The 72089-nt window shown below is 42.8% G+C and overlaps 1 long non-coding RNA gene across 1 annotated transcript; it reads right to left on the minus strand.

Moving 5' to 3' along the window:
• Positions 1-25195: 25195 nt before the first annotated feature.
• On the minus strand, positions 25196-44924 carry LOC307213695. The gene is made up of 2 exons (XR_013837647.1): positions 44844-44924; positions 25196-25312 (listed from the first exon to the last, which is right to left on the minus strand). It is a non-coding gene; the product is annotated as an uncharacterized lncRNA (long non-coding RNA).
• Between the last annotated feature and the right edge of the window lie 27165 nt (positions 44925-72089).

Genomic DNA, 72089 nt, shown 5'->3' on the forward strand with positions numbered 1-72089 from the left:
GCATTTCAGAGGAAAACCTTGACTGACACTCCAAAACAAAACAAAAGAGAACAAAAGAGAAAAGATATGAGAAAAAGAAGGAGACTAAAATTCCACCTGTGATTAGTGCATAAGTGATTGCAGCACATCTTTATAAAGATCACTTTGATTTTCATGGCATTATACATATGAACCATGTATTCTTGCCACATTGCTGTGAATTTATTCTCTATAGAATCATAGAATTGTGGAGTTGGAATAGGGTCATCTAGATTGTTTTCATGTGCCACCAAAGTCAAGGTGATCAAATGCAATTGTTTACTTATAGGTTTGGTTGCTTTCCAGTTCTGTAATATGATAGGTTTAGCAACTAATGTGGGTCTATTAAACCACACCTTGGATTCTGGCTCCAGGTTCTGTAGCTTCCAAAAAAGCCCCTCCAAAGCATACAGATGTCCCACTCTTTACATGAAGTTTTAAAAGAAATGTTCATTGTTTCCAAATAGGTGCAGCTATTGAGCATCTCCAGTGAATGAAGACTGCCTGTGGATGCTCACAGATCCAGGACTTGCCATCCGAGGGGGACAGTGTGAGACTGCTGGGTGGGGTGGAGGGGATGGCTTCTGTGTTAGGAGGGCAGTATGAGAAGCAAACTAGTGGATGGAGCTAGTCATCAAGAGAATGGAGTTGAAAGAGCAAAGCATCAATTTTATGCAACATTTTTATATGCTATCATCCAACCATAAATCTCCTCCAATATCAATGTGAACCAGTACACTGGCCCTCTCAAAATATGTAACTCCCAAATTCCATCTGGTCAGCTGTGTTAGTCTGTTGCAGCAAAAACAGCAAAGAATCTTGTGGGTCCTTAAAAACTAACAAATTCATACCGCATGAGGTTTCATGGACTGCCTCCAAAGGATAAGAATCTCATTCCAACATTGAGCTTTGTATTTCTTAGGGGTTTTGGTTATTTAGTTATTCTTGCCTGCATGAGCACTGAAACTTTGTGTCTCACGCAGCAGGCCCGTTTTGCCACTTAGGAAGCAGTTAAAAGGAAAATTAAGGGAGTTTGCAATGATATGGGGATTAGATGTTCAAAAAGACACACACACACACACACACACACACACACACGGCACATACAATCTTTGGCATAATCTGGAGTCATTCTTTTGATCCTGATCCATAGGCTGCATGCATGCATGAACATAACTCCCAGTATATCTGGAATGAAATATGTACCGCTATTAGATGGGGTTTGTATGGACACCCAACTCTCAAAAGAAAAGAGATAATATTAGCATTTATATAGTGCTTTGAAGCATTCAGAGTGCATCACATACCTAATTTGCAACACCCCTGTAGGAATACAGTGTTAGAGTGAAGCTGCATCTGAGAGCAGCAGGCGTGTGTATGTACAAATCGGCCTGCCCCATTATGTGTAAAGGAGGCATGGGGACTGATTAGCTTACAATGCAAAAGCGTGCAATAGCATGAAACCTCAACCACCCACTTCCTACTCCCCTAAGCACCACTTAGCAGCTTTTGCTCCCTGCTGGCTTCAACATGAACGCATAACGGAATGGGTATCTTCTGGCCAGTGGAAGTGAGGAAGCCTTGAGTATGGACTATGGAGTTAGAAAACTCAGTTGCCTGGATCAAGGTGCTCACTGCACCATGCTGGTGTCCATCGAGGCTCTAATGCCCAGAACAGCTCTCATGCAGTATGAAGACCGCAGTGCTGGCTTTAGTTTTTAGAATGTGGAGACTGCAGTGCTAGTCCCAAGTGTGGTTGTCGGCATCCAGTCCACATAATCACCCAAAAGCAGAGTGCCAGGGATGTGGTGGGTACTCCTGTATCTCACATTTGTCGTTGCATGGAGTCTTGGAGAATACCGGTGAACAGGTAGCCACACCAAAAGTGTATGAGGAGTAGGAGGCTCAAGAAGGTGTAGGCCTTCGGAGGTGCTCAACAATAATAATAATAATAATAATAATAATAATAATAATAATTAATAATAATTTATTTATACCCCGCCCATCTGGCTGGGCTTCCCAAAAAATATTAAAATACTATAATACATCAAACATTAAAAGCTTCCCTAAACAGGGCTGCCTTCAGATGTCTTCTAAACGTCTGGTAGTTGTTGTTCTCTTTGACATCTGGTGGGAGGGCGTTCCACAGGGAAGGCATCACTATTAGGCCTACCTGGGGTGCTGACCTTGAGAAATGGGAGAGAATTTCAACATCCTATTGCCAGTAATGCACATACCTGCTCTTAAAACTGGATAATGTGGTTTTGTCTCCAGCACAAAGGCTGCTCACGCTCTGCCCAACCAGGCCTGACCATCATCAGATGATTTCTCCTCATTGCTTGCAAATTAAAGCACAGACCTGAAAGCCATTTTCTAACTAAACATATGGCTGTTCTGAATTAAAGCTCCATTGGCTTTCCTTTGTCGTCGTGGCATAATTGAATTAAGTGGGCCTCCTGTATAAGAATTTGTTCTCTTCTAACATGTCATAAGCAGTAGTGGTTACCAGCTCCAGCTGCTGTTGCCACATGAAGCATGCATTTGCAATAAGCAAGCAAATGCGTAGACTTTCTTGGAAACCACAAGCAAATGCTGGGTGGCTAATTTGTTTCTCCATGTCTAGTATCCCCCCCCCCCCCATGAAATCTAACAGCACTTGCATAAACCAGCAGGGATGGAGAGTACTGGGCAGCAATTTGATTCAGCACAGTTCTAATTTAGAAGTAAACCTACAAAATCTCTCTTCCTGAGTTCACCTGGATGTGGTGGTCCAATGAATTTCCCAACAAGAGAACCCTGCAGACTTTTTGTTTGAACTGATTTCACACACACAGTGCTAGCACTATAGCCAATGCTATAAATGCCACAGCTGAATGCAACAATACTCTGAAAGTCATTGTCTGACTTTTCATTTAGTGGAAGCAGGTTTCAGTCTGGATGGAGTCTGTTCCAGCCTGATCCTCCCACCACCACCCCACCCTAAAATGCCCCCCTTTTACAGGGTTTGCAATTAGGGTGTCCTTCACTCTGCAACCTTGCTTACAATAATAGACCACATAATGACATTTGTCCACAGGAAACCTGCACATGAACTCTTTAAAGGGCTGGCAACTGGAAGGAAACAAGGTATCAAATCCTGGATCTGGTTACATTTCAGTCCTTGCTGAGTGTTCGTAAGGCTCATGAAAGAAAGCCTTCGAGGAATACAGTGAATCATTATCTCAGAGAGCTGTTGGCACTGATCTCACTTGCAGCTTCTCTCAGGGAGAGAGAGGAAACCTAAGGTTTCACTGTCATGAAAAGACAGGGGTAGTTGTTTCATTGCTGTTCAGTGACTAAAGGTTCTGCAATTGCCTGAGCCAGTAACAAATGACTACCAGGGTCGAATGTCCTTTGAGTCTGACAGCAATTTTGTTCCTCGTGGAATAAATTGACTTAACAATATTCACAGAAAGAGATACACTGTGCTGATTAGTCATGTTGCTAGGACTCATACTTCCTAGCTTGGAAGCAGAGGAGTCTCAGGTGATGGTAATGCTCACCTCAAATAAGAGCGAGCATTATGGCCTCTGGATTTTTATCCAGGTTAGAATTTGAACCTAAGCTGGAAAAGAATTCCCTTCCATTCTGTCTCCTACTCAGATTGTCCCTGAGCCCCCACCATTTCACCCCACTGACCAGGGTAGAGAGGCAGGACCCCTGGAGGCAATGGGAAACTGCAGTAAGAAGGGAAAGGACCTTGTATCATTTCTCGTCTTAATGCGTCTCATCTCCTCCAATGCCTTGCCTATAGTGTAGCTGAGTACCAGGCCAAGTCAAAGTAGCCCCTGAGAAATGTAATTGGGCTACTAACTTTACACACCTCAGAGACGCTTTCCACCATTGCTGGTGCTGAAAGCAAAGCCTTGTAAGTGGAGTGGAGAAGGATTTGGGTAGCTCAAGAGAATGGTAAATTTGGATTGGCTGAGAAAGAAGCCAGCTCACATCCAGGTTTCTGAGAAGTAACTTATTGTCATTTTTAAGCCAACCTGCTACTGTTGGTGGTGAGCTTAATAGAGAAGCAAGGGAACAGTTGCCCAGGGATGCCCAAGCAAAATGCTAGCATCTCCAGAACAAGTCACCCATCAAAGAGGATAAACATGTATTTACTGCAAAATCAACAAGGGAAAGAGAGTGTGGCAGCTGCCAAACATCTGCTGTATTTTACTTGTCAGCATTTAAAATCCAAACAGTGTAGATGCTTATTCCATTTTTGGAATAAACTTGTAAATTTTGGAGTACTTTGGAATGCTTCTCATTTTTGACACACTCTAAAATGAGGCAGTGCTTGCAATTTGCCTTCATTCAAATCACACTCTTAAATGAATATATGTCACCCCACCACCTCAAAATGGCAACATCCATTAAGGACATATCCTTCAAAGACATGACTCCAAAATACAGAGCCACATGCAAGCCCCCTCCCACTGGCATAATACAGTCAGTTAGATTTCACCTGAGTGCTGTGTGGAGGTGTAACAAAGAGAAAGGAAAGAAGGGAGATGGTGGCCATCTTTGGGTGATCCCTCACCCTGACTCCAATCACGTGAGGCAGAGAGTGAGGGATGTACTCCCAGGCCTCACCACCTCCCTGTTGTCATCATCACACAGCTCTGCAGGTATTAGGGGCTGAACTTCAGCCCCTGACCCAGGGAGGGTTGCTGGAGCAGTGATGGTGACAAGAGGACTGGGGAGAGGCCAGGGAACGCACACAAAGACACACACTTCCCCCTCATACAATTGCAGCCACATAGGGGGAACACCTGAATAAGGCTAGTATTGTTTTGTTGTGAATTTGGGCAACAGTATGTATGTATCTGTCTGTGTGTGCTCATCGGCTCCATTGCTCCTTAAGAAGTGGATAAAGGTAAAGGTAAAGGTACCCCTGCCCGTACGGGCCAGTCTTGACAGACTCTGGGGTTGTGCGCTCATCTCACTTAAGAGGCCAGGGGCCAGCGCTGTCCGGAGACACTTCCGGGTCATGTGGCCAGCGTGACATCGCTGCTCTGGCCAGAGCCAGAGCCGCACACGGAAACGCCGTTTACCTTCCCGCTGGTAAGCGGTCCCTATTTATCTACTTGCACCCGGAGGTGCTTTCAAACTGCTAGGTTGGCAGGCGCTGGGACCGAGCAGCGGGAGCGCACCCCGCCGCAGGGATTCGAACCGCCGACCTTTCGATCGGCAAGCCCTAGGCGCTGAGGCTTTAACCCACAGCGCCACCTGCGTCCCAAGAAGTGGATACTGGGATATAAATTAGCGAAGTCTTTACATGCTTGCTTTGGTGTCACATCAGTAAGTGGGGAGTGGTGAATGTCAGGCCCATAAGCTGAAAATGGACCTCCAGAATTATCTATCTGGCCCCAGGGTTGTCCCTCACCACCCATGCTCCACACCTTGCATAATTTTGCTTGGTTGGAATGTGTCCTTGAACAGCTATAATACCCATCACTTTCCTGGCAGGAGCATGGATGTGTATGCACAGAAACCTCTGGCTTGTGCTTGGCTGGAACATAGCTCACTGTACAAAGGGAGGAACGCCACCTATTGTCCTGCCCACTTTGTCCTGTAGTCCCTGCCCACCTCTGGCATGTGACCTCCAGAAGGTTTCTCATCAGGGAATGCAGACCTCGGGCTGAAAAGTGCTTCCCCACTTCTGATATGTACGGCCTGCCTGCTAATGCAGTTGTTTACACGATTTGAAATGTCAAAAGAAAGAAAAAATAGCAGACAGAAAAGACTGAAGAATAAATCAGCAGATGTTGTTGCAGCCCTTGTTGCTCTGTGTAGGAGCTTCTGAGCCTTGACTTTCCCTCAGGGTACACAAGTTTTCAGGGAGCCCCCTGGGAAGGTGTCACAACCGAATTCTTTCCAGCTCTTGGTGGTCTATTTCAGGAGCCGGTTGGTGTGAGCTTCCTGACCTGAACTTCTCTTCTCCTGCCTTTCCCTCAGGGCACTAAACATATTATGTTTATCATGTATTGGATACTCCTTACATGTAGCTTTCCATGCTGTGCAACTCACACACCTCTTGTCTAAAATTACTTGATTTATTTCCTTTTGCTAAGCATATTGTTCATGCTTGACAAATAAAGAATCACAGTAAATTTCCCCCAAGAATTCACCATTGAAAAGCTGCCTTTGTTATAACTGCTGGGGCTGAACACGGCAGCCTTCCAGGTCTCTGTAAATCAGAACTCACTGCTGATTTTATACATATACTTGTGGCTGTAATTTATGTGTCAGTTCATATTTAGTCCCTCATTTCACATTATCCTGTAAAACTAAAGGCAGATTTATATTCTTTTCCAGTGAGATTTTTAATTTAGCAGAGATTGTTCGTATCCCAAAATGAGTTATTGTTACAAGTGACAATGCTTTGGCTAGGAATAGTGCACTGGGGATAATATGGTGGGCTGTAGTCTTTGGTATGATGCTGGCTTCACTGTTCTGGCTCCTAGCAAACTCACCCCAGTTGATTCAAGGACCTGTTTCATGGCACAGATGTAGGGAATACCCAGGAAAGGCCACATTTTGTGCATTTTAGGGCATGTCGGACAGAGCTTTCTTTCTTTCTTTCTTTCTTTCTTTCTTTCTTTCTTTCTTTCTCTCTTTCTCTCTTTCTCTCTTTCTCTCTTTCTCTCTCTCTCTCTCTCTCTCTCTATCATCTATCATCTATCTATCTATCTATCTATCTATCATCTATCTATCATCTATCTATCTATCATCTATCATCTATCATCTATCATCTATCATCTATCATCTATCATCTATCATCTATCTATCTATCTATCTATCTATCTATCTATCTATCATCTATCTATCTAATCTATCTATCTCACAACCCCAATATTTATACAGCAAAAGGGTTATTTTCACTTGTGGTGACTTTATGATTCTGGTTCCAAACATTTTTACTTAGAAGTGCCTCCCATTTGTTCCTAACATGGTTAGGATGGGGGTGAAAAGCTGGTTTAACTGTGAGACAAGAGTAAAAATCAAACAGCCTAAACTTCAAATATCAAACCTCTGAGCTGTAACTCCCTGAATTTCTAAAAAAGAAAGAAAATATTTTGGTTCTAATCCAGCAAACTGGGTGTACCCATTGAACTGGGGCAAATTTGTTGAGATCAAGTAAAGTCTTATCAATTTTAATGTGCATAATTTTATCTGGATCAGGGCCTTCATGTCTACTTCAGGGATGGCATTTCTTCTGTATGACAAGGGACTGTACACAAACAACACAGAAGAACCCTATTGGATCAGACCAAAGGCCCATCAAGTACAGCAAACTTATCTAATTTGTTCTTCCAAATCCGATAAATGAATTGAAATGCAGCTATTCTTTAAAATCCATACTTCTCCAAATTTTGTGATGCAGATGCAAAATAGAAATACACGCATTAATGAAAATAACATTCAAAACTTCATTATTATATTGAACACTGCTTGCAAAGATGCATAAATTAGGCAAAATACTCGTGCATTTTACTGCATTTTTTTTTAAAAAAAATCATACACTGAGGTATGTAGAAACTGTACTTAATCAGAAACTGAGAGAAACCAAAATTGACAGCTTCCTCTATCCTTCCTTACCACTGAGTGTAACTGTGGTTGCCTTGCACTGCCAGGGTTAAAATATACTATTTAAATTTAGCCGGGATACTTTGGGAAATTCACTCACCAATTTAATATCACCTGCCTGTAAGATTAACTATTGCATTGTGTTTTTATTTAAACATCATCACTGAGCAGTCACTCTCTAAATTTTTTAAGGAAACACCAAAAAATTGATTGAAGGTCACCAGAAGGATGTTGGTAGGTCAATATTACTAAACATTATAAAGCCTGGAAGATTTCATTTTAAGGAACTGTAATAACTCTGTTCTTTGGCATATGTAATTCAATATTTTATATTTATGAAGATAGACATTTCTGAAGAGGTTTAATGAGTAGCAATGTAGTTTTCCCATTAAAAGCCAGGGTCCTCTATGGTTTTTAATAAACAGTAAGTAATCCATTGCCATATGTGTCTGTGGCTTCCCAGCCAAGGGTGCAGCAACTGACTTTGAAAGCGGCCTTAAAATTCTGCACATGAGCCAAAACCACCAATAGGAAGCTGCTGTACCAAATACTTTTTAAAGGGTCTGTTAGATTAAAAATGGTTTTTCTAGACTTTTCTATCAAAGGAGCACAGAGTTTTAGATGCCTAATAAGTCTGAAAAATTCCTAGGTATCCTAGTGGTTTGCAAACACTGGAATATAAACTTTCTTGGATCTCTGCTACTGTCAGTTACATTTTCTTCCATGTGGCAAAATTGGCAGCTATTCTTTTTTACTGCATTTAAGAGCCCGTTCTCACATCTTTCCACTTTCCTGACCAGTAAACAGAATGTTTTCATGCAAAGCAGGTCTTCGCCACACAGCTACGACCATTTTAGTGTTTAATTTGTGTTGTAGAAACTAACAACATGCTACAAGAGATGTGTGGCTATTGCTAACTAACATCTCTCCCATAGCATTTGGCAAGATGAAATGTGCAACGTGACATTAGTTCATTCAGCATTTCCATCCGTTGGCTGCAGCTGAGGGGGCGGCATGGGGAGATATTGAGTGGGTCTCTATGTATTTCTTTGACCACATTTGACCAGAAAGAATAGTGTGGAGACCATGGGTCAGCGGTCAGGGTGGAGAAGAAATGCCATTCAGTTCACACTGAAAGGCAAACACACCTAATTCACACTTTCTGAAATACAGTGCTACCTCGGGTTACATACGCTTCAGGTTACAGACTCCACTAACCCAGAAATAGTGCTTCAGGTTAAGAACTTTGCTTCAGGATGAGAACAGAAATCATGCTCTGGCAGCACGGTGGCAGGAGGCCCCATTAGCTAAAGTGGTGCTTCAGGTTAAGAACAGTTTCCGGTAAAGTACGGACCTCCAGAACGAATTAAGTACTTAACCTGAGGTACCACTGCAAACTGAAACACAGCCATCTTTCGATAGTTGCTCTTCTCTGAATTTTGCAACGCTCTTTTCCATCCAGTTATTACATTGAAGAATGTAAATACCCCGGTGCCTTATAGTAGGTTAAATTGCCTTGCAGAAACGTGGATATTGCCCCAAAATCGCATACAAAAATGTGTGTTAGGGGTAATTTGCACTGAAATGCTGATGAATTTTCTTGAGGACTTTGTGGGGTTCATAAATTGATATAAAAACATGCAGGATTGAATGGAAGGTTCAAAACATGATAAACTGAGGGGTGAATGAAATAAACAGATCCACCCATCCCTAGACAACAGTTTCCATATGTCTCCCATAATGCATATAGTTCTGCCCTGGCTTTCAATGAATTTTTAGCACGTGCTAGAGAAAAATAGTGTCACCCATATGTGGCTAGTCTTTTGCACTTCCCTGCATTCCTCTCTAGCCTTGCACCTTGACTGGGAGCTACATACTACAGTCTAGAGGGTGGGCCAGATGCAAAAGAGGACAGGGGGACCTGCTTATTCGCACATAATTTCAGCAGGTGCCAACCTCCCTGACAAGCCACACCTGCTGAAACTGCCTCTGCAACTCATCAAGGGCCAGGTGTCCTCTTTTTCTCCTGATCACCCTACAGTCTTACCTTAGAGGAATATAAAAACACTGGTGCAAGGAGCTGTCCATTACATGCACATTGTATCTCGGTCACCACTTTGAGAGCTGTCTGTACTACCAATACATGAAACTCTGAATGTGGCTGCCCACAGGTAAACTCAGGAGTTAAGATTATTTTCTAGTCTTGATTCTCGCTATATTCTTCCAACCAGCTTGCTGAAGTGTTAAACACATTTTGTGGCTAAATTAATGCACGGATTTAAATTACCCTACTTTGTGCTGTAATAAATGCTGAGGTTTCTGTGCTTAACTTCTTTAAGATCAATCCTTTAAAATGAGCAAAGATTATCAGGAATATATAATTGGTAGGATGTGCAATACTGTGACAGTAGTCGCCCCCCGTGCATTTTAGCCTAAATCCAATAATGTTGAGGAGGGGGGTGGAGGAGTAGAAATGAAAGAGAAGTAAATTTAATACAGATGTTTCAGAGAACTCCCCACACAGCAGAGGTGCTGTGCTGAAAAGCTAGAAGTTGAACAGTGTGGAGACAGACAATAAAGGTACATCTATCAAAAACCAGCCATAAGCCAGATGAAGGAGGTAGGAAGAAGAAAGTGGAACACTAACAGTGGAAATCTCCCAGTGCGTACATGAAAGATTTAGCTGAATCTTGACATGCAAAGACTTGGGTGATCCTGTTTCAAATTAAGCAAAGCCATTTCTGAATGTGAAAAAGAACATTGGGGTAGACATTAGGGATGGGGCCAGGCTGAGAAGACTAGGTAGGATATTTCAAATGTACAGTGGTACCTCGGGTTACATACGCTTCAGGTTACAGACTCCGCTAACCCAGAAATAGTACCTCGGGTTAAGAATTTTGCTTCAGGATGAGAACAGAAATCGTGCAGCGGCGGTGGAGCTGCAGCGGGAGGCCCCATTAGCTAAAGCGGTGCTTCAGGTTAAGAACAGTTTCAGGTTAGGAACGGACCTCCAGAATGAATTAAGTTATTAACCCGAGGTACCACTGTATATACAGATCCTGTTCCAGTCCACTTGTGCCATTAGCTAACCTGCCACTAATTCTGCTTGTTATGAATAAGGTGTTCCTCTAGGCCAGGGTTTCCTAAACTTGGCCCTCCAGCTGTTTTTGGACTACAGTTCCCATCATCCCCAACCACTGGTCCTGCTAACTAGTGATAATGGAAGTTATAGTCCAAAAAGAGATGGAGTTTTTGGAAACCCCTGCTTTACACTTCTGTGTGGGAATCAACATTTGTCCACAGGATGGTATGCAACTGAGTCTTAATGCACCTGCCCCACAAATAGAGGAGCTCAATGTGGAGATACTGATTTTGGTTGGAGTGCCAGGTCCTCGGGGATATATCAAGGCTGTTTACTCCTCCTCCACATCTGGCTTTCTCACCACCAGCAATGCCCCATCTGCTCAAACTGAGAGCTCCATTGACGCTACAGAAGCTTTCACAAACACTGCCAGCTTCTTAGCCTATCTTTGTGATAGGAGCCATAATGAAAGCACATCATTTGAGTGCTACATGAATGAATAAATAAAGCTGTGCTAAGTAACAAAACTAGACTTTGGTTATCTTTGGCTCAGTCATACCCATTGTGATCATATGGTTGGGCCAATAAACACACAATAATGTTTTCTGTGAATCTGACTTTGTTTAATGTTGGACAAGAGTTCTGGACAGAATTCAGGACTTGGAGGGTGTTGTCTAAATAATAGTATGGATATAAACCTAAACTTCCTTCCTCTCGCCCCATATTGTGTGAAATCCATTGAACAGAGATCAGTTAAACCCCCATTTTTACTTGCTGAGATGCCTCCATTAAGCCAAATTGTGGCATTGTTCCCAACCACCAGCAGTCCTCAAGAAGTACAGAGATTTCTGCCAGATCCCTCTGCTCATCCTTTCTTGGTGACTGTCAATTTGCAACCAAGATCTCTCACAGCTGTTGTGCAAGTGGACAATTCAATTCAAATCTTGCTTACAGGGGAGTCTGTTGAAATTATGAAATGTTAACTCCTCAGGACCCACTAGTTATCAGATAACACACGTGCAGCTGAAGTAGAAGAGATGATGTGTCGAGGAAGACTTAATACTCTTCAAAGGAGGATCTCTGTTACCATAATCACTTAGAGTGTTGGCATGGGAAGAAGCGGGAGGGGCAACTGTCCAACTGGTTCCTCTCCTCCCCATTGCACATTCTGCAACTATCAGATTAACGCAGCAGAAAGTGTCGGCTGCTTTATAGGCTCTCACAGCCTTTGAGTTAAATCATGTATCTGGCACGAGAAACATTGTTCAGCTCTGCTCAAACCTAACTCAGAGCAAGATCACTATTCACTGAACATGACCAGATTAACCTTACACACATGCTTACCAATTGGCAAGTAATCCATGCTGCTTGTTTACTTAGCATTTATCTGAAAGTGCATTAGTCGGGAGCACTGCATGACTACACAGTTACATGATGTAAAATTAGCTCCCTGCAGATTCATCACCATTTAGCTAACCCCAGTTTTGCAAACATTTGCTCTCCCACTTGTAAGGGAGCTGCATAGTATTCCAAAATTACTTAAGGCATGATTTTCACCTTTCCGCTTTCCTTCAAGATTAGCTTGATGTGAGCTACTAACTCTTTTTACCAATAATTCTATTACCGTATTTTATTATCTTTGTAAACCACTTTTGAGGTTGCTTAAACCAGGCAGCGTATAAACTTTATGAAATAAAGAAGTACTAGGTATGGCATGAGCTTTCTGTAGGGAGCCAGGAAGTGGCAACGCCTTAGATCTCATCACTTGAAGATAATATGCATTTGTTTGAAATGCTCACCTCCAGAAATGATTCACATCATGGCCATTTTGCCTGGTTCTCCCTTCCCCTGCCAAAGAGTGCTGGGCTTAAGGCAGATTGACACAACTGACTCAAGCAGAAAACAAGCACTTTTATTATCACCTGCCAGTTGACTGCCGACTTAACAATTGCCACTTTCCACAATCAAGCCACTAGCTGAGATTTACCTTTTCCCATCTATAAAAGTGGTTGCGTGGATCAGCCTTAAGACCCCCACCGCCTGCTTTATACAACTGCGTAACTAACACATTCCATCAGCAAACCAAACACCAGAATGAAGAGTGCCCTTAAGTAAGGAACTGCTGCTGTCCCAAAAGTTTAATGCGCTTTGTACACCTGCTGCAATTACTAATGCCATCAGCAAGCCAAACACTGGAATGAAGAGGTTCCTTAATGAAGCAGAGACTTCTTTGCCCCTAACGTTTAATTCTAGTGCAGCTTTGACCATATGCTCATCCTCTCCAGCTTTGGCTCCACATTACTACGTTGCACATTCTAGTCATGCTAAGACTCTAAGGAATCAGGGAAGCTGGAGTCAGCCTGGCATACACAATCATTCTTCAAGTGCTCCAGTGTGTGACATGAAGGATCATTCCAGCATCTTGGCTTGGCCTTCAAGACTTTGTGTAACAGGTGCAAAGGATGAACTTCTCACACGGCCTGCTTTGCATGTATGAGACGGAGCTGTCGCCAGTCCTGGATGCCAAACTCCTTAGCTTCACCCTGCATAGCTGGGCCATTGGACATTCACATGAATAAGCAGTTGCAGAATAAGGGGCATGATTCAACAGGGTCCCCACCTGCGATTTACCCAGCCCCAACAACCGGTGTGCATCCAAGAAGTCCAAAAGCACAGGCAATGTGGAAATAAATGTCAGGTTTGTTTCTTTCATATCAGTTTCCACAGTATTGAAATGATTAGAGGACCAGCTGATTGCTCAATGAAGCATTACAAGATATGCCTCTTCTTTGTGCTATCAGAATATGGATCCTTATGTAGCTAAAACAGCACCATCCACACAAGAGGCATCATGGGAGGTATCAGCAGGCACAGAGATACCTCAAGCTTCACAGAAGTACCAAAACGTTTAAGGGGGGAAACCCGCAGGGGAGATGGTGACTACATAACAAGAAAATGGGGAACTGGGCATGCTCAGTAGATACAGAATGCTGGCTGATGAAGGGAATGGAGTGGAGTGTGCTGGAGGTAGGCATTGCTGGCTGTTTGGAATCTTGCACAGGAGAAACGGCACATGCAACATTCAGCTGCAAGCCTCATTTGCACCAGCAAAAATCCTGCACAACTATTAAAGCAAAACTCTTCGTTTCAAGGGCAAGCAAAACTCTTCGTTTCAAGGGCAAGCAAAACTCTTCGTTTCAAAGGCAAACATATTAAAAATGGAGATCCTTAATATGACGTGTACACTTGAAATCGCCCTTGTGAATGCTGGCTCTTACCAGTCAATATGGATCCCTCTTGGTAGTTTCTCTGCCCTCAGACACTCAGGGAGTGGTTGCCTGGGACAGGGCCTTCTCTGGGGCAGCACCTAAGTGGTGGAACTCCCTCCACACAGAGGTGTGCCTGGCATCTCCAATGTACAGCTTTCGCTGAGTGCAGAAGACTCTTTACCCTGGCTTTTGACACTTGAGGTGTATATTTTTAGGACCCACCTTCTTTCTGTCATTGTAAATTGTCTTGAACTTTTAAAAATATTGTTTTTTAATTGTTGTAACTCACTCTGGGACCTTAGGTTGAAAGGTGGATAATGAATGATGATAATCAAAGAGTGAAATCAAACCTTTTACTGAATGCACACCATGGTTCTTGAGATGTTCTGATGAACATCAGAAAGTATTGTTTGCACCATTTGCACCTGTTTAAATATACTTTGGTGATAAATGGTACAAAAATGAAAAGAGGAGAATGGGGTAATCTACTGCATATACTTGACTGGCCTTCAGTTTTACCTGTAAATGTCCTGAGATTCCTGACATTACCTAATGGCCTCCTGGCATCTTAAGAATAGACAGTAAATATGACACAGAATTTCTCAGATTTCCTAGAACATACATATATGGGTGCAGTGAAGAAAACATGAGTTTTAAGCAGGGATTTACAAAGACAATGCAAGAATGCAAAACATGATCTAATCAGAGTTCAGTATATTCCTGTCCTAAAAGCACAGATCTCAGGGATTTCAATGGTCTGTTCATGCTTCTTGGTCTCATAAGGTGCTATGGGTTTTCAAAGAGGAGTATAGCCAAAATTTCGCTAAAAGCCAATAGCATTGTTTATGGAGCATTTGGTCTTTGTGTCTATGTATATCCTGTCCGGCATTTATATGATTTATTTCAACAGGTTTTCTTGTGTCTTTTCCTAAATTTGCCTTTAAATAAAACAATGCCTTGCTATTTAGGCCGGGGAAACATTCCTGAAAAGCTCCTTCATAGCTCTAGCTGATACATTAGTGATGAAAATGAACAGCTGGCAAAATTTAATCACCCAAGAGACACATGGGAAATTCCACTCATTGGCATAATTTGTTTACATTGTGGCAGTTAGATGATGACTGATATTTTCCCTTTCCTTTATCTCCCAAATTCATTAGAGCTCGCCTCTCCTGCCATGACATATGGAGATTCATCTGAAATAAAGCAAGACTTAATAGTCAAAGAGCAAAATGGAAGCTGACTCTAAACATTATTTGGAAAGTTCCCATTTCTATATGTGCTGTAGAAGGGGAATATACCATGGAAGTCTTAGAGAACACTTCATTGGAGGTCAGCCACAACTCTTTAGATTAAAAAAGGATGTGTACAAAAAATGGGAAAGGGGGGAAACCACCAAAGAGGAATTCAAACAAATAGCCAGCACGTGTAGACACAAAGTCAGAAAAGCTAAAGCACAGAATGAACTCAGGCTTGCTAGAGAGGTTAAAAGCAACAAAAAAGGCTTTTATGGGTATGTTCGTAGCAAAAGGAAGAACAAAGAAACAGTGGGATCACTCAGAGGAGAAGATGGTGAAATGCAAACAGGGGACACAGAAAGGGCTGAACTCCTCAATGCCTTCTTTGCCTCAGTCTTCTCCGATAAAGAAAACAATGCCGACCTGAAGAATTTGGAGCAAATGATTCAGCAGAGGAAACACAGCCCAGAATAACTAATGAGATAGTACCGTGGTGCCTCGCAAGACGGAATTAATCCGTTCCGCGATTCTCTTCGTCTAGCGGTTTTTTCGTCTTGCGAAGCAAGCCCATTGACGGCTTAGCGGATTAGCGCTATTAGCGGTCTAGCGGCTTTTAGCGATCAGCTGAGAGGCGGCTTATCAGCGGAACAGCTGATAAGCGGCTTAGCGGCTTAGGAAAGGGGGGGGAGCGAAAAAAAACGCGGGAACTCGCAAGATTTTTTCGTCTTGCGAAGCAACCCCATAGAGAAATTCGTTTAGCGAAGTGCCTCCAAAACGGAAAACCCTTTCGTCTAGCGGGTTTTCCGTCTTGCGAGGTGTTCGTCTTGCGGGGCACCACTGTACAAGAATACTTGGCTAGTTTAGATGTATTCAAGTCTCCAGGGCCAGATGAACTGCATCCAAGAGTATTAAAAGAACTGGCAGATGTGATCTCAGAACCACTGGCAGTCATCTTTGAGAATTCCTGGAGAACAGGCGAAGTCCCGGCAGACTGGAGGAGGGCAAATGTTGTCCCTATTTTCAAAAAGGGGAAAAGAGAGGACCCAAATAATTACCGCCCAGTCAGTCTGACATCAATACCAGGGAAGATTCTGGAGCAGATCATCAAGCAAACAGTCTGTGAGCACCTAGAAAGGAATGCTGTGATCACCAATAGTCAGCATGGATTCCTGAAAAATAAGTCATGTCAGACTAACCTGATCTCGTTTTTTGGCAGAATTACAAGCCTGGTAGATGAAGGGAACGCAGTGGATGTAGCCTACCTTGATTTCAGAAAGGCATTTGACAAGGTGCCCCATGATATTATTGTAAAGAAGCTGGTAAAATGCGGTCTTGACTATGCTACCACTCAGTGGATTTGTAACTGGCTGACTGAGGCACAAATACAAGATGGGTGACACCTGGCTTGAGAGCAGTACATGTGAAAAGGATCTAGGAGTCTTGGTTGACCACAAACTTGACATGAGCCAACAGTGTGACGCGGCAGCTAAAAAAGCCAATGCAATTCTGGGCTGCATCAATAGGAGTATAGCATCTAGATCAAGGGAAGTAATAGTGCCACTGTATTCTGCTCTGGTCAGACCTCACCTGGAGTACTGTGTCCAGTTCTGGGCACCACAGTTCAAGAAGGACACTGACAAACTGGAACGTGTCCAGAGGAGGGCAACCAAAATGGTCAAAGGCTTGGAAACGATGCCTTATGAGGAACGGCTAAGGGAGCTGGGCATGTTTAGCCTGGAGAAGAGGAGGTTAAGGGGTGATATGATAGCCATGTTCAAATATATATTAAAGGATGTCACATAGAGGAGGGAGAAAGGTTGTTTTCTGCTGCTCCAGAGAAGCGGACACGGAGCAATGGATCCAAACTACAAGAAAGAAGATTCCACCTAAACATTAGGAAGAACTTCCTGACAGTAAGAGCTGTTCGACAGTGGAATTCGCTGCCAAGGAGTGTGGTGGAATCTCCTTCTTTGGAGGTCTTTAAGCAGAGGCTTGACAACCATATGTCAGGAGTGCTCTGATGGTGTTTCCTGCTTGGCAGGAGGTTGGACTCGATGGCCCTTGTGGTCTCTTCCAACTCTATGATTCTATGATTCTATGATTCTTTAGGGTGCAATCCTAACACTGAGTGCTGCTTGGTAGTCCTGAATGGCCACTTAGCACAACCCTAGTTGGCAGTGTTCAGACCCTCATAGAGCCTGATGCCATCACCAAGGCCAACTCAGGATCCATCATATCTTGGGAAGGCTCAGCCCCTTCCCTGTCTCAGAACAACCAATTTTGGGGCAATCCCACCCATATGGTGTAAGGTCCACGCTTACAAAGTGACAGTGGTGTCTCTCCACAGCAGCAGGTGGCAGGAGGCCCGTGGAAGCTAGCCGGCTGAGCAGAAGGATCCCTTCACTCAATCCAGTCCTCCTAGATCTTCAGGAAAAGATCTGTCAGTGTCTTAGAGGCACAGAATTCAAAAAAGAAAAAGGAAGTTCCCAGCTTTAGCCCAAAGCTTCAACAGCCAATGACACTGCCAGCTAGGGACCTAAATTTAATTTAAAGCAGGCAATAGTTAAATACTGCAACATGGTAAATATCTGGAAACTCAGCTGATTCTCCACACAATTCTAATTCACAATGGTTTATGGATTACTTGATAGAATGGAGATGGCTCTGATTACTACCGTCACTGTTAGTTTTGCCAGGTAGCTCTGGCATAATCTCAGTAGATAGATTTGAGTGTTCATGTTCTACATCTGGTGATTGCCTCTTCTCAAAAATCAGGAGATATCTGTTTATGTTAAGCTCTCCACCCTGAATCTCAGTGGAGCATCAGCTGGAGGCCCACTCTTGTCTACATGGTATACTAATTACATTTGATTAGACCTTGATATTCTTAGTTGATAAGAGCCATAATTTCTTTCCTCATCATCTTCTTAATTGTTTGTGGTACCACAACATCATCCATTTTTTGGATGTAAGTCTGTTCCTAACATCCTATTCCTATTGCACATGTACTCATCTAGGTATTTTATATTGTCAGAGTTCTTGAAGTTCTGGGTTATTTTGGGTGGCTGTTCAGATCTGTTCAGCCTGTTGTCACATGCTGGAATGGTAGATTCCACTGTAAATCTCCTCCAGATGGGAGGTGCTTACATGGATTGGGGTTTCACGACAGTGTTTGTGCTGCAACCAACTCATAGACATGTTGGCAAACCAGACTTTGTTCAGGCCTGGATGTGAGACTGGGGGACTTGTAACATATTTTCCTCACTCATTTCATTCCAGCCCCAACACAGCTAAGGAGATGGTTCAGTTTATGAACTTTTGGACATACCCATTTCAACTCAAACTGCTTCTTTTTTGTAGACTGTTCATCTGAGGAAGACTGATGAAGACTGTCTAGGTGGGCTCCTGAGCTACATAGAACAGTTTCTGCTTTATGCATCATGGGAGGATTCCAGAATTCTTGATAGGTCTGCCCTGAGATAAATGTAGCATCTGCTCCTGAATCTATCTTGAAGTTAACAGTTGTCCCACAATTTGTTAGGTTTATTCTCCATGGGAGTTCAGGGTCTGTACAAACAGAGGGTCTTAAGAAAAACTGGTCTTCCACTTCCCTGGTCACTTGATGAACCATCTGTGTACAGCACACAATGGCAAAGTGTAGATCATTTCCTGCAGTGCTGGACTATTGCGGATTCTTCCACATCATATTCATGCAGACTGAAAAGGTGCATTTTTGGTAGCATCATTTCAAAATGCATTTTCTGGGCTTTCTTTAACGTTGTGTTTGAAGTTGTATGACAAATAGTGCTTTTTTTCTTAAAAAATTGGATACTCTCATTTTGACTCAAGAAAAATAAATACAGTAAATGGACAAAAACACAAAGATTCACAAAATGTTTAGGGGTATTCATACCCCTGCGTTCCCCCAGAAAAAAAGAACTGATGACAAGTAGGTTTGCTCTTTCCAAAATGGCTGCTCTAGTTGCTTCTAGTATCATTGTATACACTTGTTTTATAAACTTCAGCATGGTTCCACCAGCTTTCACCTATTATCCATCCATTACTACCATAAATTATAACCATGACAGACACAAACCAAGGCGTATTAGTCCTCCATTAATTATTGCATCATTATACCTTTGCCTCCTTCAAAAAATATGCCTATTGTCCATGCATGCTATATTTGAGGGTTCTGCCCTCCTTAAAGATAACCCTTTTTGTTTTGAAAACAGTAAGCCTGAGTCAAACTGATTGAGAGAAGAAAAATTACTGTAATCTGCATTTCTGATTGTCCAGACATGAGTGTGAACCCATGGATGTCTTTTGGAGGTGACTGAATAATACATGAAGAAGTAGGGCCATTTGATATGTGTGACAAAAATAGCAATGGATTTATTCCTATATTGCAAAATGCAATAACAAATATTTCATAAACAGTCATAAACATTGGGAAACCTTATGCGCTATACATATACATATACATATACATATACATATACATATACATATACATATATATATATATATATACACACACACAATTTGTTATAGGTTTTCATTTCAAAATTCAACCAAGACCAATCCCTTGCTTCTATAAGACAAGAAAATAAGACATCACAGTGAACGGGGGGGGGGGGGGAGCAAAAAGAAGAAAAAGGATTTTGTGAGCTCATTGCCATATTCCCTGAGGAGATCTTAGCTTCAACTGGAAAGTTTCACAAGCTGCCCATGAAGATCAGAGAGCTGGGCCTCTCTTGGGCTGCGGCTTTGGTGAGTCAATCTGCTCACACTTCATCAGGATAGCCTTGGGATCCTGATAAAATGATAATGATGTTGTGGGCAAGCGAGAAATGCACATAAATAAGCTACCTAAGTCCGTTTTTTGAATGGTGCTTTTTTCCTTTCTTTCCATCTGTTTCAGTCATTGGACGCCAGCCCTGTCTTCTCATTCAAATAGATGGGATTAGCTCTTGAAGTGATTTTATATATGTGGTATATTTTCAGATATATTGAAAACAATCATAAGTTGTTGCACACGTCCCCTCCATCCCACAACAGTTACTTTGGATTGAAACTAATCTCTAGGAGCTCACTCGTGCAAAAAGTTTTGATGAATGAATTTTCAAAACTTTATAAACAGGATTAGGAGAGAATGAACTGGATTTATTTCGAGAGAGACAGAGACTGTGACAGAGGAAGGAAGACACACACACACACACACACACAGAAAGAAAACCTGCTGGAGCACCATCTTACTGTGCTAACAATACTGTGTAGATGGGTTCATTTGTAAGTCTGTTCTATACCACTTCTGCATTAATCTGCATCAATCCACATTTAAGAAATCAGACATCATGCAAGTAGCACTCAAAAGAGACAAAATACCCAGGTGCAGGCAGGGGCAGAGTATGAGAGCATCCCAACTGAAAATACCAGTAGCTACCAGTAGTATACAACATGGACAACAGGAAAAACTGGATATAGGGACTTGCATATCAAAAGCAAATCCTCTGTCAGATGTGTTAAAGTCTGAGCTCTATACACAATACTGGACCCCTAGAAGAATGATACTGTGGTTTCAAGTGCACAACTTTCTAAATATTCTCCTGAGTTAGCATACTGGGATATTTTGAAAGGACCTGTGTGTCATTATTACATTAAATTTCACCAGCCAGTGGTGTGAGGGTGACAGGGCACATTCTTTACCAGAGTTTATACCAAGCGCAAAGACTTCAACAAAGCTGCAAGGTGGATGGTGTAGTGATTCACTTGAAGATGCCTCTAGTTTCCTTTCCATCATGAGCAGGAAAAAGGTGTCAATTGAACAGCAACTTAATAAGTCATATGCAAGAACTATAGAAGAAAATAAACAGAAGCTTCACTCTATAATATCAACCACTGTGTATTGTGGGTGACATGACCTTGCTCTTCATGGTAAACCTAGTATCGCTCTCTCTCTCAGCTATCTATCTATCTATCTATCTATCTATCTATCTATCTATCTACCTATCATCTATTTATCTATCATCATCATCTATCATCTGTCTATCATCTATCTGTCTATCTATCTATCTATCTATCTATCTATCTATCTATCTATCATCTATCTATCTATCTATCTATCTATCTATATCATCTATCATCTGTCTCACACATTTGGAAACAGACAGTGCTAAGTACACACCTGCAAGAATGCAGAATGAATTAGTCATGTGGTGAAATTCTGAGGGAAGATATTGTTTGTGAAGCCTAAAGGTTTCCCGAGATTCTAGTTTTAGAAGATGATTCTCAGCTTTAGCAGATATTTCTGGTGTAGAACAACTGTATCTAGGTGTATGATTTGTGGAAGAAAGTGAAGGGAATGCATCTGTACAGGAGGAATTCCTTGGGCTCATTTTAATCTCAGACAAAAGGACAGTAGACACAGGCAACACAATCCAATCTGCTTGTTGTGATTTTGAACTAGATCTCAGTTACTTAACTGGTCAAGGATACAATGGCTGCTAAACCATGGCAGAAAAGGAAGGTGGATTCAAGCATAAAGCAGGGCAAATATAACATAAAGTTGGCTGTCAGAGGAAGCAGTCTGAATGAAGCAGGCCCTGATGTTGTCAGTGACCATGAGTGTCTGCAGAAATAATACTAAGAGAGGGGAAGCAAGATCTATGACTTCTAACTGCAGGTAATTGACTTGACTATTTGCAATCCTTATTTGACTGGGAAGCCCCCTCTCCCCCAACACACACATACCATTACATGATGCTGAAGAGAAGAAATGAGAAATAACGGTTGGCCATGCCCGTTGCTGATTTACTGTATTGTAAGGGATTAAATATTTCAGAAATAACTTCTAACAAATTTCTTTATTTGTCCATTTAACAATGACAGGGTAAGGCACTAAAAAGACATGCAATTCAACAATACTTTAGGACTCTATACCAAATCAAAAAACCCTAAGGCAGAATTCCTCTCCTTATGCACAGAGTCTGCCTTGGCTGTAGTGAATGCCAGACGTAAAGTCCCAAACCTGTCAGACTTTTTGGTTAATGCATGTCTGTCTGTGATATAAAGTAAAATATGATAAAACAACCCTTTCATGGATCACTGCCTTGCCGTGGCGAAGGGGCTTGAATAACTCAGAGAAGCTATGAACTATGCCGAGCAGGGCACCCAAGATGAACAGGTCATAGTGGAGAGTTTTGACCAAATGTGATCCACCTGGAGGAGGAACCGGCAAGCCACTCCAGTATCCCTGCCAAGAAAATTCCATGGACAAAAAGTTGGATGGTGTTCTCGAAGCTACCAGCATGAGTTTTGACCAAACTGCGAGAGGCAGTGGAAGACACAAGTGCCTGGCGTGCTCTGGTCCATGGGGTCACGAAGAGTCGGACACGACTAAATGACTAAACAACAACATGATAATACAAAGCGGATAATTCATTAATAACAAAAACTTAAGCCATTAAGGGTCTTGGCCAAAATGGTCTACACTTTTTTATGAATTTCTCCTTGGGATAAGCATTCAACTTTTCTCTATGGACACCCACCAAATACAAGCCAGACAATCGATCTCCACTCACTGTCAATCATAGCCATGCCTTTCCCAGAAATGCATTTCCATAGTAACCTGCTGAATTTCTGCCTGCCACATGACTGTTAAGAGCATAGGAGACCTGCTCTCCCCCAGTGCTAACCACAGACCATGCCAAGAACTCAAGTTACATGAGTTGTAAACCTGTTATGTTACTGCAGGTCTTTCGTCAATTGAAGTTAGGCTGGCATTGCTACATTCAGTGCAATGACGGGTGTGGTATTTCACATGGCACAGAGTGTGTGTCAAAAGTGATTTAGGACTGCAGTCAACTTAACTCCCAGCCCCCTCCCCTCCTGAATTTCTCGAAAAACAACTGAACACACCAAAATACTGGATAATAACACTGGACGACACTGCTGTGTTGACATACATGAATATATCCCAACTCACCCAACCCCCAGCAATTCTAGTCCAGCCGTATTGGCTACATTGCAGGGCTAATGTAACCCATGTTTTCTCAACCACAATGTCCTTCTCTACGAAATATAGATCTACTAATGATTTCTTTGCATTCGCACCAGCAGGGTAATTTTTCTTATCATTTTTCTGAGCATGAAAATATATGTTTAATGCTATTAAACTGAGTTAGAAAGAGCACAAACTCCTGCCGTTGCTGCTACCTTTTGCTTTCGGATGAACACACTACTGCTGTTCTCACACATGGGCAGAACGATGCAGAATATTCACCTCGATGGACTGATAATCTGACTCAGTATTCCCTTCAAAATAAATCAAGTAGTCCTTCTTGATTGTGTCAGGAGAGAGAGAGAGAGAGAGAGAGAGAGAGAGAGAGAGAGAGAAACCAGAGTGACACATACACCAAGGCAGGAGTGGCTCACCTGGTGGTGCAGAGCCCTAGCAGTACCACCAAGCACTAGTGTGCATGCCACGTACCAGGAGAGGTAGGGCTAAGGCAGCAGCAAGATTAGGGCTGCCAATACACCCATGCAGCCATGACCTGCTACTGTCTCACCCTTCGCCTCCCAGGAAGTAGAAGCAACAGGGCTGCCCAGAGGCTATTGTTGCGGCTTTGCCCCACTGTGTGAGCTGCTCCTGAACCAAGAAAAACTCAAACACACCTTCAAAATGCACCAAGAAGTCCCTTCTCCACAGTCTCATCCATTGTTCCACTGACTTTCTGCCTGTCACACAATTTTTGGGACTTGCACTTGTTGTATGACTCTAAATTTCTCTGTTTTCAATTCCAGCTCTGACATTGCTCATTGGCTAAGAAGAACACTGTAATGTCTGGGCAGGATCCTGTCTCACAGATTGGTACCTGCACCTTTTGTTTCATAAGGTTTGGTCTAAAGAGAATAGCAACTTTAAAAAATAATAATAAAGAGTTTGTCCCCAGTTAGCTTTGGGCCTGGAACAGATGTACCCCTGTACTTGCCTCTCTGTAGATCTGTGCTCAGTCCTGGCTCATATTCATTTGTCTTCCCAGCTAATTACCTGGCTGGAATTTAATAAAACCAAGCTCATTCTTTCAGGCAAACTGGAAGAAATTAAAACTTCATCAAGTTGCTTTAACCTATCACCTGCACGGAAGCTTCTTTGAGGGAGACCCAACCAGAAGAGTGTGCTCAGTGGAATCCTTTGTTCCACCAGGGGCAGGGACTGGAACACTGTGGGTCTAATTCAGGTGGTGTCATGTGTGGCCCAGACTCACTGAAATAAATTAGGTTTAAGTGCTTCTGTCAGGTGATTATAGTGGGACTTAAGCATATCCAACTTTGGCCTTAGCGTTAAATTCTACATAGCAGTGGAATAAATAAAGCTTCAAGACTAGTTGGAATAATATCCCATATGGATGTGTCTCGAGAAAGGGAAATAGAACTGCAAATGAGTGCCACGTGCAAGGGATCTGTTGCTTTCCTCAAACGTCCAAAGTGTTCCTGTCTCACTCTGTATATTTACTCTCTGCAGGACTGAGCAAAATTTAGCTCTGGTGTATCCCTGGCATGCATGCTGAAGGTTTCAAATTACTGATGAGGTCTTCTTTAAACGTGGTATTAAGAGTACCTTGGAGTTCTGAGCGATATCATCCATCCTTTTTTAGATCTGTCTGTTCATCACAATATTGTGCCAGAGTTTGTTAGGTAAACATGATTGACAGATACCCATCTTTATCCTTTTCACTGCTGGAGGTCAGCGCTGGGGAAAGGTAATGCTTTTTTAATTAGCTGTTGAGCAGATTGAATTTCCTTTGTGTGGGGCTGCAGGCTGCTGTCCTACGAGGCAGCGTGTCTGAAGAAACCAGTGATCATTTTCACGTGTGATACAAAACAATCCCCTCTTCTTGCACTATCTCTGTCACTTGTGGAAATGTATTCTCATGGCTTAAATGCAAAAGATGAATGTGATGCATATGTCAAGCAACACAGATTTTATTTCTCATCGTAGATTGGTCTAAGCACAAACAGATTTGAGTCCATGTGTGAAAACCAAACAGCCTGTGGGTTTGTATTCAGTTCTTTGGCATCATGTGCTGAAATAAAAACAGCAACACAGAATTAGGAATCCTATGAACAACACAACATCTCTTAGGGCCAAAATAAAGCTTCAATCTTTGGAGATAATATAACAATGCTGAAAGCACACAAGAGTTACAGAAGCCAGATGAATGCAGTATTGAACACATATTTGACTGCACTTTAATAGAAAAAAGAAATGTAACTTTAGGACATACAAGCTGTCTGTAATAGTAGTTTCTGCTAGTTAAACTCCAAAGTTAACAAAAACACTCCTGGTTGACTTGGCAAGCAGCACCAAAGCAACAGTCTTCCTTAGCAGATGCTTCATTTAGGCCTTAGGTCTTTTCGAATCTTCATTCTACATCAAAAGTTCTGACATTTGATCCTTGTGAACTTCTTTAAGACATAGTACAAAATGTTCAAATCTCCACATTTTAGTGCAAATTCCTATCACAGTGTTCCAAAGCAGTTTCCCCTGATATAATGCATTTTGCACTAATAATGCCATCAGGGCTTTTTTTTCCAGCTAGAACTCACCAGAACTCAGTTCTGCCACCTCTCAAGTGGGCTGCAAAGCCATTATAAGAGAACATGGGAGGCATTCATGGTGAGTGTTTCTAAAAATAATAGTACATCATGGACCAGTTGCATACGAAGGAATTGTGGGAGACACCAGCTGGGGAACCCCCAAGGGAGGAAGGCTCAGAACCTAGGGACAACGTTGAGTAGTCAGAGGGAGAAGACTGGCAAGAGGAAGTGTTGGAAGCTAAAGGGGTAACAGGGCTTAGTGAGTGGGGAGAGTCTGGCAGAGAAAAGTCCAGAATCAGAGGCAGAAACAGAAGCAGGAGGGGAGGGAAGCTGAGAGGCAGAGATGGGTTAGACTTGTGAAGAGGCACAGGTGTCTCCTTCTCCTGCTGCTGTGACAAGCTCCTTTCCCAGAACCAGGAGACACATGAAGCAGGAGCAAAAAAAGACAGGCATGCAGACAAAGTCTGATTGCTTGGAGAAAAGCCTGGAGAGGAGCAGACAAAGAAGGCTATGGGGATGTGGGGATCTTTAGTCTCAGCAACTGATCCATGGGGGCAAGACCTGAGTTGTTGCGCTCATTAGGTCTGACATTCTTGTGCAGATCTTACAGCGGTACCTCTGGATGCGAACGGGATCTGTTCCAGAGCCCCGTTCACATCCTGAAGCGAATGCAACCCACGTCCACGCATCTGCGCATGCGTGGATCGTGATTCACTGCTACCGCACATCCGTGTGATGTCATTTTGAGTGCGCATGCGCGAGTGGCGAAACCTGGAAGTAACGCGCTCTGTTACTTCCGGGTCACCGTGGAGCGCAACCTGAAAATATTCATCCCGAAGCATATTTAACCCAAGGTATGACTGTATTTGCTAATAAAGAGTTAGCTCCAGTTGGCTTGGTGTGATTTGCTGTTGGCTCGCTCCTGTCATATTTCCCCATGTGCGCGTATCCCCTGGTATGTGCATTTTTGTACACATTAGTTGGCTGGAGAACTGCACTGCGTGGACAGGCGGAGTCCCCAGATCCCACGCGGTCCCCCCCCCCATCATGTGGAATAACGACTCAAGACAACGTGCTATGGGATTAAATTGGCCACAACTTTATTAAATTTCAAATGTGCGTAGACCTTGGCTCAGGCATTGGGCGTTCTCCCTCCCCAGTCCCCAGCCGGGGACCTAGGGAGCTTCAGGGTTATCCAGTGTGTGGGGGGGGGGATGGGCCAGCTCTGGAGAACATATGTTCAAGCAGAGATAGCCAGCCGCCGCAGGGGAGAGCAATGACGACCTTTCGGCGTATGGTCAAAGCCTCCCTTCAGAAACCCCTTTTAACGGGGAACCCTGGTATTGCCGCCGCAAAGAGGAAGATGGACTAAAGGATTCCGCCCAAGGCCTGATACCGCCAAAGTTGTGACGTTTTGCTACAGGAAAGGCGAAACCTGCCAATGCAGGGAAATTCCTTTCCGGCCCTTTAACAGCGACCTTAACGTAGCAGCGCCCGCATACCTGCGAAGAAAAGTTAACCTGCAAAACCTATGAAGAAAAGTTAACCTGCAAAAGAAGACATTAACTGAGGGTGGGTAGGATGGGAGAAGCTCTGGAGCCAAGTGAGGATTCCCGGGTAAGATCCTCCCTCTATTGTGTGGGCAGGTAATCCCTCCCCTACCTGGCCTGGTCTCCTTGGCAACGCTTCCCACAGGTGGGATTGGACAACTGACTGAGGTAGGCGGAGACCTCCAGGTATCCCACCTGAGGGAAGGCAAAGCCAAGCCTATGCTGATGGGGCCACTCCAGATCTAGGGCTGCGCGCGTCCACGCAAAGGGCGCCCCCCGTTTTCAGCGGGGAGCGGTCATTGCAAAATTTAGAGAAGTATGGTTTGCAAAGAATGGGTGTGTTTTGGTTCACATATTGTTTCAGAAAGTGCCAGTGTAATAAGATTTGCCTTTAAATGTATGCTAAATTAACACCCCCCTTAAATGACCTACCCGCTAGTATTATAGCCAAAAATCAACACTAGATAATATTTAGCACAGCTCTATTGGAAATGAATGTGCTTCCTGAAAGATCTTCTCCTTAAGAGGCAAATCAGCAGAAGACGGCAGCACAGGGACTTGTATGGTGTGCTTGTTACAAATGAATGAGTCTGAGTAAAAAAATTAATATCCCTAAGTTAAAATTTAGTATGGCCATTGGGGCTAAATAAAGTGTGTTGGGGTTATGGATGGGAGCGAAATTTGATACAATTTTCATTCAAAGCTGAATCTGTCAAATTCACATTTTCCGAAACAATAGGAGATCTGAAACGCAACCCTCCTTCAAGGTTCACACTTATCCGAATTTTGTGATGCTGTTCACCAATCGACCAGTGTTCACAAATAATGCACGTCTTAGGTGAAATTTGTATAGAAATGAATATATTTGTTAAAATAGCATACAAAACACAATATATTAGCAAAATTGCTTGGAAAAATATTACATTCGTCAAAAACCGTGTATAAAAATGTGTTAATTAAAAGAGACCTTCTTACTAAAGTGCTGAAGAATTTTCATGAAGATTTTTTTTAATACAAATTGCTGCAGAAGTGTGGAGAACTGTGTTTTTGACTGGAAAAATGAGAAATGGAGACAACTGAAAATTGACAGATTCTTCCATACCAAGTTGGGGTACAAAGCCGGTTTCCAGCTCTCTAGTTGATCATCCCTTAGTTATAGACCTAAATTGATGGATGTTTACAGCGAAGGATTTTCTTTGGAGTGCTTATACACACAAAAGAAAGGAAAGAAAGAAGAAAAGTTATTTATGCTAAAGGTACAAGCAAATCTACCCTCGGGCTTCAGGCCTTTTCTTTTGAACTATAAATGCCACGTGTCTTCTTTATATTCTGTGATCACAGAAGAATGCAAGTAATAAGAAATGAGTTTTTAATTTGTCTGCAGTTGTTGTTAGTCCTACTACTGCGATTCCAGCATTTGGAGAAAGGCAGCCAGAGGGTGGGTTCTTCTTTGAAATATCATTGTCTCAAGCTTTCCAGCCCACTTAATTGGCCTGAGGAAAAGGTAGGGGGGGTTATGGGCTAAGATTTATAAACAAATAGTCCATTATGCTTCTCATTAGTTGGAAGAATACCTGTATAAGTGGAAGCTGTCAGTTACAATAAGCACCCCCTCTCTTTTTGCTTATATAATAATCCTAGCATTCAAAAGACTAATCACTACACACTGATCTACAAAGCATCTTATTTCCTCATCAAATTTCCCTACTCGGCTTAGCCATGCTTGTCAGCTTCCCAGCGCCCCTTTTCAATAACTGGCTTATTCTTAGCGTCCAGCCAAGAAGCATTCCTAGGAGTAAACCATGGAAGAATGAAGACCTAATTTCTTTATCTCACTCCAGGAGAGATTTCTCCTCACGCTCATGGGAAAGGTCACACAGGTAATTTGGGCTGCTGGTTCGCATTAAGAGGAGGAGGCATATATAGCACATTGAGGCCCTTTGTCTAAGAAACCAGAGGGCCACCAAGGATGAAGGAAGGACATAAATGGGCAGCAGTGAAGCAAAGGTCCCCCCCTTAAAGATAATTACCCATTTTATTTTTTTAAAAAAATTAGGAACAGCATTAAATAGCCTTAAGCTGAAGGGGCTCATTCCCCTCTTCTTTTTAACAATAGTGAATTAAAACATTTTTTAAATAAATGAAATGAAAGCTCTAGAAAGAAAGAAAAATCCTGAAAATTTCTGAGTAACCACATTAGGGAAAATCTGGAGGAAACTCTGCCTGCATAAGTCCCATTGAAGTTAGGGAAGGCATGTCCTTATGAGACTGGGAGTGTAAGGCAAGGGAATGGAAGTCCACTTCCAATTGGAAATTCAGAACATATTACACCCATAAAACACAGACTTCGGGCATACTGTGTTTTGGGACTCACAGTTTGCCTAAAGTCCCTAGGTTATGGGTGAAATAAGTTCTTGTTTTGGAACTCTGGTTTCCAGAAAAATGGGGAAAAAAACAAAAAATGTAGAGCCAGATGTGACCCCCGTGGATTGAAATGGCTCTGGTATCCATGTGTATTGTGTGATACAATGCTAGCATTCCTGCAGGGATACATTCTTCATTACTATAATCTACAGAACCAGACAGAAAGGGTAGATTTGCCATTATATTCCCAAAGGGAAATAAAGTTGTGATTCCTTTATTTATATTTAAGTATATGTTTGTGGGGGGCAGTTGTTTTTCTCATTTTCTCAATGTTTTTTTCTTTAATAAATTTGCACCCACTGACACCCACCCACCCATATATATTGAAATGCTCTAAATATTTATGAAACTAACATAAGTAACTTAATGAAACAGTCCGCTGAAGCAAAGCATAATTCCTGTGGCTGGTTCTAGAAAGAATATTTGCAAATCATACCATTATTCTTTCTTTTACTTTAACTGCAATCCTATTGAGTTAAAAGGGACTTACTCCCAGGTAAGTGTGTTGCAATCTTATAGTAAGTCCCATTGAACTTAGTGTAACTTACTATGCCCATTGGCTGGTTGGGCTCACCCCCTGGGGAATCTCCAGACCCAGATCTGCCTGCCATTAGCTAATCTGCAGACAGGCCTGCCATCCTTCCCAGCTGGCTGCCAGCTGGCTGACAAGGCCTGTGGCCAGGTGGCAATGCCACCTGACCATTGAAGGTAAGCTGACATCTTGGTAGGCATGCTTAGGGTTGTGCTTTTAGGTGTCTATTTGATTTTCATTCTGGAAAATATTTATGGCCAAATTAAATTGTGATTGTGTATTTGTGTGTGTTGGGTATCTCTCACTAATTTAACTTGCATCTTGAATGCAACTATTTTTACCTGACAATAAGTTGGGCATCTCTAGACAGCTGTCATTTCTGTGGGCTTCAAATGTCAAATCTCATAAGCAGTCAACTGTCACATACTGTCAAATATCCATGGCTTCCCATTGTATACAAAATGCTGTTCAGTGCTATATACCACTGCACATTATGTATTTAATGCTATCAACTATAAAATGCTATTAGATATAATATACCAGTGGTTCATAAGCCATATTCTGAGCAGCCCTTGGTATTTGGAAACTGATCAGAGGCTCCCAAATGGAAAACCAGTAACTGTCACTATTTTGTGAGAAAGGTTCGAGCGCATACCAGAGCTTTAGGTTTGTGCAATTAAAGTGGCTTAAAGGGCTCTGTCAACTTAGTTCAGTAAATCCACACTGAAAAAGAAATGGACTTATTGCAGTTTGGAAAGTGATGGGAAAAGCCTTTGAGAAGTGTGCAATGAGAAAATCACTAACAGGAAGATGTGTAAACACCCTCCAAGCAAATCAGGGTGAATGTTCACAATCTAATAAATGCCCTGCAAATAAACCACAGTGAATGCTCAGTAAAGATGGGATATAAACCACTTTGAGGTGGGTTTCTTTAATAATTAAGTGGTATGTAATTTATGTGAAATAAATGAATAAATAAATAAATAATCAAGACGCCAGGTAAGCTTTGTACAAACAAATGATTATGAACGTTCAATAAGCAGGTCATCTGGAAGAAATCTTGTGAAGAAACCTTGTGAAGAAACCTTCCCAAATCCTCTCCACAACTGCTTCTCTTCTGCAATGCACAGCTTCAGCTGAATGCTGGGAATGTTCTACAGCACATTCTCAGTGGGTGTTGGTGTATCAACCTAGAGAATATTCAACAGTAAGATTTGGCAAAGGAAAATTCTAAGAAGAATTTTCAGCAGCAGAGAGATTCATTTCAGCTACAGATTCTTCCCACACAATGGTAGTATCACTCTGTCATCAGCATCACAGAGAAAGCAGGGGGAAAACAGAGGTGTGGCATAATCTCTACTGTATTTCTCAATGCATAGGAATGTAAGAAGAGCTCTGCTGGATCAGACCAAAGACTAATCTAGTCCAACATCCTGTTCTCACACCTGGCTAACCAGATGCCTATGAGAAGCCCACAAGCAGCATATGAGGGCAACAGAACTATCCCCACTTCTGTTCCCCAGCAACTGCAGTTTATAAGGGGCTGATGAAATCAACAGAATACTCTATTATTATTTTTAAGAAGAATTTAAAGCCAGGGCTTGGAATGGAAGATACAATTTTCGTAATTAGATAAGTTAATAATGACTTTTGGTAGGCTGCCTTGCATAGGTAATATTACACTTCAAATGTGAACATTCCAGACAGGACAGTAGGGGAGCTTCAATGCTGCCTGAATAATATTCTGGCCCAAGCGAGGGATTGACAGAAGATTAACACTTTAAGCAAAAGCTCCTGCCTGCAGATATTCTCTTACATAAAATAGAAGCACCAGTGGTACTGAGAGGAGCAGCAAAGTTGAGTGGGGTCCAGTTGCTATGTTACATCAAGAAGAGTTGACTGAGATAGTTATGCACATAAGAGACTGATTTCAGATGCTCAGCAGTCTATAGAAAGTTCTCTGCACACTCTCCCTTCTGCTCTTACCACACTCAATCCAGGAATGAGCTCTCATATGAAAACACAGTCTTTACTATTAAGAATACATTTTATTGCTGGGACTTCCATAAGCACTGGTTCAAACTATGTCCAAGGAAGCTTATTCCTCATGGTCCAGTAAGCTTGCTGAGCTCTCATAGGTCCAAATTTTAGAATGGGTGGCAATAATGTCATTATTATTTTAATCAATGGGCAAGCGTGGGCAGAGGAAGATTTAGGGCAGTGCGACCAGTTCTGTTGTCCTGGGTGCTGAGCCTAGGGAGCTCTGCAGGGTGTCACAACTAGGACGTAGTGAGTTGAGCAGAACAGAAAGTGAGAGGCAGGGTAGGTGAATTTTGGCCTTGCACAGGGTGCCACTGAAATTTGAAAGACCAAAGTCCACCCTGGGTGTAGGTATCAAGTCCTGGCCCATTTAGGAAGGTCCAATTTCCCCTAATCTGTCTGATTAATCTTTAGTTACTTCCCTTGGCAAAAAACGTATTTTGAAGCCTCTGTATCTAGCAAGTCTGTATATTTATTTTCCATTTGTACCTTCATTAGACTAAGATGGATTATTTTAGTGTGTAAACAACATCAGAATATGTATTTACAACTCTTGAGCTTGGTATGCATAACAATTGCACTGCAGTTTCTCAGACTGAATAGGCTTTTGAAAGATGTCTTCTGGGAACCAAACCAGGACATGAATAGCACATCCAGAGATGTTCTTGATGGCTGCCTCTAAAGTTAAATACTTCCATTCCCCTACAGTCTGAACTTGTTAGGTTTTCTTCTTCTTGAGATATGGTAAGAGGAAGGGTGTGTGTGTGTTGAATGGGCTCATATTAGTCATATTTTACCTGTTTTATTAATGGTTGGGTATACTTTAGTGCTTCAGTGCCGGCATTTTGGCAATGATATTCCAACAGCTTGGGCATGCTGGCATCACCAGGCAGAAGAATCTAGTGTTTTTGATGCCCAAAGAGAGCACAAGAATGTCAATGCTTGATCTGTAAGTTGCCATTGGGTGCCCCTCTCATTGGGAATGATGCATCAACGGTCCTGCATCATTGTGTAAACCCAGCAGAGCAAAGCTAGCAGGTACAGAAGAAGCTTGCAAAGTAGCATTGCCTCTCACTTAGCCACAAGGCGCTATCCACCCGTCAGTGAAAAGGAGATTGCCCCAGGGGCCCTATGACAATACAGAGGCCACTGGGAACTTTCCCAAATGGAGGGACACACAGATGCAGTAGAGGGAGTGGCATGCGAATCTCTCAGATTCCTTTTGGCCTTCCTAGTAGTGCTTGCCAAGCCAAAGTAAACCAAGCAGGAGTCACACTCCGTTTTCTCTGCTGCTACATGGAAAGGGTGAAATGGGTAGATAGAATGACTGGGTCTCAGCAAGACCTGCCATGCTGCTTCCATATCTTCCCTGCTCAGAACCTTTGCCACTGGGCAGGCTTAAAAATCTCATTGCATTAATCACAGCCTCGTTTTCAAAAGCATTGCTGGTGAAGAAATTGCCTGAATGCTGATCTAATTTACCACAAGACTGCACAAGCAGGTTGATTTTCTTCTTCTGGTTTGGGAAGCAAGAACAAAGCAGAGACCCAACACCTACTGCACAGCTTAAAAGCATTCTCACTACTCTCAGACTCTTATCTCGTTCTCAGGTTACTGTAGTTTGTCCCTGTCATGCCACTGCAGTGAGTGCTGAAGCCTGGTGAGATAATACTTGGCCCAGTCCCAGGCAATCATTTTTGAGTAATTCATTTGGGCACCACACACCCAGCCTGCACATTTTCCAGCCAAGGGTACAGTTACCCGTTTCCTTGTTTGTCTTTGGAATGCTGTGGCATAGAATTCAGGCCCAGCCCATCTCCAGCACTGAGCAGGGAGTCCAGTGGAATAGAAAACATCTTGCAAGGAAAAGCATGCTGTGCCCAGGCAGGTTCTTTGTATAATTTCTTATCATGCTAGGTGCAACCTATGTTGCCTTATCCCTTAGTACCAGTCATGTGCTCTGAATACAGAGCCACCAAAGCAAAGCCACTTCCAGAGGGGCAGCCAGGTTAATCTGCAGCAAAAAACAACAACGAAGAAACTCATAGCACTTTAAAGCCTAACATTTTTATTATGGATTCAGCTTTTGGAGGTCAAAGCCTGCTTGATCATGCATCTGATGAGTGGCCTCTGGTCCAGAAAAATCAGTGCCATATTAAATCTGTTGAGTAGGCCAAGAAACCTTGTCATGATAAATGTGCTGGTGTTAAACATGCCACAAGTCTCTGTATTATTATTATTATTATTATTATTATTATTATTATTATTATTTTGTACATGGGATAAAGGCACACAAGTGATTTGTATATGTATTCCTGCACATATGTCAGGCATAGGCAACCTCGGCCCTCCAGATGTTTTGGAACTACAACTCCCATGATCCCTAGCTAACAGAACAAGTGGCCAGGGATGATGGGAATTGTAGTCCCAAAACGTCTGGAGGGCTAAGGTTGCCTATGCCTGACATACGGCCTCCACAATCAACATAATAAAGAAGTATCAAAGAGAGTGCATGCATGACTACATCCTCTATTGAAGTGAATGTCCAAAATGTTGCAGTATGAAGTACTTCTTGCTTTGGATTCCAGCCCTTCCATCCCACCTGGTTTTCTGCGTCCCCCCTCCAACAACCAAGTCAACAATCTCTAGCTACTGAGCACACCCATTCCACATTTGTTTTTAGGGCTGGTGGCAGGTGATTCCTCCAAAGAGCATGTACTTCTGAAAACTTTGAGGTTGCCTCAAGCCTGCAGAAATCTCTCTTTTGCGCATGGACGGTGCCATGTTGACTCCACAAGCAATGGCCCTCACCGAATGAACATCAGAAATAGAGGGAACCAGTGGGGCCTGGAACAAACATTGCAGTTTGGGATGCTGCTGCTCGGTCTTCTAGCCAAGCAGCTGTGCCTTCTTTCAGGAAAATCCATTCCAGTTCTGCTTCTACCTGGGTTTTGTCTCTCCCCCACCCCCAATAATGAGTCAGTGTGCCTTGCCTACTGAGCACACTCAGTCCTCCTTGGGCTTATTGGGGGGGGGGTCCTCCTTCAGGTTTTCCTCCCTAATGTTTTTCATACTTCTGAAAACCTTGGGTTTTTCTTTAGCTAATGGATGAGTCTGTCTTATGTGTGCATGTTTAAGTTGTGTAAGATATGGGGTGCTATCTAACTAACTATCCCAATGGTGCACACATTTCTATTTATGCAACAGAACTTACCCTCATCTCCTCCTTCTGCCCCCCCATCTCTTCCAGTTTTCCATCCCCCCAACCCTTCAGAGCAGATTTGGGGAGGGTGTGGGGCACATATGGAGGGAGGAGAGGGGAAGTTCTTAAGAATTAACTCATTTCAGCATTTTATCAGAGTGCTAAAGAATAGTCCAAAGGAGGTTTTAATATCCCCCATGATAGTGTGTTCATAATTTTAGCCATATGAATTTTATCATTATCTCAACTGTTGCCATATTTATACAGAGATATGCGGGATCGTGAGATTTTATTCTGGATTTCTTTTTAATTAGTTTCATTAACCAAGGAACCACTGTTGCTGAAACAGATGTTGTGGTCCATTAATAGCTCTCAGCTGCCTGTGGCAAACTGTGGAGCCATGCATGGAGAATTCATAACTCAGAAGAGGAACAAGTGTAGTCTGCATAATAACATAAGTGGAAACCTATGAATTATTTTATTTTCTTCCAATTTATGCATTTTTCATCTGGCTCTTTTTTCCCCTTTGGCATCTTTCACTCTCACTCACTCTCTGATCCGGCATTTCTGCTGAAATTTGCTGGATTTATTTGATGCAATCTCATCAAGGGAAAATAACATGAACGTGAGGCAATCCTCTTTTCTTAAAAACCTAATTTATAACCTCTCCAAATAGTTTCATGCAGCATGCCTTTTGCTGTTCCCAAGTAACTCATGCCACAATATTTTGTTTGTGTTCAGGATCTTGGTATAGGCCAGTGTGTCCTGTAATTTCCCATAAATTTGTACTGAGAATAGAAGAGACAATCAGAGCCATTCTATGAAAGGTGGAAGAAGAGTCTGTGGCAGACGAACCACTGCTTCCTAAACAGAGCCTTAGCTAGGTGATCTTGTGCCCCTGGCAGAACTTTCCAGATTGCGCCTCCTAGCCATGGACAAATTAGCTCTTCTTTCTGCCTCTCCTCCAACCCCCCCTTCAATTCACCCTCTATTTAAAACCTTTTCTTATGAGGCAATAATTGAAATTTTTATTTATAGACATATTTATGGACATATTTTAAGCTGATTTTGCACACACACCCTCACCTGCGCCCCTGGCAGGGGTCCACCTCACCACCCCCTAGCTATGGCCCTGTTCCTAAACCATGTTAGGCTCACATGGGCCAAAGTCAAATCTGTAGAGTGGCTTTTTAACCTCTCCTCTGCCCACTTTTCCCCACCTGTTTTTCATTCTTTCTTTTCGTCATGCCCCCATTTGGGTTTCCCAAATGAGTGGAACCTTATGCATATGCCAATAAAGGTAAAGTTTGAAAAAGGTAAGACATTTTGGATACCGTGGTTCAATTACTGCTATATAGCTAGAAAGAGACAAAGTGTTTTCCTTTCACTTTTTTAAATCCTTACATACGTTTTTCCAAAATTATCAAAAATTAACCTATTAAAATTTTTGGACATCTAAATAGCTATTTTTTGTGCAACAAAGAATAGCATCCAAAACACTCAACAAAGTTGATGGTTCTTCTGGGGGAATTCAGTGCAAAAGTGAGAGAGGTGTCAGTTGGCAGAATGGAAAGAGGAGGCATTTTTTGAGGGAGTGGGGTGAAGAAGCAAGGGTGAGAGGAGTGCTATCCTGAATGAAGGATAGAAGAGAATCTACAAGCATGAAGGAACTGTCCGAAAGAGGCCAAGGCATTGCCACCACAAGCAAGCCTGCAGGAGGCAAGAAGGCAAGCACAGCACCCAGATTCAAATCTGCCACCCCTCCCAGAGTGCCACTTGAGGAAACTGCTTCAGAAAGGCTCCTGGTAGTCATGGCTTTCACACATGCTGGCAATTTTAAAATATAGATACCTTTTAACTTCTTCACATTCCAGGATAAAGGGACACAAGGAATCACACGGCAGCAGTTCTGCAGAAGGGAGAAAACCCCAAGATTCTTGGGACAGAACAGCCTATGCCAGCCTGATGCCTTCCAGATGTTTTGAACCACAACTCCTATTAGCCCCAGCCAGCAACAGTTCCTGGCTGGGGCTGATGGGCCTGGTAGCCTAAAATATCTTGCCAAAAACTGGATAGAACATTTATTCAAAATAAAATGTTTTCTGGAACCTGATGAGGTTTTTCTCTCTCCTTGGGAGTGCTCAGGCCTAGTAATTAACCATGAAGTTTAACTGGTTAGCTGGCTGATTATTGATTGATACGGCATTGTATGATTTCTTCATGACCATTTCATAGACACTTGTTTTTAGGATTTTATTTGCTGTATTTTATTTTGATTATAGTACTTATCCTTCTCTATTGCACAGTAAAGATACATTTTACTTTGCTATAACAGCAAAGACTTCTGCTGGTGTCTTATTTTACTTGGGGTGTGTGTATGTGTGTGTTTAAAATCTGTAGGCTGTTCCATTTCCAGTTGCTGGAATCACTAAAACTGCAAATTGTGTGTGACACACATCCTCTCAAGTGTTTTCAAGGACACTTGGTTTTCTTCTATGAATTAAACTCTCACAGTTACAAAAACATTTCGTTGCCAGGCTAATATTTCAGTGCCTTCATAATGCAGAGGGAAAACAGATATGTAAAAATGATTTTCTTCCAGAGAGGAAAAGCTGGATTTGTTTGGTTTTTGTAAACTTTACATTGTAGCATGGCTAACGTTTTAAAATGCTGCAAGAAAAGCTTCAGCTTTCTTTGAACCCTATATTGTGAAACAATGTAAATAAATAAGAATAATTGGGGGGGGGGAAGTCTCAGCTACGTATTTTTGCAAGATATTCTGGGAGGGTGTCCTGTTTGTAGTATAACAATGATGTGTAATTCCATTCAAGAAGTGACAGGAGTCTGTACAACCTGGGAGGTTTTCACTCCAAGACAAAAGTGTGGCAGGTTCCTGTCTGAGAGAAGATGTTTGCAAATGACACAGCCTTGACAGCACATTCCAAGGAACCTCTAGAGCAGCCTTTCTCAACCTGTGGGTCCCCAGATGTTGCTGAACTACAACTCCCATCACCCCTAGCTAGCAAGGCCAGAGCTCAGGGATGATGGGAGTTGTAGTCCAACAACATCTGGGGGACCCCAGGTTGAGAACCGCTGCCTAAAGAGATTCATTAACTGTTTTGCCCAAGCCTGTATGGAGTTTGGCCTCACCACCAGCCTGAAGAAGAAGAAGAAGAACATCCTGGGTCAGGGCATTGCCAACACTCCATGCACCAGCATTGGTGACCCCACACTCGAGGTGGCAAATGATTTTGTCTCCCTGGGCTCCACCATAACCAGCAACCTCTTCATTGATGCAGATCTGGACAAGCATTTTGGCAAGGTATCTACAACAATGGCTCGCCTCTCCAAAAGGGTATTTGATGCGAACAACAAATACTCAGAGGAAGGTCTATCAGGCTTGTGTGTTGAACACGCTGCTTCATGGAAGTGAGTAATGGGCAACTTACACCCACCTCAGTGACAACTCAGTGCCTTCCATCAGGAAGATTTTGAGCATCATATGGCAGGACAGAGTCTCAAACAAAGATGTGCCCTCCCAAGCCCACATTCCCACCATGTTCACATGTCCACAGAATGGAAGATGGCAGGATCCCCAAGGCCATGCTCTATGGGGAGCTAGGTTCAGGCACCAGGCCCATTGGCAGACCAACTCTGCACTACAAAGTTGTCTGCAAACATGACATGAAGGCTGGCGACATAACCCCTGCCTATCAGAATCCCTTGCAGATGATCACAGTGCCCACATGGACAACTGTTTTGCTGTCTGTTCTTAACTATCTTTGCATTAATCAAAGGTGTCATCTTTCCTATATAGTATTTATATATGTTATGAGAAAATTGAAAAACATGGGCAAACCTATGTATGCCTGAGCAAAATCTGGAAAATTCTACTTTGACTTCAGACAGCTCTTGAGACAATAACTATTAAACTATTAAGTATTAAACACATTTCTCAAGGATCTGGCACAAATTATGTTGTGTCACAATGTATAACACCTGGGGCAATTCAACAAACATGTGGTCAAATCCCCAAATCAGTTGCAACAGCTATTTTGGCTTCTACACTCTCCCAGACATTCAGCTCCCACCACATTTGCCTAGGCATTTTCTAGATGTTCAGGATTCAATGCTCATATGCCCCATTTTAATGTTATCTAGAAAATGAATACAGCCTACAGACATACATATTTGTGACTTGTGTTCCACATGATTTTCAGCCTGGTTAAAGGTTACACAATAGTCATCTCGCTTTTTATTGTTGTTGTTTTGTTATGAAGTCATGCCCAGAAAGCGAACGGGCAGCTAGGTATCATGTTGCATAAGTGCTCAGTGCCATGTGGAAGACAACGACATGAATCAATAATGCCGTCTGGGAAATGGCTTAGAATAAAATATTGCAGGAGAGAGTACAAAACATTGCCCAGAAGGAGGTTTCGGTGTTGATTAAATATGGCTGCCTCAGCTCTCTTCAGTTCAATGACAGATGAGGAGTGCTTCAAACTTCAGCTTTTGCTTCAGCATATTCTGAACAAGGGGCTACTCAAATTGCAGCGAAAACACATGTTGGCCTGCCCAGGTATGTGAGGATTGTCTGACTGCCTTGGGCTGCCCTCTGAAGGCTGAACTTGTGTACACTGTGAAGAAGAAAACTTCCCTCAGTTTTCTGACTTCTAAACAATCAAATTCAATCGGACTCCCAGATCTCCTTAAGACATTTTTGTCGAGAGGTCCCAAAACAAACGAAAAGGACAGAATTTAAAACTCTATTTGCAAAGGTTTGCAAAGCAGTCAAAAAGCTCAGGAAGAAGAGGACAGGTAATCTAGAAGATTCGGGGTTGGGGGGGAGATACCTCACAAAAGAGTATTCTATATGAAAATCATCATAGGAGGTGAGGCCATAAATGAATACTTTAAAACATATGTTTGTGCTGACTATGGCAATAAGCTAAGTTAGGCTTTTCTTATTTCTTCCATGTGTAAGTTTGCTTGGCATTCAAAACATATGGTGCCACTTGGAAAAAGAAATATAACCTGTTTTAGCCCACTACCCTGGGTATACAGCTGAGCCAAAGAACCAAGATCGTTGTAGAAGCCAGTTTGTCTACTGTTATTGACACCACTTGGGTTGTCAGATCTAAACTAACCATATATTTCAAATCTTGGATACCTGCCTTGTCAATAAATTATTTACCGATATCATTAGGAGAAACAAACCCACTTGCATCCAGCACTAATTACCACAGGACCTGAACTCACAGCTACTATTTTTTAATAAACCAGAGTTTGCTCATTAATGAATTACATTTACCATCTCAAGCCTACTAATAAAAATAAATACTGGAGACTGTGTTGGGTCCACAAAATTGAAATAAATACTTCATTGATGCCATTTTTTAGTTCTTTTAATTTACCTATGTATCTAACTATATAGTACAATGACTAACAAACCAGATATATTAAATTATCATAGAAAAACATTACAGCTTCCACTTTCTTCAGCTTATTGGATGTGAACTGGATGCTGTCTTTTTCCTCACTTTCTTCTAAGCACTATTATACTTCTGTCTGTTCCTGTTACAGTGGTACCTCGGGTTAAGAACTTAATTCGTTCTGGAGGTCCATTCTTAACCTGAAACTGTTCTTAACCTGAAGCACCACTTTAGCTAATGGGGCCTCCTACTGCCGCCGCACCGCTGGAGCACAATTTCTGTTCTCATCCTGAAGCAAAATTCTTAACCCGAGGTACTATTTCTGGGTTAGCGGAGTCCGTAACCTGAAGCGTCTGTAACCTGAAGTGTCTGTAACCCGAGGTACCACTGTACTGACAGATGTGAAGCCACATCTGGCTTCAGGGTTTGAGGATCCCCAGTCAGCCTGGTCTTGATGAGCCCCCGCTTAATTTGTTCATGGGCAAACTACTGGTTTGCCTGCCCACTCATGGTGATGGTGGTGATGTTAGAGCTGCTGGCAAATGTTAGATGGAGAAATGCCAGTTCACAGCAGAAATAATTCAGAAGAACCAGACTGAAGAACATAGTCTAGGTTTTGCACTTGTTTCTGAATGGTATCTGCTATTATTTGGGCCTCTACTGCAGTAGCCCAACATCAGACCTATCTGTTGCCCCCTTTAGCTATGCACAGAATGAGTCAAGTACATTTGTAGCTATGCAAGGCTTCCATTTGATCCTAAAAGCTGTTAAGTGCATGCACCATGACATCCATGGCCAGCAGGATCTTACCATGCATGCCCCTAAGTTTCTGGGAACATTCAGCATCATGGAAGCTACATTTTTCATAGTTCCTTGCAACCCTGAATGTCAATGTTGCAGTGAGGAAAGCTCTGGGATGTTGAAATGCATCCATTTGAGGTCAGCCCTGATTCTAAAGCAAACTAGGCCCAATCCTATATAGATCCAGGGAAGACCTGTTATTCTGGTGTACAATAACCTCCTTCAAATTTGGGAGTCTGTCATATATATATATATATATATATATATATATATATATATGAATGATATGTAAATTAGCAAGAGCACCAAATATCTTTGTTTCACATAATATAATTTCTGCATAGGAATTTTCATTCAAGTTAAAATGTAACATCGAGCTCAAAGCAAGCCACAGTTGAACTACTCGTAGACACTACAGGCTTGTTAATATCAGTTCTGAAAACTGAAGGAAAGTGCTGTCCTCCTTACAAGTTTCTTGTGGACATCTGGTTGACCACTGTGGGTATAGGATGCTGTGCTACATGGGCCACTGGCATGATCCAGCAGAGGTATTATGATGTTCTTAGGTGGTGATCAAAGATGCAAGAAGCTGTGTTATACAGAGGTAGCCTGATAACCCATCTTAACTAGTACTGGTCCATGGCGCCACCAACAAGCTATGTCAATCAATCAGTCAATGTCGGTTCTTTCACCAAGCTGGAATCATTTTAGCCATGGAATCATTTTAAAACACTGTGTGTACATTGCTGGTTTCTCCATAGTTTATAGATGGCTTATTGGAAGAAGAAAGTCTTTAGCAGGTACTGTAAAGACAACAGAGATAGTGCCTAATATTCAAACCTAAACCTCTAAAGAACCAGTGTTGGTTCTTTAGTTCATTGATGTATCCACAGTACTCTGGCTGTATTGAAACAAGGACACACTGAAGGGAATTTCTGACCGGACACAGCTTGCTGCAACATGTGCCTATATGGTGGGAGTCTCATATCTGCAGGTGACATCTGAAGCAGCTCTTCGTATCTCATAGTGACTTATTATTTGATTGCTCAGAAAACACAGGAGTCTTTTGCCTGATATTACGGGATGTGAGCACTGACAAGATTTGATGGATTGGACTTACTGTAATTATTGATATGATCATCTCCTTGATGCAACATGTAAAAGTGGAAATCCTTTGGCCCCAGTAATGTGACCACCAGCATGAGATGGAAGGAAATGTTGCCATATTGTCACTGATATTCTGTTGTATCATATTTTACTTCCTTCCTCATAAGGAGAGCAAATCTGTCTACGTATTGCTGCCTAGATAAAAGGCATGCTACACTTCAAAGCAGCTGAAGTAAACAGTAACATTTCCTTCAATGGACATAGGAGCTAACTGTGAGTAATAGAATTACCAGGTCAAAACTGGCCACTTTCTTTTGTCTTGAATTTATGAATCCCATGGGCGAAAATGAGCATTTGGCATGTCACTATGACTCCCCATCAGAATTATTTAGTGAATCTGGTCTCATTCAGAAATACAAAGGTTTCATCTGTGCCACCCTCCCCCAACCTGGCACCCTCCAGAGGTTTTGGACTACAACTCCCATCTGCATGCTAGCTGGGACTGATGAGAGTTGTAGTCCAAAACTACTGGACAATACCTGGTTGAAGAAGGCTGATTTGTGCAGTGCATGGTGTGATAAAGCTTTTCAAGCGTTTTATTTCCCCACACCCAATTGATGTCCTCGACAAACCCTTTTGCTTATTTATTATTTCCTGTCTGGGTTGCTGTGTTTTTGGTGAAAATAAAGATGAAGAGCTGGGATTTTTAGAAGATAGAACCATTGTGTCTTTTACTTCCATAGCATCTGAATAATATTGCAGCTCCATTGACCATACACTTGCCACCATATGTACTAAGAGTTATGTGTCATGCTGGCAAGTCCTGGATTTGTGTGTGTATGTGTGTCTATGATAAGGAGACCAGTATAGAATTTCTGTGCCCCCAAAACACTTCTAAGATGCTTCCGCTATCAAGGGGAAATATGTGCACCATATGTGTGACACACACACACACACACACCCCACATATAGTTTATTGGTCAGCCTTCTTCCAGTTTCCATCAGACAAACAGCAGAGCTAAACAGGATTCATACCAAAGCTACCAGCATACATCTGGGTAGCCTGAGCAGTCTTCCCCAGTATGAACTGTGGGCAGGAATTTTCAGGGGATGGATAGTGAGTAGGAGCTAGGGGGCTTAATCCTTCATGCATTCACCACTTTTTCTTTTTAGCCCAGATGTTTTGCCCTGTAGGGAGGAAGCAGCAGGTGGGCAGGGGTTAAGCAGACCATCCTGCCCACTGCCCTGCCCTACTATCACTGCTTTACAGCAGAGATGGGCAGCCAGGATTTCAAAATATGCATCTTCCCCCCCTACAGCATCAGCAGATGTGGTTCTTTTCTTGTACCCCCACCTGGATTCTTTCAGCTATTCCTCTGACGTTACTGAACTGGCTTAGAATGACTCTGCTGGGGAAATGTTCCACTGGCAGAATTGGGGCATGCTGTCAGTGTCATTGTGGCAGTTGTCTCTGGCATCCCACCATCATAGTGAGGCTTTGACTGAATCCTATAGCTCCCCAGCCAGCCGATCTTCAGTAATAGATCATACATTTTGTGTATGTGTCCCCCCCCCCAAAAAAAGCCACACACCAAGAAAGTCTTGTCATGCAGAAAAGCATTTCTAACTTTCTCACAGGCACCACTGACCGATCTTGTTCTAAGTAGCAAAATTTTGAATCATAAATATGAAAAAATAGCACAAAAAGTTTCTCTAGATTACCATTTTTCAATTGCCTCCACCCCCCTTCAAGTCACTTCCTGCTGTCTCCCACCCCCCTCAGTATTTCTCTCTCTCTCTCTCTCTCTCTCTCTCTCTCTCTCTCTCTCTCCCCCCCCTCTCCTTTTTAAAAAATACAATTTTCTTTCAAGTCCTCTACAGTTACAGTGTTTCGGCCATCAAAGTCCCCTCCCAGCCATTTTCATTTACCTTGTGACTCTGACCCTTTGTGAGGCTGAGCATTTTCAGAGTAAACTGATCCTGAAGGTCCCCAAGGATGTTATTCTCATTTATTCACTCAGCCCTTTGAATGGAACGGCCTGCATTTGGCAGTGGTTCAGCAGAGTCAGATTCAAAGAACACACTATCCTCCAATCTCTCCCTCCCTCCCTCCCTCCCTCCCTTAGTTTCTTCCTTTGCAAAAATAAAGATTTTTTTTAAAAAAAATACAATTGTAGGCTTTTTCTGATATAAGGCACAAGGTTTGTGAAGGAGCGTTAATAGATGTCAGTCATTTAACACGCCGCATTTCATTCATAGCTGCCGGTGGGCACGAAGAGAAGAGAAAGAATAAAAGGAGAAGGCAGACATGAAGGAAAATATTTTGCAATGGTGGTAATGCTACATTTTAGCAAGCACTTCCTCACCTCCCCTTTCCATGAACCAGGAGTATGGACTTCACTCATTTTCTGGAAGCTACCATCTGACCATGGCAAAGAGCTTGAGTTTGAGGCCCTTGAATGTAGATGAATCCCTTCCCCGTGGTGGGTTTTTCTCACCCCCTCCCTCTCCTTCAAGATATTATTATTATTATTATTATTATTATTATTATTATTATTATTATTATTATTTTCTTCTGTTCAAAGCACCCATTTAAGCACCCAAATGAACACCAAATATGACATTTGAGATTTTGGAATTACAAAATATGCTGCTCATGTTGACCAGTGGAGATGTGTGGTGTGTGAGAGCCACTCGCATAGCATTGGGGCGGGGGGGCACAGGAGCAGTTGCCCCGGGTGCAAAATTGTTAGGGGTGCAAAATTTCAACACCCAGTGCTGCCTCAATACAGCTGTATGCTTCTACTGGGCTCTGTTGAAAATGGCTTCTCCATGCAGACCAGGAAGTGACCTCTCTAGACAACGGAATGATTCTTATTTTCTTATCCCTGTGGCTGCGATCTCCTAGGTGACACGGACGCTGCTAGGCAGTTGAATGCGCATGCGTACTCCACCCATTTCACTTCCTCCCACCTACCCACTCTGCACAGCCCTGGATGTTAGCAACCCATGCTACACTACTGGTGAGAGAGCAGCTTAGGGCACCCAGATACCTGTCAAAATAAAATGTGAAAAACAGAAATGAAAGCAGAACTAGTTTGCTGATTTAATATATGAAATATTTGTATGTTACCTTCAGACCATCAATGCTTTGCTGAAGCGATTACAGTGCATACGAAAAAACTGAGCTGTGTACAATTAGTGGATGAAAGGGCAACAGAGCCACTTAAAAAAAAACTCCCCGCAGTACATGGATGTACTATGACTCTATGATTCTATGTCTGCAGTTCGGAAACTGATCAGGAAATGCACTAAGAAGTGTGGGATGGACGAGGGAATAAGGGGAAGATGGGTATGCACCGTGCAAGAAAATCAAGATGAATGCTCATTATCCTATAACTACCCCATAGGCAAATGAGAATGGATGCTCCATAAAGATCTACTCTGTACCTTTAAAGCACATCCAATGCACACTTAAAGCACATGACCTTCTCCAAAGAACCCTGGGAACTGTAGTTTTCCCTCACAGAGCTACAGTTCCCAGGATTCCTTGGGAGAACTCGCATGCTTTAAATATGTGTTGGATGTGCTTTAAATGGTATGGTGTGGATCTGCTGGCAGTTTAAGCTCTACATAAGCTTTTTGGACGCAAATAAGAATGAATTCTCAATAAACAGATCATCTGGAAGAGCCTTAAGTTTACAACAGTGAGCAGTAAAAATAGGGGCAACAGATCATAAGAGTGTCAAACAGGCAAAGCACCTGTCCTTGTTTTTATTAAGATGGGTTTAGAAGGGGTGGTGTGCTAGGGCAATACCATCATGGGCATGGGTGATGCTGTGGTCTAAACCACTGAGCTCTTGGCCTTGCCAATCAGAAGGTCGTGGTTTGAATCCCCACAACGGGGCGAGCTCCCGTTGCTCGGTCCCAGCTCCTGCCAACCTAGCAGTTCGAAAGCATGCCAGTGCAAGTAGATAAATAGGTACCACTGCAGTGGGAAGGTAAAAGGCATTTCTGTGCGCTCTGGTTTCTGTCACGGTGTCCTGTTGTGCCAGAAGCAGTTTAGCCATGCTGGCCACATGACCCAGAAAAGCTGTCTGCAGACAAATGCCAGCTCCCTTGGCCTGAAAAGCAAGATGAGCACCACATCCCACAGTTGCCTTTGACTGGACTTAACTGTCATGGGGTCCTTTGCCATTTTTTACCTTGTGAACAGCAATACTGGTTTACACACTTTTGTGAGGAAAATAGGTATCATAAAATGACTTCAAGCTATGCCTTTTGAGGCAACACAGCCTTGCGTCAAGACAATTGTTTATGGCAACCCCCCCCCCCCCATGCATGATGCCTTAGTAGCTGTAGTAGTGTCATCTGCATGTCCATAGGCAGTCATTACCTCTGATAGCTTGTCCCTTTTTTCAGGACTTCAAAATGTCTGGGAAATATCCCTGGAGACTGAATGAGACAGAGGAGCTCTATAAGTATCCAAAAGGGAAGGGAAAGGGAGAGAGAGTCTCATGCTTAGGTACTACTGTACCTGCCAACTGGTGTGTCACAAAAGAGCTAAGATTACCAGCTGGTCAATTATCTGATTAAAGAGATTCTTTCATTTGCAGGGTTTTCTTTTTCCTTCTTTTTTAAAATCCTGACTGAAAGCAAAATCTGTAGTAAGTTACTACACTTCTTCCTTGGCAGCGATTAACAGCAGGTTTTTAAGGGAGAATAAAAGAGGAGGCGTGGAGGGAATCAGTTTTTTTGTGTTGGCCAAAAGCCATGCATTTTTCTCTCCCCCCCCACCTCCGCCCTCTTTCTTGCTAGCATTAATCTCATTTATCTTGTTCTCTGTAAAAAGAGGGAGGAAAAATAACTGACCCAAAGTTCTTTATTTGTTTTTAAATGTTAAACTCAATCAATTAAATGAGAAGTTCCCCCCTTTAAAAACACACACACCAAAAAACACACACAACCATTCAGATTTCATTAATTTACAACTGCCATGAAATCCCTTTGAATTGCAGAGTGCATAAATTATCATTCTGCCAGCCCAACATCAGAAATATGTCTTCAGGGCCCCTGGACTCTGCCACAGCTGCCTGAGTTAGAGGATGGATGTGTGACACGTTGGTGTTTCACTGGCCACTTAATGAACTGTCACAATACATGCAGGGCCCATGATGCAAGTCCACAGATTTAAAGCTCTCCTTCTAGGCAACTTAGCCAGTAGACTCACAATTCAGTCATGTGTGTGTGTGGTTTTTTTAATTAAAAAACCTTAAAATAAAGTCTTAAAGATCACAAGTATTTCTGATCAAACCTACATGCTATGAAAAGATACAAGAAAAATAGAAATATGTTGTGTTTCTGTAAAAGATAAAGGTAAAGGACCCCTGACAGTTACGGTAAGTCCAGTCGCAGACGACTCTGGGGTTGCGGCGCTCATCTTGCTTTACAGGCTGAGGGAGACGGCGATTGTCCACAGACAGTTTTTCTGGGTCATGTGCCAGCATGACTAAGCCGCTTCTGGAGAAAGCAGAGCAGCACACGGAAACACCGTTTACCTTCCCGTTGGAGCGGTACCTATTTATCTAATTGCACTTTGACGTGCTTTCGAACTGCTAGGTTGGCAGGAGCAGGGACCAAGCAACGGGAGCTCACCCCGTCGCAGGGATTCGAACCGCCGACCTTCTGATCGGCAAGCCCTAGGCTCTGTGGTTTAGACCGCAGCGCCACCTGCATCCTTGTGTTTCTGTACATGGAACTAATTCTGTACTAAATTGGATGGCGCAGGGTCAGAGGGTCCTACTGAAGGAAGGTGAGGACAGGTGACCCCACCTAGGCCCGAAGTCAGCCCCCCCAAAGCAGGCTCAAAGCTTCTCAAAGCTTTTCAAAATCATTTTTCTCAGCAGCTAAAAGGCATTAGCTATGCATCAGAAACATTTTGCTCTGCTGTAACAAAGGTCACTTCTCAGGCTATAGTTGACCTTGCCAAACAGTACATTTGACTTGCAACTTTCTCTCCAGGAACCATGCCAAAGCACAAGAATGAAACAACTGGGAACACTCTGAAACCCTCTCACCCCCTTTCTCGGAAGAATCCAAAAATGGTCCCAAGACAGCTTTCTGTTCATGCTCAGAGGAACTCATGGGGCAGGACTCCTGGGAAAAGGAGGGAAAAGGGGGAGGGAACTAGAAAGGGGTGTATATGCTTGTGCACATGACTGTGAACTTCGTGCATGCTTTTTGTGAACTATCACACTTGCTCCTTCTACCAGTTCATGGATGGTAGAAATAAAAGCCTTTTCTCTGAAACTATTCCTTGAGTGTCTGTTGACTCCCACTTCCCTTTCCTGGGCGCAATATTTTTCCCACCCGAGGGCAAAGCCTCATAAGGCTACACTACCAGGAAGGAGAGTTGCCCAGCCACAAAGAGGTTTACACTGCTTGGGGGGAGGTTTTCCTAAATGCTTTGAAGTTAAGGAAAGACACACCCAAACACACACACACACACACACACACACACACACACACACCCCTTGGGAACTTCATTAAGCTAACAAGGTAAATGCAAACCCACCATCCCCCAGCCAGATACTTCAAAATTAAAATTTTGCTTGAAGAATTCTACCGACTACGTTCTGAGAGGGATGCTTGTTTTGCTTTTGTGCCCCCTTAAAAAATAAATACTGCGCAAAGGTTCAACATAGCACAAGGTGCCAGGCAACCAGAGACATCTTATTGCTTAGAGGTCAGAGGGAGTTTGATCCCCAAGAATTCATACTCCAAGAGCCAGAGGTGTAAAACGCTTGCCCTGCTAGGGGCCCTGATGCTGTGGCAGAGCCAGGGAGCCTTACAACACAATCCCATGCCTGTTTGCTCACATGGAAGTCCAACTGAGTCCTGAAATGTAATTGGATTAAATAGGATTTTGGAAGCAAAATTAAATGAATTTCTCTTACCTTGAAATCTAGCATGCGGGAGGCCATCCAAAAAGAATAATTGGCTTAACAATTGGTTTATTTTTGAATTGTAATTGTAATTTGGTAATGTTAGAATGTGGATTATATTGGATATATGTAATTGAAAGTTAATAAAAATTATTTATATATATATAAAAAAGGAAGTCCAACTGAGTCCAAAAGTGCTCACTCCCAGGTAAATGCATAGGATTGCAGCCTTAATTATACCAACCCATGATGGGAAGTTAGGTGAGTGGATGAAAAGGTATGAACTGGCTTTTAAATATATAGAAGGCCGATTCTGCAATAATAATAATAATAATAATAATAATAATAATAATAATAATAATCCTGCTAACTCCCTGCCACAGTGGCAGAAAGTTCTAAGTGCTCCATTAATCATTGCATTCCTTAGGCCTGTTTTTATGTAGAGGTCATGGAGCTGTGAATGTCCGTCTGTCTGTCTAGCATTGGGAAACGATGCTCTTTGAGCAGTAACCCCAACATCTACAAAGGATGTCTAAGAATAATTAATGATCATTTCCTGTACTTTCAAACTGCAGACCTTTTAGATGAAAAGGGGCACATTGTCCACTGCCTGTGCCCAGAAGCAAGCCCAGGAACACCAAAACCATTCTTGACAAATGTTTATGTAACTTTTTTTTACATTTCGCTGTAAGAGATTTATCCACAGTCTTCCCCACCCCACCCCCCATGGTGGTTTTCCTAGTGCCTAATTATTATTGCACAAGTAGGAAAACCTTCCTTCTGTTTCTTGAGATGCTACAAGAATCCAATTAAACAGATTGAGTCAGCCAGTGATCTTCATTCCTTTATTAAAAAGTTTGTTATCTTGATTTCTTACTCTTCCGGCAAGTTTCGCCATTTCTGCGTATTCCATAAGTTTTTGGTTTTTTTTTAAAAAAATAATATTTATTGCTTTTAAACCTTACAAACAAGAAGAAAAAGAAAAGGAGAAAAAAGAAGAAAAAACAAAAAAATACAATACAATATATAAACAATACACCACACAACATTAACACATTAAACTAAACAAAACAGAACAAAAACAATTTAAAAACATACATCATACCATTTCAATGCCTTATCTTTCATTCCCTTGTTTCATCGACTTCCTCTCACCTCCCTTTTTGTATTCCACTTCTATTAATTGTTTCAGCAATTCCTTTCCATGTTTCACTATTTTCTGTCATATAAATATCTTAACTTATTTTAACCTTATTTTCCATTAATACTATAATACTTATTTATGCTTAACTCCTTATAACACTTCGGCTAAAGCCATATAATTTCATTCCAACGTATTCCATACGTTTTTGTATCCATTCCACTACATCTCATGGTGCAAAGAGTGGAGAATGAGGTGTCAACCCCATTGCAGGCAGGATGAAAAGTACAACTGGGAACTGAAGAACTCAATATGCAGTGTTAAGTGGTTTTCTATTGGGGCAGAATTAGAGCTGTCTGAGTAGTGCACATGATTGGGCACTGAGCCGAGGGGGGACCATCTCAAAGCCCAATAAGCAAGGCCCTGAGCTTCCAGAAAGAGGCATGAGGCTCTAACAGGGTCCTAGAGTCCTCCCACCTCATTCCCAAAGCCTACTTGGTGCTTTCTGAGGGTTTGGGAAGGAGACAGAAGGGCTCTGGGCCCTTGCACTTCCTTTCCAAAACTTACTCATCTTTGGAAAGGCTGTGTGAGGACTGGGGCGGAGGGGGAGGGACACACCAAATTTTGGCCTCGCACAGGGCACCATAGTACCCAAGTCTGCCATTGTTTCTATCAAGGATGCACAAGGCAACCATGGTTTAAAAACAGGTGACAGCCACCATTTGCACCATGGGCTGTGCGTGGGTCAATAGCATATGGTGACAAAATAGATGATGACAAAAATGACCACCTGGAAGACCTCCAAGCATAAAAATGGGAAGAAAGCAGGCACACGAGAAAGGCAAACTGTTAGCTCCACTCGTCTGACATGTTGTTTTTAAGCATAAAATCAGCAAAGCCTGAAGCTTTAATGCTCTGAATTAGTTTTGTTATATTTTATTAACCTTTCCACAGCTGGCACACTTGAAAACCCTCTTTCATCACATGCTTAGCAGACGTTCAAGTGCAGCTGAGAGCCGAGCCAAACTTCTGTCTGCTGGACTCACTGTCAGTGCGCCATGGCTTCCCTACTAACCTTCTGTCCTCTCAGATGCAGCCGGTGGGATACAGCAAAGCTGAGAGAAGGGAAATTCCTTTCAGGACACTCTCAGGCCAGTTATTCCCGGGAAGCCTGCCACAAGCCACCAATGGCAATATCTTCATTTTGCCAATAAGGGTCAGTTTTATTTTCTGCCTCATTATATATCAATGATTATCTAGACGTCAGTTAGATTTTTGTCCTTACCCAAACCCATTGGCTTAGCCCACATTTACATGTGAGTTCTTGGGCATGAAGAGGTAGAAAGTTATTGTTTTTAAGATTTGGACTATATGATTTGGTTTACTCCAAAACACAACTGTACCACTTATTGATAATGTGGGGACAGCAGGTATTTAACCCATCTGATTCTCTCTTGCAGATGCTCTCCAGAAATTGATCTGACATGTGGGTCCCAGAGCTCAGTGGGGGGAAACTGTGGGAAGGATCAATGTGTGTGTGTTGGAGGAAGGACAAAATGGCAGCAGATGATGAGTTAAGTGCTGATTGTCTACAGCAAATGCCTCCTCAACCCACATTGGGATTAGGCTGGTTCACATTTACAACTGAGAATAGCTGTCTCTACACATAAGCCAAGTATTCATAGGAAAGAGCGTACATTTGTTGATATGCACATCTCAGTTGTTATGTATACATGCCAACCTAGCAGTTCGAGAGCATGCCAGTGCAAGTAGATAAATAGATGCTGCTGTGGCGGGAAGATAAATGGCATTTCTGTGCGTTCTGGCTTCTGTCATGCTGTTCCATTGCACCAGAAGCAGTTTAATCATGCTGGCCACATGACCTGGGCAGCTGTCTGTGGACAAACGCTGGCTTCTTCGGCCTGAAAGCGAGATGAGCGCCACAACCCCATTGTCGCCTTTGACTGGACTTAACCGTCTGGGGGTCCCTTACCTTTACCTATACATGTACACTCATTGAACATTCCATGTGCATAACTGTACAGATAGCTCAGCTATTTGCACAAACAGATATGCAGATTGCACACTCAATGAAAGTGCAAATAATATCCCTAATGTGGGGCAAGAAAAGGTTGGTCACTCCATTTTTTGCTTTGTGTGCAATGTGTTGCTATGGCCCCTCTGCTCAGGAATCTATGTACTGGAGGCAAAATAAGATGGCCAGTGGGTTTTGGACTAGAATAAAGTATGGGAGGGTTGCATATCAACAGCATGAAATCACCAGAACTCACTGACAGCTGCCAGTAAGGTGACAGCTGGCTGGCATAGCCATGGAAATGGGGAGCAAGGAAGGGAAAATTCATACAAGACCTTGTGGAAGTGCAACAGGTCACAGGCATTTTGGAAAAAAAAGAGCAGCTAGCCTGGAGAAGAGGAGGTTAAGGGGTGATATGATAGCCATGTTCAAATATATAAAAGGATGTCACATAGAGGAGGGAGAAAGGTTGTTTTCTGCTGCTCCAGAGAAGCGGACACGGAGCAATGGTTCCAAACTACAAGAAAAAAGATTCCACCTAAACATTAGGAAGAACTTCCTGACAGTAAGAGCTGTTCAACAGTGGAATTTGCTGCCAAGGAGTGTGGTGGAGTCTCCTTCTTTGGAGGTCTTTAAGCAGAGGCTTGACAACCATATGTCAGGAGTGCTCTGATGGTGTTTCCTGCTTGGCAGGGGGTTGGACTCAATGGCCCTTGTGGTCTCTTCCAACTCTATGATTCTATGATTCTATGATTCAAATGCTTCAGGATCTGGTCTGGCAGACCTTTGAGTTTTATACTTTGACTCAAGGACAGTCTTGACAACCTAGAAGTTAGATTTCTGTACTGTACTGCCCTTAGTGACTGTCTAGAAGTTGCAGCTAGTAGAGAATGTGGTGGCCCCCTTTCTGATATGAGTGGGTCACCAAACTACTACTTTAGTCCAGCGTGCTTATCAACTTTGGGGTATAAGTCATGTTTCAACCTGTAAAGTCATAAGTGCTGGGTAATAATAGCAAATGCTTATGAAATGAAAATTGTAATTGAGTGTTTTCTTCTGTTTGTCCTGCATTGGGTTCTGTTTTGTTTGTTACTCTACAGACAGAACGGGGTAGAAACTGAAACAACACAAAACAGCTACAAGAGCACAGATTCAGTCCCAAATTTTAGCAGATTTATCAAGGCACTTTCTTAAACCAGTTTTCATTATTTAGTTATATACACCCAAGCTTAAAACTACTGTTTGAGTTACGCTATTGGAGGGTAAAGTGAAATGTTCTATTTATTAAGGGTTCACAAAAGAAACTCACTAGCTCCTATCTATGAACCGCTGCTCTCCAAATCCTATCACCCCTCCTGACAGCATGGTTAGCTTCGGGCCTGTGTGTCAGCATGGTGGCAGCATTAACATGAGCAGGACGAATGGCAGCAGATTTCGCTGTTGGGATCCAACAGCTCAGTGCATCTGATTGGAGTCTTACAAGAAAATGAATACACACAGGCCAGCGTTGTATAAAACTGCTAGTCATGTAATGCCATTGACTCATGGAGAAAGAGAAATATTTGATTGCAACTAAGATCACTTCCAAACCATTGTTATTTTTGGATGGGAATCAGTCACATGCCAGTAAATTCAGGTTGTGCAATGAAAGTCGGTTTAGAGGCCTTGAGCAGAAATACTACAGTCATACCTTGGTTTTTTAAAAGCTTAGATCCCGAGTGGTTTGGCTCCCGAACGCAGCAAACCCAGAAGTGACTGTTCCAGTTTGTGAACTATTTTTGGAAGCCAGACGTCCACAGCTTCTGATTAGCTGCAGCAAATCAGAAGCCATACTTTGGTTCCTGAATGTTTTGGAAGTCGAACGGACTTCTGGAATGTATTCTGTTTGACTTCTAAGGTACAACTGCATTTCCTCACTCCCAAAATCAGACTTTTTCTGATATGGAACATCACTGGGAAATTGCACTGGAAAGTATGGCATAGAACTTAGTTGATCTGACATCGTCGAACCTCCTTGCAAGCAAATCAAAGTGAATGTTCCATAAACAGCCATTGTCACCTAACTTCCCAGCAAACAAATCAAAATGAAGGCTCCGTAAACAGGTCACTGGGAAGTGACCTAAATAACTGAATTTCTAGTGGAAAGCGGCCGCTAGCATTGACCCGCAAATGATTGCCTGAGTGTGTGCTTCAGACTTCACACACTGCTCTATAATAGACAAGTTCTCATGTTTGTGCAAGAGCATCTCTCCCCCCCCCCACCCCCATGCAATGCTCTGTGAGCAGGAGATACCTTTGGATCTCACCCACTGTATTCTTTCGAAAATTTGCCTGTGTGCACTGGACCTCAGCTCCGTCTCCCTGAGAAACATACAGCTGCCAGTGCCCCAAGATCAGTTTTCAACATGTTACTTTATCCTCACTTGGAGAAAAAAACATGCAAGACAAAGTACGGGGGACAAATAGTTGCGATTTTGAAAAATTTCCAAGCTAGACTAAAGTATGCCTCATTGCATGCGTGTTCAGCATTAGGGGGAAAATAAATGTGCTGTTTTCAAATTTTTTGCTTCAGGGTCAGCCAATATCAGTCTACCATGTAACAGCTTTGGGGGGGGGGGGGAGCTTCGCTTAATGATAGCACTGCCAGAGTAAACAGTGCCTCAAACCAGGGAAATCTAAAGCACATGCGTTATTGTCAGGTTTGGCTTTGCTAGTTTTGCTAATCAAAACAGCAGCTTTGCTTTTAAGAGCTATTTATTTCTGTTAAGGCTGCTAGCAGTTTATCAGGACAGGAGTGGGCAGGAATGTGTATTAAGGTTTTGATCCATGCATTGTAGAGAAACTGAGAGGTCAGATTCAATTCTTTTAAAAGAAAAGGTGCCCCATGCCATTCTAAGCTACAGTACTGTAGATTATGCTTTCTGCACAAATTTATTTTTATTATTGAGCTGTCTACTAAGGTAGCTTAGCGCAGCAACAAATACTACTTGACAGGTACAAAATTTCCTCATGAACAGTGAATATAAAGAGGTTACCAGGAAGTTAGCCTACAGTACAAGGGCAGAAGAAGAGAAGGGGGAAAGAATTGCTCCTGTCCTGGTTTGTTTTCCTGAGCAAATGCAGCTCAAACTTGAGAGCATGTGCCAATTACATTCTAAGAAACAAATGGCAGAACTTACAAAATGCTGATAGATTAACGGCCGTCTAAATCTGAGGCCCAGGCCAAATGCCTCCGCACCTTGGATCTGAACAGCCTTGATCAGAGTTGCCCTCCATTTGGGATGTTATGGTTGTACAGTTTGGAGCATCATTATTATTGTAGAAAGCTATGCATTAAGCTGGCAAGCTTCAGCCTCGCAGGAACTAGTTGCAAGTTACTGCATAGACTCTTGGGGCAGGGGATCTGCCCTGTTCCGTTCCCTCCTCCCCTCTCCCAATTAATCTCCATCCCCAGGGCTTGGTGGTATATGGGAGGCAGAGGAAGAATCACTAGGGGGTTCCCCTGTGACATCACCAGGAGCCACCTCTAGGTCTCAGGCTTGGGCCCTGATATCACAGGGTCTGGTATGCTCCTGACCTGGCAACCCTAATGGGGGACTATTCTTAAATGGGAACCAGAGCACATATTTATTGGAGTTTCTGTGATTCAGTCTCCCTTTCCCTGGCAACCGGAGTTCTCATTGCTGCCTGACAACCGATGAGGAGTTTCAAAGGAGGTTTCTTATGCAGTGAAAGATGTGCATAGAACAAAAAAGTGAGAAGCCCTGAGGCAGAAACACACACACACACACACACACACACACACTTGTGCATGCTGAACAGAACTCCCTGTCTCACAGCTTTTTTGTTTTATGCTGAAATCTGGCGTCTAAAGATTACATTTACAGGAAATGTTTTCATTTTACAATATTTGGCTCCCCCCCCCCCCTCAGAAAATAAAATATGGTTCCTTTAATGTTGGGGGAGCTCTTGGCAGTTGAATAAATAGCTGTGTCTTAGTATCTTATCCAAATCCACTGCAAGCAAAGGAAAGATTCCTATGGTTGACATTAATAGGATCTGGATTAGGGTTCTTGTTTCATAACATTTTGCAAGGTATGATTCAGTCCCGTCACACAGTGCTATTTTGTATCCATTCTGTGCGAGCTATTTAAATTAAGCCTTTTTAAAAGGACATTCCCATAGCTTCAAATATTTTAAACTGCAACATGTCAACACTATTCCTAACAGCGCTCTTAGAGTGAATCTTATTCGCTATATATCAGTGAGAACTGGAAAAACAATTGAAGGAAATTCAGGGGTTGAGATCGGAAGATCTACCTTAGGCGAGTCCAAAATCTTGGGTATCTGCCAGAGGGATGTTCTGACCAGCAGGCACCAATGTCACATTAAAAAGCTACTTTTGAAAGCCCCACCGCTTAAAAAGGGATGGGATCTGAAAGCCCCAAGCCCAATTTGGTGTGTGAAGCTCATTCTATGGTTGTTTGCATCACAGCCACTGAAAGAAATTAGAATAAATCTGCACTTGACCACTAAAATTATACTGTAAGTGACTTGGCAGGGTTGTTGTGAGTATAAAGATGGTATAATTTTAAGACAAATTAAAAGGTGGTACAAAAAGTAGAATGGTGCAGGGGGTGGTTCAGTTGAGAACTTGGGGTGCAGAGCCTATGTGAAGTATGGGAACATGAATTGCACCTTCCTGAACACCCCACCCAGCCAAGCCTGTCCCACCTGATAGCCACACATTGGATCTGCCAAGGACCTACATGTAAAGGTCAGAGTTTGCAGGCCTGAACATCCCAACCGTGTCAGGCCTGAACATCTCAACTGCTGCTGCTGCTGCTGCTGCTGTTCATGCTTCCAAGCCTGGCCACAGATCTAATTCAAAATCAGGGGCAACAAGGCTTATCATTTTTTATTACTATTTGCTTATCAGTATTACACACACATTTCTCCAAGCAGCTCAAGGTGGTCCATGGAGGCACAGGTCAATTCTGTGTCCAGGGCTGCTGTTTACCAGCTCCATCTGGTGCACTGGCTGAGACCCTACCTGCCTATGCACTGTCTCGCCAGAGTGGCACATGCTCTGGTTATCTCCCACTTGAACTACTGCAGTGTGAGGCTACCTTTGAAGGCAACTTAGAAACTTCAGTTAATCCAGATTGCAGACAGGTGACTGGGAGAGGCTGCTGGGGCCATATAGCACCAGCCCTAAAAGACCTACATTGGCTCCCGGTATGTTTCCAAGCACAATTCAAAGTGTTGGTGTTGACTTTTAAAGCCCTAAGTGCCTTTGGCCCTGTATACTTCAAGGACTGTTTCTGCCCTCATCGTCCAGCCTAGACACTGAGGTCCAGCTCCAAGGGCCTTCTGGTGGTTCCCTCACTGTGAGAAGTGAAACTACAGGGAACCAGGCAGAGAACCCACCCTGTAGAATGCCCCCCGAATCAGATGTTATTCTAAAGCAGCAATGCTGCAGCAAGCAAAGGCACTAGCAGCTCAGTCAGCTGCTTGTGGCTGCAAAGCCAGACAGGATGTATGTGACTGTTGCCATGGAAACAAAGGGGCAGTCCATTCTGTACTGAGCACCGGATGTTAGCTCAGTGTGTGTGTCATATGACCTGTACAGGATGTACATGGGTGGAGTTTAGAGTTTCTCTCTGTTTTGTTGAAGAGAGCAGACATGTTTTCTCTGTACTGAAGTGAACGACAGGAATAAAAGCAATGTAGATTCATTTCTGTCTGTGTCTGATTCCCCTCCCTGGGGATATGCTGGAGAGCAGGGAGGAGGAGAGCAGTTGGTGTGTTTTTCTCACAGCCTGAGGAAAATCGCCGGAACGGACCTCGTGTGTTTTTCCTGCCGGGAGTCGCCGGAGGGAGGTCAAAAGAATTCAGCCGGTGCCTGGAGAGATAGGCACATACCTCTGACCGAGCATGAATTCTGACATTGGTAGCAGTTGACGGTTGCTACGATCCATGGGAGTCTGCATCAAGGAGACTGTATTCATCCCTCTCCATGGAAGCCTGAGATGGAGGCTGATTCTCTGCAGCTAGAAGCTGACCAGAAGAAGCTGAAAGCCAAGCTATGGAGCCCAGGTATGAGATTTTCGGGCTTAAGAGTGTGAATGCAGATGGATTAATTCTCTGCTTCATGGGAGCAATGTTTGGGAAAAACAGCTCCGAGAGAGAAGAGTCTGCATTCCAAACATTCCTGTGGTTTTTCCTGTCCAAGGAAAGGAATGTGGTTGCTTAGCAACGCAGGCCAGTTTCAAGATAAGGGCTGGAAGTCAGGCTATGCCCAGAGAGGCTCGTGTTTAGACTAGGCCCTTACAAAGGAACTGTTGAAAGGGGACTTTCCAAGCAGCCAGTGTTAGAGCTGCCAGGTGCACAGAGTGTAAACAAGCCAGCTATTGGATTTTAGAGGCTTGTGTTTGAGAGTCAATGCAAGGACTCAAAATGGATGCCAAGAAGGGGGGAGGCCTGCCTTCTCCAACCCTTTTGACCAGTGACAATTATGCATCTTGGTCTATTAAGATGAAGGCCTTGCTGCAGAATCAGAGACTGTTTGGGGTGATTGAGAACCCCATCCCTGCAGCACCAACGCGTGCTTGGGAGTCACAGGATGTGAAGGCCAGAACTGCTATAATTCTGTGCGTGTCAGACTCTCAGCTTATTCATATACAAGATTTACAGCACGCGAAAGATGTTTGGGACACGCTGAGAAGGACACATCAGAGAGATGCAGGTTCTTCAGCGTTGCTGTATTTTGAAAAGCTGACTAACCTGAGGCTTGCGCCTGATGGAGATGTTCAAGCGCACCTGACGGAAATGAAATTTCTGCGTCAACAGATGGTGGAACGCAATTTCCGTCTGCAGGAGGAAGTGTTTTGCTTCATGGTGATCAACAGCCTGAATCGGACTTACATAACGGTTGCCAGTCAGCTGGGGTCTCTCCCAGCGCAAGATTTGACTTCGGAGAGGGTCTTTGCCGTGGTTCTGAACGAACATGACAGACTTGCCGCCCTGGAAGTCAAGGACAGGGGGAGGGAAGAACGGAGTTCAGACACCCCCACTGCTGTAGCTACTGGAGGAGACGCTGTAGCTTTGAACGTTGTCCGATGCCACAATTGTGGACAGACTGGGCATCCTCAGCGGAACTGTAGGAAGCCACGTCAGAACAAAGGAGCCAAGGGAAGCTCCACGAAGTCTGAGGCGTCAGGCAGAAGCCATGCCAAGTCACAGGCGAAGCCTGCATAGGCTTTGATGTCCCTAAAAGCCACACCACAAGTGGGGAATTCCTTCGTTTTAGACACGGGAGCGACGGTTCACATGACCCATCGCAGGGATTTGTTTTCGTCGTTTAAGAAGCAAAGCTTCGTTGTACAACAAGCCAACGGTCAAGAGCTGGAAGCCACCGGAATTGGGACTGTGTATCTTAAAAGTCTGAACTTGACTATAAACAATGTTTATTTGGTTCCAGAGTTGAAGTACAATCTGCTCAGCGTTTCGCAGATTGCCAAGAAGGGACTAAAACTGTCCTATGATGATCAACACTGCGAGATCTACAAAGATGGAGAGTTGTATCTTTCTGCCAAAGAGAAAGATGGACTGTATTTGTTGACTTTTGATCAAAGTGATTACATGGAATGTAATTCTTGTGATTCTAACATGATTTCTTTTGCAGGTGTAGCCAAGAAGAACGCCAAGCAGGTCACCTCGAGGGTCGACAGGGCATTTCAGCGGGTGTATGCTGATGTGATTGGTCCTTTAGCACCATCTAGAGGCAATGCAAAGTATTACCTAATATGTGTTGATTCTTTTACAGGTTTTGTCTGGATTTATCTTTTGGAGAGACCGAGAGAAGCCTTAGAAAGGTTTCAAGAGTTTTGTGACAAGGTTAAAAATATGCATGATGCTGACATAAATTGTCTTTGCACAGATGAGAAGCCAATTTTTCTCTTACAGGATTTCCAGAGGTTCCTGAAGAAGAAAGGGATAAGACACAAAATTGCAGCTTCCGAAGAAGCTTGGAACAGATGTATCTGTGTTAGGGTGAACAAAGAATTGCAAAAGGGAATGGAAGCGCAATTGCTTAGTTCACATCTGCCACATGAGTACTGGGCTGAGTCACTAATGTCTTTTTGTTACACGTGGTTGAGAAAGGTTTCAAAAGACTTGGGATGTTCTCCTTTTGAGAAACTGTTCCACAGAAAACCTTCTGTTGCCCATTTCAAGGTTTTTGGGTCTCATGTGAGGACAGAAGCTCCAGGTGGAGTAAAGAATGCCAGAGGCATTTTTGTGGGTTATGAAAAGGGCCTCTACAGAGTAATTTTGTCTGAATCTGGTAAGGTGATTCTCACAAAATTTCTAGAGAGTGCTCCTGAACAGGAGCGAGTGATTGTTCACACATTTCCCACAGGAGATGATGATGATTCTGATGATGATGATGATGAGTTTGATTTTATTGAGTTCAGTAGTACTGATGATGACAGCGATAGCTCAGACAGCTCAGTTGTCACAGTCATTGAGAGGAAATCTCACGTAATGACTAGACCCTCAGAAGAGGAGGATGAACCACTGATTAAGCTTAGTACTGGTTCTCCAGAGAGTTCAGAGGCTGAACCAGAAAGCAAGGGAGAGCAGCACCTCTTACGTAGGTCTGAGAGAGCAACGAAGGGTGTTCCACCCAAGAGGTATTCAAAGGAGTTTGCAAACCTAGCTATTGCATGTGTTGCTGTTGTAAACGACCAAGGTCAAATTGAAGCTGTGTCTGAGTCAGAGACAAAGGCACAACAGAGAGTTGCTAACCAAGGTAATGCAGAAGCACTCATTCCTTGGAAGTGACACAACCAGAGAGGTACATTGGTAAAACCAGTGGTGGGTAGTTCCAAGGGTGGAACTGAAACAACAGGGGAGTGTTATAAGTATAACAACTGTTTGTTTTCTTCTCTGGATGACGCTTTGCTCGCAGCACGCATTGATGCTTTAGGGGGAGTATGTTATTCTAAAGCAGCAATGCTGCAGCAAGCAAAGGCACTAGCAGCTCAGTCAGCTGCTTGTGGCTGCAAAGCCAGACAGGATGTATGTGACTGTTGCCATGGAAACAAAGGGGCAGTCCATTCTGTACTGAGCACCGGATGTTAGCTCAGTGTGTGTGTCATATGACCTGTACAGGATGTACATGGGTGGAGTTTAGAGTTTCTCTCTGTTTTGTTGAAGAGAGCAGACATGTTTTCTCTGTACTGAAGTGAACGACAGGAATAAAAGCAATGTAGATTCATTTCTGTCTGTGTCTGATTCCCCTCCCTGGGGATATGCTGGAGAGCAGGGAGGAGGAGAGCAGTTGGTGTGTTTTTCTCACAGCCTGAGGAAAATCGCCGGAACGGACCTCGTGTGTTTTTCCTGCCGGGAGTCGCCGGAGGGAGGTCAAAAGAATTCAGCCGGTGCCTGGAGAGATAGGCACATACCTCTGACCGAGCATGAATTCTGACATCAGATGGGTGGGGTATAAGGAATAAATTAACTGTGATGTTGATGATGATGTAGAAGTGAATAAGCTGGAGGGGGCAGAATCTTTTCCATGGGCCTAGAAGCATATGGAGGCCCCTGTTAACAGTTCTATGTGGTGCTTTTAAGACTAAACAATTGAGGCTGCAATCCTATAAACACTTATCAGGGACAATCCCCCATTAATGCAGGTTTATTGTGGCATGAACCCACACCAGGCCGTACAAGGTTAAATAGCCTTTGTTAAATTAGGTGCATAAATATTTGCACAATGTGTCCACATTACCATTGCAAGGGAGGAGGATGGCGAGGAAACCAGAAAAACTTTGCCCTGCCTGTGGCCCGACCTTTGGTCCTCCTTGGTCACCAAGCCTCCCTACCAGTTTCAAAGACCTCTTGCCATCAAGGCCTGTTGAATACTACTACAAGTAGGATACAATAACCTTTCCATTTTTCTCACTTTGAATGTCACATTCCCCAAATAAATAAATAATCCACATAAACATTTTCAACTAAACAGTGCAAATGTTGGGCAGCAAGATAGCCACAGATTTTCTGTCCATGCAACTGTCCTCCTCTCAACAAGATCCACTTCAAAAGTTCTCAACCACATCTGAAAGACCCCTTTTGTTTACAATATTTGCAGCTCAGCTGAATTCCACATGAGAATTAAACAACCTCTTCTAATCATGCATTTCTGGCTAAGATTAAAGATGTACTAGATACAGATGACTCAAATTGACTAGTATTCCAGGAATGAATTGTTAGCCTCTCTAGTTTAACTATATAAATATAGCCGAGAACAATCCTGCGCATAGGGGCCAGTGAGTTCCAAGAAGGCATTTGCTTAGCTGAGCCATATGTCATTTGTGGGCAAAGTAATTGAGTGGGTTGTAGTGGAGTTGCTCCAGGATTTACTGGGTTGCATTGATTATCTATGTAGGGTGGGAAATCTGCCAAGTCTTGAAGGGATCGTAATGCTCCTAAAGGAATAAATGCACAGTATAAGGGTGCTCCAGATTGTATTATTTAGTATTTATTTGGGGAAAATAGACACCCCCACCTCCAAAATGTCAAGGCAGCTTACAAAAGAATGCTATAGCAGTAGTAAGAAACACCACACTCACTCTGCATGGTAAGCCATCTGTAGTTGTTCCTCCTTGATCCCAGTTTTGCGACCAGTGTCCATGACATGGTAAGCTCCTTTCAGGACTTCTGTTATGTGATTCATGTGGGGCTGTAACTCAGGAGAATTCAGAAGCTGTAACTGAGGAGAATACAGTAGAATTCCACATGTCTTTTCTGAAGTAGGTCACAGACCCCCGGCATATGTTAGGGATTGCTTCCTCCTAGATTTAATTATTCCCATCATTAATAGTTGCTGATGTTTCCTTGGGCTGTGCTTCATCCAGTCCTTACTCTCACCCAGTCTGAGGAACCATAGGGCAGGACTTTCTTGGTGGTGGCATCTCCTTATGGAACTCCCTGCCTAGAGAGAGCTCTTTGGCCCCTTCTATTGCTCTGTTCTACCGTCTGCCTAAGGCCTTTTATTTCACAAGGCATTTCCCTCCAGGCAATTGTTTGGGGAAGGTGCCTGGTAGCTGCTTTTAGCTATGCTTTCTTAAACAATATACTCATGTTTTTTTTGCTGGGGTATTAGTGCTGGCTACTTTTATTTGATTCTACTTGGGAGGTTTAATTGTTGGATTTCAGTGTTGTTTTTATCAATCAATTCTATGCTCTGTACCTCCATAGAAAGCTAACCGACAAATGCTTATGTTCGTGAATGACTGGAGCTAGCAAGGAAAAGCCAGCAACCCCCAACCAACTAAAAGTTCATTGGAGTTCAAAGGTTCATTAAAAGTTCAAGGGAGACAGCAGATTTGCATACAGTAACTTGTATATATAGGTGCAAAGGTAAAAATAATTGATATAATATATAGAGAAATATTGCTTACTGACAGACAGTGTTGTGTAGTGGCTAGAGTGTCGGACTAGGACCTGGGTGGCCAGGGTTCAAATCCCCACTCAGCCATGAAGCTCACTGGGTGACCTTGGACCATTCACTGCCTCTTAGCCTAACCTGCTCTCAGAGTTGTTGTAGAAATTAAATGAGGAAAGGGAGAACCGGGAAAATACATACAAATACAAGCACTTTATTCCATGGGCAAAAGCCCTGATATAGACAGATGGACCATTTTGTGTAACTGTGTTTTATTCTTGGGAATTGGTTCCTGACTACGACATGTAAATGCGCAGTGCAACCCCAGAGCCTTTGCTGTGCTGTTGGAAATGCTAAGTACAGACCAAAATAGAAAGATCTGGAAAGCCCACACACACAGAGCCCAAAACTGAATCCATTGTGGTATCTTTCCTTTCCCCTTCAGGAACATTCTGTTTACCCTGCAACTGAGTCAAGTCCTAAATTATAAACAGCTATGTCACTGAGCAAAACTCCCTCATGCGACATTTTTCCAAAAATACTGTATCACTGGATGCAACAATGTACTTTCTGCGGGGTCAAGAGCTTCCTCAGCCCTGTTTTAAAGGCTTCACACTGATCATTCACTACCAGTAAGAGTTACTCCAAGCCAGTTTTCCCAGATAAGGTTAGCATGTATTCATAGGGTATTCTGAAATCTCTTGAAAGTGGGCATTGGGGCACTCTGAGGAGAAGATGAGGGTTCAGCTTGGACCAGACAAGATCTGGTGCTTATTGCCATCTCTTCTGCTAGAAAGTCACCCCGTATTTTGCAAAGCTACATAAGCAAAGCTCTCGAGAAACAAGCCTGAACTAGCACATACCAGCCTCAAATGCCGTAATTAAATCAAATGCTTAATAAAGCAGCTGCACTTTTTGAAATTTTCTTCCAAGGCCGTTGTCATTATCGCCTGGGGCCACAGAAAAAGGCATGATAAGCATATGGTGGAGTGAAGAATCTCCAGGACGATCCCACAGGCCAAATGAAAGTGTACTTAAGGACAAACACTGCCTGCCACCAGCTGCTAACTATTTGCCAAGCCAATACTGCATTTCACCCAGTGCAGAGTAGGACAATTAAATTAATACTGTTCCTATTGCATGGTGAAGGGTTGGCCAACTAACAGCCGAGCTTGTTTTTGTCCCTTTCATAGACCTTTGATTTGCAGATGCATTTCATGGCATAGAGCAAAACATTATACCTACTAATTGCTGTTAAAGACCTACTGTTAAGGGGACTGCTCAAAAACTAACTTTTGGCATACAATTTGTAATAAACAATAATTCTGACCATCAGATGAGGGAGGGTATCTGTCGTCTCCTATCCATAGGAAAATGGCATTCCTTTCTTTCCAAACTTCTTTGCAAGATTCCCTTTGATAGTTTCAGTGAGATCAGACTACATGTCCTCATCCCAGCCCTATCTTCCCTCCTTTCTTCACACACCGTAATTGGGTTATGTCTTATAATAACACAAAAGGCTGTAAGATGCAAACCCACAGAAGTTCCGAAAAGGCGCAGAATGCTGAGTGCAGAATTCAGTTTCCTAAGAATCTCAGCTTCTTTATAAAAAAAGAACAACTAAACTAAACTAAAGGGTTCTAGCCCTCATGGCATGTTTGAAACACTGGTGACATCTCAAGGCCAGACAAGCTGCTGTATAAGATTTGCCAGAGATCTGCAAAATTCCTTCTCTTCCTCTCAACAAGCAGCAGCATGATAGTTTAAAAAAACTGCAGAATAAATTACATGTTTGCTTAAGTTTGCATATGTATTATATATGTTGAGAAGTTCAGCATTTGATGTAAAACAATTTACCATGGTGTGTTGTTGTATAGTCGTTTAGTCGTGTCCGACTCTTCGTGACCCCATGGACCAGAGCACGCCAGGCACTCCTGTCTTGGTGTAGCAACACTTTATTTTTTAGCACAGATTGTTCTGGTCATAGTGAATTTGGCTCGTGAAAGTAGCATCAGATTTCCCTGCTGTGCACAACTGTAGGTGCCCCTCATAATTTCACAGTGCCACAATCATGCTGACACCCAGTTCTGTACACACATTTGCTGATGTAGCAAATGCACGCATTGGGCCTGCAGAGCCCTTATCCACACTAAAGCAAGCTGGGTCTGCTTTGCTGCAAAAGGCTTGCAGAGCAGAGCCTGAGGGCTGTATTTTTCAAATAACAAGAGCTACAAAATGCACAACCACAAAACAGAGTTAACAACAGGTGCAAGTATTTAAGGTTTCAGCAGCAATCAAACTGCAGCTGTTAATTTGTGTCTGGAATACAGCTGTATGCTTCGGAGGGTGAGAGCTGTACCCTCAGAAAGAGATGGCACCCTTTTAAAAATGTGAGTGTTCATAATCAAATGGAGCCTATATATAAAATTGGTATTTGGAAAAGCTATCCAGAAATCTAACAGGAACAGATGCACTCCGGGGATTATTTTCATATCCCTCTGTCACTTCCTGGCACACAGATTCTGTTTGACACATACTCAATGTCCATACAAGTCCTACTGTTGAATATAAGAGGTGCACAAATTGCTGTTTTCCTGGACCTGGGATTGTCTCCAGCAGCCAGAGTTAAAGCCCTTCTGCTCATTAGGCAATGCTGAGTGTGTTTATTTTGCTTTGGTTCCGGCATTCCAAGCAATTCTCTGTTACATACCTAAGTGGAGGAGAGACTTGTATTTTTCTGGGTCATGGCATTTTCTCATCACTGATGGCAAAGATCTAGTCATCTCTTGGATAATGTTTTCCCCCTGCAGTTCCTTCATTAATGGCTGCTGTTTGTATTGAAAAGTATGTGCTGTCTTTTTAATATATAAAATATTGGCTCTCTCAATCTAAGAGAAGAACTTGGCTTCTTTGTAACCTGTGGGCCTTTCCCCACTATAATATATTTTTAAAATATATACATATAGCAGTGTGAATAGTGTGATGAGTTGGGTGGGCAGGACTCCCCGCCCCCAAATCTCTACATTAGGGTAAGAATTTGAACAAACTCAAATTCATGAATTTAGCAAGGGCTGGAAATAACACCAGCTAGCTTCTTCATGAGGCCTGCCTAGTGTCATTGAAGACACAAAAGGTATATAATGGCTTGGTTTGCTTTATAATGGGAGCCCTCAACCAAGCAGAAGATGATGCTGGCATGGAGGGGGAGGCTGCCATAGTAACAGAGGGAATGATGTCACCACAGGAAAAAGGTGTCCTTTTAAAACTGAGGTTTTTGAGAAGGCCTTTGTGAGGGAGAAAGGGTGGGCCATGTAGAACTCCATGCAGACTGGCTGGGAGAGGCTGCACTGAGAGGCTGGAAGCCATGACTTGGGACCCAAGCTTGCTGAAGCAATGAAAGGAGCAACAAGAGAAACTCTGGGGATGTACTGTTCTGAACTCCCTCCAACCAAACCCAGTTTGCAAAATAAACAATATTTCTTAAAGACACTAGGTCTGGGGTTGCAGTACAGTTGGAATCTCCCAGACATTGCTGGGGTTTGGCCTTCAGAAATAGTATCCAGGTGGAAATTGTTCAAAGGTCCTGGAAAATCTGGACATATGGCAACCCATGTCGGAAGTGTAGTTTCTTTTAAAATAGCTCAAAAATCTCTCCTTTTTTGAGTGCTTTTGTGTTTGCAGTTTCACTTTTTGAATACGGCAACCCTACACTAGTCTCTGTTGTGCCTCATTCCAAAGAAACACAAAACCTGGTTAAGTGCCAAGACCCCTGAAATTTTGCTACAGCTCAGCAGAGATTGGGGTGGCCTGAAGCAGTAGTTTACCCTAGCAGGGAAACATTGTCAACTGTTGTTTGACCATTGTTACAAACTGGACACAGTGGTACCTTGGGTTACATACGCTTCAGGTTACATACGCTTCAGGTTACAGACTCCGCTAACCCAGAAATAGTGCTTCAGGTTAAGAACTTTGCTTCAGGATGAGAACAGAAATCGTGCTCCAGTGGCGCGGCGGCAGCAGGAGGCCCCAATAGCTAAAGTGGTGCTTCAGGTTAAGAACAGTTTCAGGTTAAGTACGGACCTCTGGAACAAATTAAGTACTTAACCTGAGGTACCACTGTATAAGAAAGCAGGAAATAGTTTTCTTCTACCAATGACAACTTTCCATATTGATGACTACAGGCCCACATAGAAGTCAGGGCCCATTGTTTCCCATGGAACAAAATTAACTGCCATTTTCTCCAAACAAAACAAGTTCTAACAAGATCTGTGGTACAAAGTAAATTTCTGCTTAATGGAAACCTCAAATTTTAGTTTGTGGCAGGTAATGGTTTTGCCCAGCACAAACCAAGAACGGAATTCAACATTCGGGCTATCACAGAACTCACTTTGTGCAACGGTGGGTGTTGTTTGGTTACTGTACAGCAGGCCTCACATTATCAAACCAGTAGTTTTGCCATTCATTTTTCAGCTTGCCTCTTGCATGTATATTTTTGCGGTCAAATCCATTAGTAAGCTTTAGCGATAAACACCTGGACTCTATCAAAAACAAAGAGAGTCTTATTCCGTATGCGCAGCTAGCCGGGCGAACATACCAAGGAAAAAAGCAACTGCATAATACAGAACTTGAACAGGGATATGTTTTTTATGATGTGCCAGCATAAGGGAGATCAAAGACTAAAGCCAAATAAATAGCAACTGGGTACCAGCAAAGGAAATATGGTTAAATCTTAAAGTAATCAGAAACAAATCCCAAGACTGCCAGCCCTTCTGTATTCAAAACATGCCTTTTTGTCCCCTTCACTAATACCCCACTATTAGCAAGAATTGGTAATGTGACTTTTAATAACTTGCAAACAGATTTAACAACTTGCAAGTATTATTATTATTTAGACATTAGGGCACAATGATCATCGCTTTGGTTTTAACACCCTTGCATCCAACACCGCTTTAGGCAGTTAAGACCACATGTGCCCCTTCGTTGATTTTTCTGCGAGTACCTGATGGAATTTGCCAGTTCAGGTTTAACCATTTATTTGGCTGACTCCTCCTTATCTGAAACATCTCGCAACAAACTGGAACAATCTGTCTGGCATCTGCTGATTGGCAGAGCAAATTTTTCCAGGTGGTACAACCAGACGCCCAGAATTACATGCCAACCCTATTTTGTCAGGAAATGTGATCAAAGGGGAAAGGCCCACATGACTAATGTTCAGTGTCATGTTTAGTACCTGCAATGTATCTACATAAACAGTTTTCAATGACTACTAGTAGTGAAAAATGTTCGGGAGAAAGATACAAGTGAGAAAAGTGAGCTGACAGGCCGAGGCCTGAGGGCAAAAGAGGTCCATCTGTACTTGATTTGCCAGGGATTTGCAATTGTGAAACTTTAACTCTGCAAATGATATATAAGATTACGCTGACTTCAACCAGTTTATGCAAATAATGTTCAGGCTACATAAGACACAGTTTCGGTATGCTTGAGGAGCGGGTAAGTTCATAAACTAATCTTTACACAATTAGAACATCTGGCAAAGGACTGCTGTGGTTTATTGAAATATAAATTCTATTAATTGCAAGGTTGCAGGTATGTAAAGCATTCCAGACACAGGAGCACAAATCCATGTGGAAAGTGTCTCTTCAGTATTCTCCCATACAAATCTATACTCCATGAAAATGGCTTAGTTTTGAGCAGGGCACCTCTGAACTTCAACAAACAAGGGAGCAGAAATATTCACTAGGAGATGCAGAGATATCCTATCACAGAACTGAAATGGCAAGTCTGTTTATGTAGTTGTGCTAGATGAATTTATAAAGGACTGTGTGTCACAGACAATAGACAGTTTCAAACTGTTGCTGTTTCCCAGCGGCATTCAAATCCACGTTGCACAATTAAAGTTGATACAAAGCTCTTGTGCAACAAATTCACTTTTAAAAAAATCAGATGATAAGGAAAGGTGACAGTTAAACAAACTGAAAAACGTGAGATAACACTTGATCCGATGTCATCTAACCTTCCCACAAACAAATCAGGATGAATGCTCAGTAAGTAGCAGACGTTGTCTAACTTCACCACAAAATTCATGTGAAACAAAGTGGGTCGTTGGGAAGCAACCATTTACTCTCACTTCAAATGTAATTGTCATTATTATCACAACTTAGAGAAGTCACCGGCGTTGAAGTAAACATGTGTGTTCATACATGTTCGTGCACATATTAGTCTCCAAGCTAAGAGAAACCAGAGTCCAAAGCTATGTGGACCAGTGAAGATCAGAAGATGAGAATAGCCTGCTATGCAGGCCAAAGATTCATCGAGTTCAGCATTTCTGTTCTCCTAATGGCTAACTGATACCCATGGCAAGCTCTCAAGCAGCACTCTCCCCAAGCTGCGGTTTCCAGCCAGTGGTGAATGTTGTGCAACCAATGACATGCATGCCTTGTATTCTTTGTTTAAAGCAGGCATAGGCAAACTCGGCCCTCCAGATGTTTTGGGACTACAACTCCCATGATTCCTAGCTAACAGGACCAATGGTCAGGGATGATGGGAATTGTTGTCCCAAAACATTTGGAGGGCCGAGTTTGCCTATGCCTGGTTTAAAGTTTATTGTTTGGGGGGGGGGAAAGGTTTCAATAAAAGTTGTTATTTCTTTTTTTAAAAAATACATAGACCCAGATATGTAGGAACTAGAGGGAAATGCATATGGCATGTCCCCCCCCCTAAGGTTTGTTGCTGTTGTTTGATGCTGATGATACTAGTGGCAACAGCACCAACTATGCAGATAGGTTTGCTACCATTGTGCATCCACAATGTCCAAGAGTATTATATTATTCCAGGGCATTGTTGGGGGGATATGGCAGCCACCATGAATAAGATATAATAAAACAGAATAAAAATGTTGGAGGATAATCTGAGGAAAATGGGCATCATGCCCATTTTTGTGGGGTGTATGTGTTAGGAAAATGAAAAATCTCATGCATTTTCCTCAGAAAAAAATCTCCTCTGAGAAATTTCGTTTTAGCTCTGGTAGGAACAAGACCGGTCTATTGAATAGGGGAATGCATTCTGTCCATGTTCAAAAACTCCCCCATCTATTTTAATTTTGCATGAACCAGGCTGAGCCCTACACTTTGAAAACACTTCTGGGGAGCCATGGCAAACCAGTTTAAGCCTTGCAAACCTGTAAGGCAGAGCTTTCCAAACTTTTCAAGTTGGTGACACACTTTTTGGACATGCATCATTTCACGACACAGTAATTCAGTTTTACATCATCTCGTGACATGGTAATTCAGTTTTACTATCAAACTGAAGGTTAAATAACCCTTTTTCTGCCCCAGGAGGAGCAAGGGAGCATTCGTGCGACACACCTACACACTGCAGCCAACACACTAATGTGTCACGACACACAGTTTGGAAAGCTCTGCTGCAAGGGGAGATTTCAAAGAAGTCTATAAATGTCAATTTAAATCAGCAAGGAGAACAAATATTCCATTTGAAAAATCAGAACTATGATTTTCTGTTACAGTAACTAATGGTCATTAGTGGATTTGGGAATCTAATTTGCAGCTGTTTCTTATTCTACTTGCCTTTTTTTAAAAAAATAAAA

Source organism: Podarcis cretensis (assembly GCF_951804945.1).
Source record: "Podarcis cretensis genome assembly, chromosome: 3".
NCBI lineage: Eukaryota > Metazoa > Chordata > Lepidosauria > Squamata > Lacertidae > Podarcis > Podarcis cretensis.